The 70,982-nt window shown below is 42.4% G+C and overlaps 1 protein-coding gene across 1 annotated transcript; it reads right to left on the bottom strand.

The window, feature by feature from the left end:
* Positions 1–11,013: 11,013 nt before the first annotated feature.
* Positions 11,014–46,796, bottom strand: Igbp1 (immunoglobulin binding protein 1). The gene is made up of 6 exons (XM_070040256.1): positions 46,582–46,796; positions 45,988–46,281; positions 39,353–39,551; positions 35,835–35,914; positions 32,538–32,650; positions 11,014–11,513 (listed from the first exon to the last, which is right to left on the bottom strand). Exons 1-6 carry the CDS (start codon positions 46,770–46,772, stop codon positions 11,365–11,367), a joined length of 1,026 nt encoding a protein of 341 aa, XP_069896357.1. The 5' UTR covers positions 46,773–46,796; the 3' UTR covers positions 11,014–11,364.
* Positions 46,797–70,982: the final 24,186 nt, after the last annotated feature.

Raw genomic sequence — 70,982 nt, 5'->3', positions numbered from 1 at the left:
GTACCACACACACAGAAAAAGCCGGAAGTGGTACTGTGGCTCAAGTGGTAGAATGCTAGCTTTGATCAAAAGAAGCTCAGGGACAGCACCCAGGCCCGGAGTTCAAGCCGAAGGACTGGCAAAAAAAGAAAAAAAGAAAAAAAAAAGAAAAAGGAAAAGAAAGATTCCTCATTTCTGGCCTGTGAGTAGAGCTACAGCTCTAGGCCAGAAGGCCCAACTCTAGGGTGCCCATATGTTATGTCTGGCCACTCAGTCTAACAAATCAGATAAAGAAATAGTGGTGAAAGATAGAGAAAGATTTATCAATAACCTCATCAGGCCCTACAGCCCACCTGTGGACTACACACATGAGCTTTAGGTATTATTTTTATTTTTATTTTTTTGCTAGTCCCATGGCTTGAACTCAGGGCCTGAGCACTGTCCCTGAGCTTCTTTTGCTCAAGTCTAGCACTCTACCACTTGAGCCACAGCACTACTTCCAGCTTCTTCTGTTTATGTGGTACTGAAGACGCAAACCCAGGGTTTCATGCATGCTAGTCAATCACTCTACCACTAGAGCTTTAGGTTTTAAGTAGAGAAAAGAACTAGGATTAAGAGTGGGAAGTATATATAATTGTTAAACTGTTCTAGTCACATATGGGGAGGTTTGGTCAGAGGTGGTCTGGATGCTCATTATTTCTGGATTAATCTGAGGAAAAGTCACTGTGGCTTGAGCCTGAAAGAGGTAGCTGCATTTCTTGTCACAGGATATTTACCCTATTCCTGCACTCTCAGGCCTCTATCTAATCACCTGCTACACCACTTCTCCTGACCAGGCTTAACTCCTTTGATTCCAACTAGGGTCCCTTTAAAGATTAAGCAGAAAAATTGAAGTCAGGTGGAGCAGATGGAGAGATGGAGGTGGGGTTGGAGAGAAATCTTGTAGAGGGTTTCAAGGTTTCAGTAGCATCTGTGTCTGCCAGGGGGCACCATTGTCAAATGTGGTCTTGGTCTCAGGCCCCAGCCCAAAACCACTGGGTACATTTGTTTGGGCGTGGGAGGAGGGAAGATGATTCAGCAGGGTTGGCAGCAAGGATTCCAAGGTGACTGCAGGAGAGAAGGGCTGGGAGCAAAGACAAATAGAAAATGGAGGCTGAGATGCTAGGCTTCTCTCCTGCTTGTAGTTCCCCTTTGGCCATCCGCAGGTCCAAGTAAGGAGTCAGTATTTTTCAGCAAAAGCAACTTCTAAGTGCCTGTTACACAAGATCCCCACATTCCTCCTCCTCTGGAGATGTTTTAATCTCTGCACAAGGAAACAAGGTCATTTTTACTTTCTTGGTTGCACAAAGAAACAAGCAGTAAAAATCTGGAGGCAATCCAAATATTAAAAATCTGGGGCTGATAAGTAAGAAAGCGATTATAGCATAACCTAACTGACTAATCTCATCACCAAAAAGTGACTGAAATCAAGTCAGGGTATTGTACACAAAGCTGTAAGAACAGAAATAAAGTAGAGTTGCCCACTGAATGTGCTTGGTGAAGAAGGGGTCTCTTTAGTGAGAGGCTGAAATGAGAGGGGAAGGGAATCTTGGCTGTTCTTTGCCAGGAAGTAGTTTGAATATGAAAAGCAAGTTAGTTGCTGGGTAATTGTGAATCTGCCAGATGAAGAAGGGTGATTCACACTGGGACTCTTTCTGTCAGAAATTCATTCAGCAAACGTTTGAATGCTTACTTTGTTAAGAAATAGAGCCAGAAACAATGGCAGTCTTCTCAGAAATAGCACTAAGTAGGTGATGGAGACCCCAGAAATCCCTGTTGGAGAGAAGAAAGGGCCCTGGAATCAAAGGAGTTTAGGCTGGTCAGGAGAAGTGGTACAGCAGGTGATTAGATAGAGGCCTGAGAGTGCAGGTAAAGGTCAGGGCTAGTGAGAGAAGATCAGGGACACAGCTGGAATGCCCCCAGGGAGAAGATATAAATAAAGAATATGAAAGAGAGATTATGTAAACCTGGACATGGCTCAATGAATTGAAGCCACAACCCAGGCAGCTGGGTAGTACAGGCTGATTTGCGTCCCTACCTCCCAGTTCTTGGCCTCAAGCCCCAAGCATGTATACATATGGCCTGGCTCTTGTTCTAGCTGTCTGTGGAGGTCTGAAAGACAAATTGGAGCTCTGACTGCCTTAGGAAATGCACAGGAGCAAAGTGAGAAGGCTCCGAAGCTTAGAAGACTTCCTTGAGGAAGTGGGCTTAGCAGTGATGGCAGGAATGCTTCCCTATAGGTTGAGGGATGGAGCTTGAAAAGCTCACAAAGGATTTTGTGTGTGTGTGTGTGTGCAGGTACTGGGGCTTGAACTCCGAGCCTGGGCACTGTTCCTGAGCTCTTTTGCAAAAGGCTAGTGCTCTACCACTTGAGCCACAGCTCCATTGTCAGCTTTTTGTGATTAATTATAAATGAGTCACATAGACTTTTCCTTCCTGGGCTGGCTTTGAGCCTTGTACCTCAGATCTCAACCTCCCAAGTAGCTAGGATTATAGGCATGAGCCACCAGTGCCCAGCTAAAGGGATAGTTTTGAAAATTATCTTTAAATAGTTGTGCAAGGGAGTTTCAATTTAACTTACCCTTTATGTATACAATGCATAAATTTTCATTAGCTTATTATTATTTTTAGTTTTACAAAGGGGTTTCAATTCATCTTATCAGTTTATGAGTACAGTGTATCTTATTTTCTCTTTCTTTTGTCCAACACTGGGACTCAAACCCAGTACTTGATCCTTTTGCTCATTGGCTAGTGCCCTATCAACAGAGCCATGCCTCCAAACCCAGTACAGTGTATCTTGCTTGATCAGTGTTGCCCCTTCCATCGTTCTCTCCATCTCTCCCAACCCAAATCCTCCTTAATTTACATTTCCATTTTCACATATGTATATTGAATATTATGACTGCATTTGTTCACCCTTCCTCTAGCCTCTTCCCTCTCCCCTATAACACTTGTTTCAGCCCCTTGGTATTTATTTTGTTATCAGTTATTTCTTCAAAGCAGTAACAGCATGGAACCCCACTGCTTGTGTATACCATACTTTAGTCACTTGGATTGTATCTATATGTGAAGGATTGACCCCCTCCCTGTTTTCCCAGGTGCATATAGATGTCAGGCAAGCCACCAAAGATATGTACAGACTGCCTGACACAGGCAGAGCAATCTACCTAAGCCTGACTGCAAACATTCTATTGTGGGCTCAACTGAAAAGCCCCCGACCTCCCTAGACCTAATGGCTTCTTCATTAACCTCTGCCTCCTTGCTCAGACCTCATAAAAACCCAACTCCTGGCCCACCTCTTGACACAGTCTCTAAGCCTACACATGGGAAGGCTGTGTCCGTCGCTGCTATATCTCGATAAACAGTCCTCGCCTGTGGAAGATCAAGTCTGGCCTGTTTCCTTCTTTTCTCCTCCATTTTCCTAACAATATGCATATGGCCCTAGATGTGTTTTCCTATGTGGTTATATTTTAGGACTAACTTTGTTTCTCTGAACCTGTCTTACTTCACTCAATATTTCTTCCAGATGGGAGGGTAGGGTTTTGAGGGTTTTGGCTCTTAATGATAGGTCTCAGATGTGTCCCTAAAGTGCCTTTAGACAAAGCTGATGGATTTATTGCTCAGATCATGGGCAGAGACAGGGGACAGATTACTTATAAAGCAGTGGGCCACCAATGTGTACTTCCTGACTTTCATATTGCTCATGTGCTTGGTGCTTCATGAGGTGTTGTGTGGCCAGCTGAAGGGGATGTTAGAGTCAGGCTGACCTGGAACAGGCTCATGTTCACCTGAGTTGTCTTTAGGTGGTTCTGTAAGAGGCAATTTAAAAGATGTGTTTGTAGAGTCCTATGACTTAACTAAAAACGTCTCTCAACTTTTCTATCTAGGCTCTTTGATCTGAACTATTCTCTATAGTAGTCCCTTTGTAATCACCTATTTGCAGGAGATTCACTGGTAAGCATTTTATGTGGAAGGTTTAAGTTTCCCCTCAAACAAGAAATGTTTTCTTCTTATCATCTTAAAGCAAACAGCCAAACAATTCAGGAGACCACCTTGTTCCTGTTCTATTCCAGTAGTAAAGTAATAACATTCTCTCTAGAATTTCTCCTGAGACAAAGACTGAGCTAATGGTCAACCAGGTCATGCCTGTAACTTGGGACTGTTTTAATAACACATAGCTTTCTCACTTCCTGCCCTTAAGCCTCCTTGCATAATCGGAAGCCAATGTCCATGCCTGTGAAGATGATTGAAGATATACTGAAGCTCCATTTTCCCATGGCAGCCATGTAATAAATTTCTTTTCTCTACCTTTCACCATGTCTTTTTATTTGGCATATTGGGGCCAGTGGCATGGACTAGCCTAACTTGGGACTCCTAGACTTAAAGCCTGGGGTCTAAAAATTCCATTTCATGGGGCTGGGAAGTTGGCTCAGTGGTAGAGCGCTTGCCTTGCATGCCTGATTCCTCAGCACCACATAAACAAAAAGAAAAAAGCCAGAAGTGGTGCTGTGGCTCAAGTGATAGAGCGCTAGCCTTGAGCTGAAGAGCTGAGGGACAGCGCCCCAGAGTTCAGGCCCACGACCGGACCCCCCACCAAAAAAAAAAAAAAGAAAGAAAAGAAAAGAAAAAGAAAGTCTGTGAGACTCTAATCTCCAGTTAACCACCAGTAAACCGGAAGTGGCACTAAGGCTCAAGTGGTAGAGCGCTAGCCTTGAGCTGAAGAGCTGAGGGACAGTGCCCAGGCCCAGAGTTCAGACCCACGACCGGACCCCCAACAACAACAACAAAAAATTCCATTTCAGTCTCTTCTCTCCATCTCAGTTTTATGCATCTATAAATTCAGGCTAATGTCTACTTGCATAGTTGTAAGGATGAGAAATGTTGTATACTAAGCTCTTAGTAAACACTAGGTGCTCAGTACACAGTAGCTACTAGGATTATTGCAGTCACCACAGTGGGATCAAGTCGGCTTAAGACATTGCTCAGTTCTCTCTTGGAGGGAATGGTTACCAGTTGGGAGAAATAACAACAATCGAGGGCTTAATAATCTTTCACATACATTTTTGTCAAAGGTGACCTACAAGACATATGTAAAACCCAGATGTCAGTTTCTACTGTGTGTAATTATCTCCTTTGCTGATCATTTCAGCACATGGAAAAAATTATTATGCAAACCTTTTGTCTGCCTATGATGTCTAGAAGTCACACTGAGAAAGTATTGGAGTGATAGAGATTATAGTCACTTTTGACTCCAGGTATCATCTCCTTTCAAATGTATAGATTTCAGAAAATACTTAAAAACTCAAAACTCCCCTTCAAAATACAATCACAACCCAGCAATCCACAGGCTGAATCAGGAACATTGCCTGAAATTAGAGTTTGAGACCAGCCTGGGCAACAACAACAACAACAACAAATCACCAATTTGGGGCTGGCTTAGTGGTGGAGTGCTTGCCTCGCATGCATGAAGCCCTTGGTTCCAGAAGTAGCTAGCTGGAAGGGCATTGTGGCTCAAGTGGTAGAGTGCTAGCCTTGAGCAAAAGAAGCCAGGGACAGTGCCCAGGCACCAGTATTTAAGCCCCAGGACTGGCAAAAAGAAAAAAGAAAAAAGAAAAAAAATCACCCAATTCATCTTTTAAAAAAAGGAGTAATTCCTTCCCATCACAAAATATCAAACTAGTGCTCATTTTCCCCTCTGTCTCCTACTAATCTATGGGTAGAAGGTTGGAGGTATGGAAGAAATAAAATTTGTAATGTTGAAGCTGCCTGAAAAGTAGATGAGGGTTTGTTATATTCTTCTCACATACTACAGTGTATATATTTGAAATTCTTTCAAATATAAAGCCTTTTAGACAATACTGGGATTTGAACTCAGGGCCTCATTCTTGCTAGGCAAGTGCTCTACTGATGAACCATGTCCCCAGTACTGTTTTTCACTTGTTATTTTTGAGATAGGGTCTCTCTTCCTGCCCAGACACTCATTTGAATTACCATCTGCCTACTTGAGCTTTGCTATCATTGATGGAATCAAGGCATGTGCCACTGTTTTCAGCTTCCCTCTATGAGATAGACTCTTGCAGACCTTTCATGAACTTCCTAATCTCAGCCTCCCACATGGTTGTGAGCTACCAGGACGTGGTACTCAAATAGATTTTTTTTTTAAAGAAAGTTGTGAAATAATTAAAAATGAAGACTCTTTTCTTTCTGTCCCCCTAACTTACCAACAATCCATGAGTTACTCATTGTCCACCCATGCTGTTTTATAGCTGGTTCTGTGTTTTCACATATTCAGTTCTGGGCTGCTCACTCTGGCTTATGAAGTAAGTAGGGTAGATATTGTCTCAACATTGGAGGGACTATGAATGAATGTTGGTTGAGTTGCACTTTGGCTTAGTAGGTTGAAAGAATCTAGGGTTGGATAACAATCTGTATTGTTCTAGGGTGTCCCAATAGGGACAAGTGGCAATGTGCCCATTGTGTTCAGGAGCCAATTTGAGGCCCATGAAAATCCCAAAAGACTTACTAGAGTTTGAATGATACTAACATCTGGATTTAGTTTCAAAAATTTTCTTCCTTTTCAATTTTTTTTTTTTTGGTGTGGTAGTTCTGGAGCTTGAATTCAAAGTCTGGGTGCTGTCCCTGAGCTCTTTTTGCTCAAGGCTAGTGCTCTACCACTTTGAGCCACAATGCCACTTCCAGTTTTCTGGTGGTTAATTGGAGATGAGAGTCTCATGAACTTTCCTTCCCCACCTGGCTTTGAACCACAATCCTCAGATCTCAGCCTCCTGAGTAGTAGGATTACAGGCGTGAGCCACAGGCACCAGCCCGGACCTCTAAATTTCTGGGTGTAAAACTGCTCATTCAGTCCTCTGCTCTGGCTTTTTTCAAAAAATGTTGAAAGGAACATAAATGGAAAGGACAAATAAGTGTGCAATGGCATTAAAAGAAATATTGCCTCATGCAAGCCTGTATAGTGGTCATGACTGGAATCTCTTAAGTTTAGATGTTGGGGCAGAAGGGTTGCCAATTTGAGGCCAGTTTGAGCTCTAACAACAAAATCCTACGATTACAGGTATGCACATCACACCTTTTCCCAGTCTAGATGGCCTCCATGTTACAGTCACGGAGGTTAAATGCTGTGGTTAAAGTGATACACTTGCATGCTCTACTTCTTAGCTCTGGGACTGCAGTTAATTCAATGACTTCATCTCTGAAATACATGCAAATGTATATGGAGACCTAATAAGCAACACTGAAAGCATCTTGCAAATGATGAGGCAGTATCTGTTGAAAACTTTTAGGAGTCCTGGCTTCTAGAATTCACCTAACCCAGCTGGTCCTAGGACCCTGGAGGGCCTGGGTCTGGTAGGAGGAGAGAAGGTGGATCTTTTTTGGTTTCTCAGCAGAAAAGCCTCTAACACTGAGAGCTGGGGAGAATGGAGGAGGCTGGGTTTGCTCATTGCCTCCCTCTGCCTTCAACTATATCCCTCAGCTGAGGGGACAGGGGGGGGGGGGGGGGAGGGGGGCGGGAAGGGGATGGGTGGGCGGGGAGACTGGCATAATCTTTTCTTCAGTGAGTCAGCTTAGAAGGAATTTGTGGAGCTCCAATGGTGTATAAGTGAAGAGCTTTAGTTCAGATTAAAAAAAATAAACTGCTCTACTCAGAAGCAGCTTTAAGACATGTAACGAAAGTACAAGTAACAGGAAAACATACGGAGAATGACAAAAGCAGAACATCCAACCAGTGTAAACTTGGAGAAACCATTCAGCTTTCCAGGACCTGCATTTTCCTTAGTAATGAGCAGTTCATGCTACTGGAGTTTTCAGGCTCATTGAGTAGTTGGGAAAGTATCCTTTGAATACTAGAAATCCAATAGTTGTCCATTTCCTTTCTAGTGGACAGACCACCATTATCAACCTGATCCCAACAGAAAGCACTTACTTCTTTATTTGCCTGTGTTTATTATAATAATCATTGCCATTATTTGTTTTATCCTCAAAACTCCAAAAGACATCTCTTTTGTGTCACCTAGGAGATGACCCTTCTAGAAGGATTTTTTTTGTATGTGTACTGGCCAGTACTGGGACTTGAACTCAGGGCTTGGATGCTGTCCCTTAGCTTTTTTGAAGGCTACCACTCAAATTGAGCCATAGCTCTACTTCTGGCTTTTTGTTGGTATCAGGGAGAGATAAGAGTCTTAGGGACTTCTCTACTTTGAGCTGGCTATGAACACTGATCCCTAGATCTCAGCCTCCTGAGTAGCTAGGATTATAGGTATGAGCCTCAGGCACTTGGCACTTCTGGGAGGTTTTATTGTCCAAGGTTATGAAGCTTCACTTTGTTTAAAACCTGCTGTCTGCTCTGTTTCTAGGGTCTCAGAATATGTAAAGGATCTTAATAAAGTTCAACCTTATGGAAGACCCATTTTTTTTTTTAAAGAGATTGGGCTTCCAGAGAAACAAAGGATGCAAAAATAGAACTAATTTATAAACGTCCAAGTAAACAATGTGTTTGTATGCAAGTGTATTAATCAAAGTGTGGTAATTTGCAAGGGAGAGTTCAAACGGTTTAATTCCTTAGAAAAACAAACCCACAGTCCAACAAAAATAATACCAGGGAATTCATAACTTGAAAGGTGTGTAGGGAAGCCCAAAGAAAGGAATTAGAGAAATGAAGAGAGGAAGAAGGGAGAATACATACTATTCAATGCATATCTTATGAAAATAAGAAAATTGAGGGGATGGGAGGGGGGAATGGTGAAAGGTACAACATTGATCAAAATGTATTGTTTAGAAACTTTAAGATTCAAAGCCAGCCTGGGCAGGAAAGTCCATGAAACTTATCTCCAACTAAATACTCTCAAAAAACCAAAAACAAAACCCCAACATAAGTGGAACTGTGGCTCAAGTCCTAGAAGTTCTACTAGCCTTGAGCAAAAAAGGCCTAGAGACAGTACGCAGGCCTGGAGTTCAAGTCCCAGGAGCAACACCAAAAAAAGATTAAAATGTAATTTTAAAAAAAGTCCATTAAAATTTAACAAAGAAAGCCGGGCACTGGTGTTTCAGGCCTGTAATCCTAGCTACTCAGGAGGCTGAGATCTGAGGATCATGGTTCAAAGCCAGCCCGGGCAGGAGAGACCATGAGACTCTTATCTCCAATAAACCACCAGAAAACCGGAAGTGGCACTGTAGCTCAAGTGGTAGAGCGCTTGCCTTGAGCTGAAGAGCTGAGGGACAGTGCCCAGGCCCAGAGTTCAAGCCCCACGGCCGACCAAAAAAAAAAAAATTTAACAAAGATAGGGAACTTAAATGAGTAGGGGAGAGAACAGATGTGATGGAGAATGATGGAAGGGGTAACTGATCAAGCACTGAACACTTGAAAGGACATGTTAAATTGTAAGCATCTTACAACTTTTGCAGTTAGAAAATGAGAGAATGTTAAATTGTAAGCCCCTTGCACAACTTTTTGAAATCCAGAAAATTGAAACTAGACAAACATGGGGGTCTTACTATGCAGCCCAGGCTGGCCTAGATTTGTAATCCTCCTCCCTGGCCTTCTAAAGTGCTGGGATAACAGGTGTAAAGGAATATGCCTAGCTATAGAAGTCCCTATTTTAAATTTACCAGGACCAAGAAATCCTAATCTGGTCTGTTTTTGACATGACTTCAGGATGGGGCTTCAAGGGCAGAAAACAGGCTATGGCTAGAGGATTCCTGGTAACATTGAAGGAGAGCTGAAAATATTGTTCACTTCCAACTCTGTGAGTTTAAGATGCTCTTCCAGCTTCAAGTGTTTCTGGGTGGGGGTGAGATGAGTCCTTTATTAAGCAGTATACAAATATATTATTGGTAGTCTTCTTGCTGTCACCACCCACAAAACAGCCTCCTCCTCATCACCTGACAGCCCTCCACTTCCCACCCTGTAAACAAGAGGGAACTGAGCCTCTTTGCAAACCCCTCAGACAGACTGCAGAAGCTGGATTAGGAGGGCTGACTCATCTTCCTCTCAAAAGGAAACCTAAGTGTACCAAAGCCACAGAACGAAGGGATGTTTTCTATGCAGATCGTTTGTTTCAACACATGGCTGCTTTTATAAGATTTCAATCCAAGAGCTGAGACAGTCTTTAGCACAGAAAGTCAATACTTTAAGTGTCCTCAGTGCTGTCCCCTCCTCCATACCCAGTTACCAGCATGGCTGCAGACAGTCACTAAGCAGCTCAACAAGCCTGGCACATTTCCTGTATCACTTGTTCACACTGTGCCAGGTACAGCACCACACAAGCAAAGCAGGCCAAGGTGGTTTGAGGTAGCCAAAGTAGAAGAGCCAGGATACAACCTGAGGTTGTTCTTATGTAGATGTTTCTGTGAGAGTGAATGATGAATTTCAAGAGCTTTCCTTTCTGCTGGCCAAGGTCAGATAAGATAGGTAAGACTGAGTTACAGATCTTCATAAATATGTATATTTATACTGTGCAGCGGGGTTATAGTTACATGAGTAAGGTAATGAGTACATTTCCTATTGAGCATTGTTACCTCCTCCTTTGTTTTTCCCCTACCATCCCTTTCCTCCCCACCTCTTCCCTCCAACCCCTGAAGTTGTAAAGTTCATTGCCAACATATTGTCTTATACATCTCATTGTTACAATGGGTCAACTTGTATCCTTATTTCAGCATTTTGTTATTTCCCTTCCCTTCCCCAAATTAGAAAAATGTATATACAAGATGCAGGGCACCTAACTCTTTAGAGTCCCTTCATCTAAAACCAGTGCTGAGTAGCAGGGAGGCCTGGCTTTTTTGACTTCTTCCTCTTGTACAGTGGTGCTCATATGTGTCCTTCCAACCAAATAGGAAGAAGAAAGTTTGAGAAGCTCAAATGCTAGACAATTATCTGCATAAAATAAAGGCAGACGACCAGGATCTTTCCTATAGTAGAATCCCCTCAGTCCTCACAAAACCAACCAACCAACCAACCAGCTGATACATTTCTGCACAGACTCACATGATAGAAGGAATTTTATTTCTCAAGAGAATGCACATAGCCGTTAATAATAGAGAGGCATTTCTCAGTGCTCTTTTCTATATGCTTAAGAATTCAGAACACACCATGAGAATAGTACTAAAACAAGACCAGTGGTCATCATCTAGGGTACACAAACACACTTTAACTGTTTGACACTTTTCTGAATGCAAAGAAACATTCCATATCTTTGCATTTGTTGCAAACAGCTGAAGCAGGAGCACAGGACAGTGGAGGTACAGCTTTCCTGGGCAGGGAAGCTGTGCTGTGTCATCTGTCAACATGTTTCCTCTGCCATCATGTAGTCATTGGGTCATATTGAGGGAAGATTAACCCATATTCTGTCGGTTGCCATAGCCCCTAGGGTGGGTGTCCTTCCAGTCATCCCATTCCCGCATTCTGTGGACTGTTTTCTCATCATCTTCTTCTTCTTTTTCTTCTTGATCTTCCTGTTGTTGGGCTGCTTTTTTGGTTTCAGCTAAAGTGGGAAAATGATAAAGGAGGTGGGGAAAGACAAGACATTGAGGGAACGTTAATAAGTAACAGCAAGGGGACCAGTTCCACTCTGAATACAAAGACAATTAAGAATAAGACTCTAACTAGTGGCCTGCCCTGGGCTCACACACGGGACACTTCTATTGTTTTATATACACAGTGAGTGTAATGATAAGAATGGACATCCCAGGTAGTTTCCCCAGAAGCCCAAAACACAAAAGGTTTTCCCCTACCCACCCAATGAATTCTACTTTAGGAAAGAATTCTTGCTAAAGTGGATAATCACTTGTACCTAAAACAAAAACACAAATACCAACAGCAAGAACAATAAGGATCTTGCAACAATCCAAAACCACTAAAGTAAAAAATGATGGAAATCTGCTTTGTTCTCATAACTCAATGTTACTCCCATAGCCAAATGAACACCCCCCCCCCCTCTCGGACTCCTCCTGGTTCTCAGGAAAATGTCACCTCTGACCTTATTTGAAAGTGCAGGACTGTCGGCATTACTAGGGTAGTCTACCATAAAACCCAAACAGGACAGTTTGCATGATAAATCACCAACAGGACAGGACAAAGAAATTGCAGAGATCTCACCTTTGAATGTATAAAAACCTAACCTTTCCCCACTTCCCACTCCTTTGTCTTTCCAAACTTGCTCAGTGTTACATGGAATCCTTCTGCAGCAATGATCAAAACCTGTTCTGGTCCGCTGAGTTCTTTGCCTGCTTTCTGGACAGAGTTCCCTAGAAGACTCCTGTTCTTTTTTTTGGTCCGGTCATGGGGCCTGAACTCGGCCTGGGCGCTGTCCCTCAGCTCTTCAGCTCAAGGCTAGCACTCTACCACTTGAGCCACAGCGCCACTTTCGGCTTTTTTTCTGTTTATGTGGTGCTGTGGAATCAAACCGAGGGCCTCATGCATGCAAGGCAAGCGCTCTACCACTGAGCCAACTTCCCAGCCCAAGACTCCTGTTCTTGTAGGGGACTTTGTCCACATTTCTTCTCTCTCTCCCTGGCCTCTCCAGACCTGGAAATCACTCACCATTTGATCACCAACCCCTACCACCAGCCATTTCTCCTGTGAGCACCTCCCTTTGTGCATTGTGAAATAAGGATTCTGGTTTGCCTCTTGAAGGGCCCTCAAAAGTGAAACTTCTAGCTGGGCACCAGTGACTCATGCCTGTAATCCTAGCTACTCAGGAAGCTGAGATCTGAGGATCACAGTTCAAAGCCATCCCAGGCAGGAACATCTGTTAGACTCTTATCCCCAATAAACTACTCAGAAAACTGAAAGTGGCGCTGTGGCTCAAGTGGTAGAGCTGAAGAGCTCAGGGACAGCGCCTAGGCCCAGAGTTCAAGCCCCATGACTGACCAAAAAAAAAAAGAAAGAAAGAAAGAAAAAGGAGTGAAACTTCTGGTACACAGGATCTGGGGACCCTCTTTGGCTGATCAGTTTTTGGGGTTGCTCAGCTGCTCAGTAGACAATCACATTGACCTTAACTTAGCATTCAGGAATGTCCTAATACAGGTTCATGGTGGTCATTCTTTTCCTCACTGCCCTCTACATGAGGTTACTGTAAGATTCACCCCTGCCAGATAAGACTTCACTCACATGCCCCGATGTAAGCGGCTGAAATATCTTCTCTCTTTAGTCTCTCTGGCTGATAACTTTTCAGGATGGATTGAGGCCTATCCCACAATGTCAGAGATTGCTGACATTGTTGCCTCTGTCCTTATTAAAGAAATGATTCCTAGATTTGGCTTACCCAGGTCACTTCAATCTAACAGCTGACCTGCTTTCATCTCCAAAGTGACCCAACAGGTGGCATCCTCTCTAAACATCCAGTGGAATCTTCACATTCCTTATAGGCCTCAGTCTTCTGGAAAGGTTGAAAGAGCTAATGCGCTCCTCAAAACACAACTTACTAAACTTTCTCTAGAATCTCCAGCAGTTCTGGCCAGAACTGTTACCCCTGGTGCTAACCTGCTTATGTACTTTTCCCCACAGTCCTACTTTTCTCAGCCCCTTTGAATTAATGTATGGAAGACCTTTTCTCCTAGGTAATTTCCCTACTGACAATACCAAGACTCCACTAATAGACTATTTTATTGCCCCTTCTGTACCAACACTGACATCCAGGTACACCTGTTCTCCCCTTGGACCTACCAAGGTAAGGCTGTCTCGCATCCCTGAAGATCCCAGTGAGTAACATTGAGCCAGCTATTCTCCAAGCACCTCTCTACATCATCCCTCTTGTTACCTCCAAGTAATTGGCATCTAATTTTTTTCATTTCAGTAAACACAAAGCAACCAAACTAGAAAGACAGCCAACTAACTAGGAAAAAATATTTACCAGCAATATATCAGACAAGGGGCTAATAATATCCATTATATACAGGGAACTCAAGAAACTAATCCCTCCCAAACCCAACAAACCAATTACTAAATGGGCAAGGGAAATAAAGAGACTACTCAGAAGAAGAGATAAAAATGGCAAAGAAACACATGAGGAAATGTTCACCATCCCTGGTTGTAAAGGAAATGCAAATAAAGACAACACTGAGATACCACCTTACCCCAGTCAGAATGGCCCACATCCTCAAGTCAGCCAATGACAAATGTTGGAGGGGATGTGGAGAAAGAGGAACCCTATTACACTGCTGGTGGGAATGTACACTTGTACCTGCGTTACCTAGGCAACTGGGACACCTAGAAGAGGTCACATCTGCATCCGCTGAGGTCACAGCTGAGGTCACATCTGCATCTGATGTGGCCACACCTTTCTCCCAGCTGGTCCCACCTCTTACCTGGTCCCACTTCCCTTTACCTGGACACACCTTTCCCCGCTCCTACCCTATATAAGGCCTAACCCAGGGCCAGATGCTCTCTTTTGCCAGCCGCGTGGAGTGCCAACCTTGCCTGGTATACTAAATAAACCTACCCCTTACCTGAATACCACGTGGGTGGTGCTGTTTTTACTCAGCTACCTCTTTTTAAAAACCTAACAGGAGGATCCTCAGAAAGGTAAACATAGACCTCCCCTATGACCCAGCCATACCACTTCTAGGCATCTATGCTGAACAACAGGAATCAGGATATAAGGACACATGCACCTCCATGTTTATCGCAGCACTGTTTACAATAGCCAGGATATGCAAACAACCCAGATGCCCTACTACAGATGAATAGATCCAAAATTGTAGTACTTATATACAATAGAATATTATGCACCCATTAGAAAGGACAAAATAATGGCATTCGCAGGGAAATTGATGGAGCTAGAAGAAATCATGCTGAGTGAGGTAAGCTAAGAGCAAAGAGACAAATGGCACATGGTCTCTCGGATAAGTGGATATTAAATCCAAAACATAAGGAGATATGGCAAAGTAAACAAGACTTGAGAAACAAAGGACCTCCACTCATCTGGTTGAATTATTACTAAATGACCCCATGCTGATGACCACATATGGTATACACACACACACACTCACACACACACACACACACACACACACACACATGCACATCGGAGGGAAACTAGGAGGACACAGAAACAGAGAAACGGGGAAAACATACAACAGCAGGAACCATCAGCTGCACTGGTCATTGATCAAAACAAACTAAGTAACTCAGTGGCAGCAATGGGAGGGAGGGAATGAGCAGGAAGAGGGAACAGCTACCACTAAGCAAAAAAGAAGAAATGAACCTATAACCCGATGTGGAAGAAGTTACAGTATTGTCAAAGCTCACAGAAGTCAAACTTTTTTTTTTTTTTTTGTCGGTTGTGGGTCTTGAACTCTGGGCCTGGGCGCTGTCCCTCAGCTCTTCAGCTCAAGGCGAGCGCTCTACCACTTGAGCTACAGTGCCACTTCCGGTTTTCTGGTGATTTATTGGAGATAGGAGTCTCACGGTCTTTCTTGCCCGGGCTGGCTTTGAACCGCGATCCTCAGATCTCAGCCTCCTGAGTAGCTAGGATTACAGGCGTGAGCCACCAGCGCCCGGCACAGAAGTCAAACTTTATAGATCATGATAAAGACAATTTGCCCCATGAAAGTTAAAATGTGTTTGTGACTTTAACTAAGTATTACTATCCCACAATACTGTGAAATTTGTGTAATCACTTAATTATAATAAATTGCTTTAAAAAAAAAAAAAAGCTCGGTGTAAGCTCTGTTCAGGCTGCCTGTCTTTGAGATTGGAGCCCACCATACAGTCACTGGCTTTTAATAGACTCCCGATTTGACCTCTCAAAATGTGGCTTCTCTGTTTTCTTGCCGTACAACCACCATTGCCCCTGTGCCTGCCAGACCTGTGTGTATAGTTGACACAGGGCAGGGATGGGTATAAGCCACCAAAGGTAATACAACTTTGTCAACAGCCCTGCTTGAATTCCAAAGCTAGAGCAGGGCCTCCAAACTTCCCAACAAAAGTTACTTAATGTGGCCTTCAATATTTTTATCAGGATGAAGAGGTGAAAAAGGAAAAATGGGAGACTTCCTCAAGTCAGATACCAACTCTTGGTGACTACCATGCAGCCCCCAAATGGGCTACTCTATTCTAGACCACAGCCAAAGCAAGCCTCTGGCTTGTCCAATAACCTATCATTGACTGTGGCTGGCCAGCAAACAGACAGGGCTAGTCTTTCTCTTATTTGAATAGCCTGGTACTCTTCTCACACCCCAAAAATCCCATAATGGGTACAGCAGACCCAAAACAAACCTGTCCTCTTTGGTCTTTGAGACTCAGACAATAATTCTTTTTTTTTTTCTTTCTTGTTTTTTTTTTTTTGTCAGTTGTGGGGCTTGAATTCTGGGCTTGGGTGCTGTTCCTCAGCTCTTCAGTGCAAGGCAAGTGCTCTACCTACCTCTTGAGCCACAGCGTCACTTCCGGTTTTCTAGTGGTTAATTGGAGATAAGTGTCACGGACTTTTCTGCCTGGGCTGCTGGGCTGGCTTTGAACCGTGATCCTCAGATGTCAGCCTCCTCAGTAGCTAGGATTATAGGTGTGAGCCACTGGTGCCCGGCCTTTTTTTTTTTTTTGGTCAGTCGTGGGGCTCTGGGCTTGGGTGCTGTCCCTCAGCTCTTCAGCTCAAGGTGAGCATTCTACTGCTTGAGCCACAGTGCTACTTCTGGTTTTCTAGTGGTTTATTGGAGATAAGAGTCTTCCAAAGGAGGAGACTGCAATGCTTGATAAGAAATGTATGCATTATCCTGCCCATGTAATTGTAACCCCTCTGTACAGTATGTTCACAAATAAAATTAAATTAAATTTAAAAAAAAAAAAGAGTCTCACGGACTTCCCTGCCCGGGCTGGCTTTGAACTGCGGTCCTCAGATCTCAGCCTCCTGAGTAGCTAGGATTATAGGCCTGAGACACCAGCGCCCAGCTTTTTCTTTTTCTTCAGTCTACTCACTTCTGGATCTGATTCTTAATTTCTCCCTTAAAGTGAAAGTCCTCAAGGAGGCTGCAAAAGGCCCCTGGAGGAACCTCTTCCTCTCATGCTACCCAATCACTCAAACATTGCCTCTCTAAGCCTTCATTTTGAAGGAAAAAAAAGTGTTGAGGTCTAAATGTGGGTGGAAAACAAAAGTCTAGTCTCCCCCTCTAAAATGCATGATTAACAAAAGGAATTTTGTAGAGACTATAAGCAAATTCAGGACCATTTGTAAGTCAAAATGCCCCTCTGCGGATAAATTAGAAGAGATGCCCCCTCCCCTTGGAAAATGTTTGGCCACGTTTCCTCCCCCAATTCTCTCTTTGTGCTCTGGAACAGACCCCTACCTAGGAAGCATTCAAAGGTTAATTTGTATGCTAATATACCTCATTAACAAAATTGTTTTTGGTAATCTATGTCTGTTTAAGTGTGGAGATTGTTAAATGCTGTCTGCTGTTGGCAAAAGTGATTTGTGTTTTGTCTTGTGTTGTTTGGTGTTGTTTCTTTTTCTAGCACTGACCCCATGGTTGTATCATGCACTGGTCATTTGCCACTGGAATTGCAAAAAAATATTACAGCCAATTTTCATTTTTTAAAACCTAAGACACCTTAAAACTTTGTGTACAAGTGCATATGTGTGTAAACATGTTAAAAATAACTTCATTTTAATACATTAAAAATTGTCATCATAGTATGAGAAAAACTACTGTTATTTCCCAAAATTATCTATTTTTAACTTTAATTGTAACTATTACTGTGCTGCTTGTGACCAGCAGCCATGTGAGGAATATGAATCTTGTGTTGAAGAATTTAATTATGATGTTGCTTGTTAGAAGGAGAGATCTTTATCAATGGAAATAGTAAAAGGAATGAGACCCCTTTTTGAATAGGAGCTTTCCACTGACCTCATCAACCTCCCCCAACTCCAAACACTCTGTTCCCAGTCCCACTCCCAGCCAGCTTTTGTAAACTTTTGAATAAAAAAGGAATAGCCCCCTTTCTAACCTTGGCAATCAATTATACTTAGAATGTGAGTCTAACTCCTTGATGAATAGGGGCAGTTTGGATAAAAACCTTGCAAACTACTCTGCCCAGTGTGTCTGACTGGCTCTCTCTGAGTAGAGTATTGCACTCTTTTGTGCAAAATTGTCTTGAGGAAATCTCCTGTACTTCTCCTTGTCTATTAATTTCTGATACCCTAAAGTCCTCGTGCATTTCTAATAAGAGTAACCAACAGTTAACTGGCTCTGCAGGCCAAAAGGGAAAATAGGCAGTTTTAAAGTCAAACTGTAAAGAAGGTCATCATGTTTGGGTGTGAACAAATGTATTTAAGAGTTATTACATTACATTAAGAAAAATTATGTTGTCTGAGTACAAAGGTTTTCTAAGAGTTAATTTAAAATATTAAGTTGGCTATTATTTAAAAACTGATCTACAGTTTTTTTTTCCCTAAGGTCAAGATTAATACACTGATTTAAAACCATCATCCGATTCTCTATGTCCATCTAATTTCTTATGTACTATTAAGCTTGTCAAGTTTTTACCAAAATTCATTTAAGTGCTTGTGGTAAGGCCCTTCAAATGATCACCTTTAAATAAGTACTTAGAACTAAAATTCTATTTTGCTGTGTAATATTTCTGTTCCAGGCTGCTCCTGGCACAAAGTACTTATCTCAAAAGGTAAACATTTTTGTCAGGATGCATTCTTTCTTTCAAGCATTAGCCTTTTTACTTCTCTGTCTGCTTGCCTGCTTGCTTTACTTACTCAATAAAACTCTACTAATTTTTCTTATTGAAGTCAAGGACCCTAGGGGAAGTCCCTACTTTTAGAGAAAAGCTTCACAAAACTTTACCTGTATCTGGTGACATGACTGTAACAGTACTTGTCAATCTCCTTGTTTTCCTCACCAGCCCTCTACTAAGTAATCTCTGGGAGTCAATGGAATAGCATCTAGAGTCAGATGTCCTGGCTTTTGCCATAGATGATAACTCAATCTCTAGTGATCATTCTTTTCTTAGCCTTTTTACCTTCTTTAAAAAAAATGGTTTCTAGAAGTTCCTGAGTGATAGCCAAACAGCCATCTCTCAGGCTACAACCCAGGAACATGTAAAAGATCATTTTTCAAGCAACTAGACTCACAAGACCCCTCCTCTCCCTTTCCCACATTGACCACATGTCAGCAGGAATTAGCTAGAAAAGACCATGATGCCTCTCAATTTTTTATATCCCTTTAGGGTCTCAAATAATGGGAATCTGCTACCCTTCTGTGTACCCCCTGATCTCCCCCCCACCCCCCCGCCAGAGATCCCCTCCTGGTTCTCAGGAAAACTTCATCCCTCACCTTTTCTGAAAGTACCTGGTGGGCCATATCTGAAAGTGCAGAACTGTCGGCATCAGAAGGTACCCTATCATAAAACCCAAACAGGAGAGTTTGCAAGATAAATCCCTAAGAGGAGAGGACAAAGATAGTCCAAAGAAGATTTACCCTTGAATGTATAAAAACCTATCCCCCCATCCTTGTTTCTCCAGCCCTGTTATGTGTTACATGGAGTACCTCTGTAGCCATGGTTAATGCCTGTTCTGGTCTGTGAAGGTCTCTTTCGTCTGCTTGATCTTTCCCTAATGAAGAATATTCATGATTTAGGCATTCACACACAGTGAGACCAAATGAAGATACTCTTAGGAGAGGAACACAAAGGCATAATGACTCTGTGCCTCTGATCATATAAAATAATATTTATCCAAATGAATTCCAGGAAATGGAAACGAGTTTTTTTTTTCTCTATGTCTTGTTTGTTCTTTTATCTGTCTTTAAGGGCTGAAAGAGGGCAAATAAATTAAGGGAGAAAGGGTGGACAAATGCAGCAGCAGCAATGGTACTCACTAGATGCTATATTGAAAATGAACTATACAACTTGTGGGTGGGATCAGGAGGGGAAAACTGGGAGAGATTGAAGGAAGGGATGACAGTGTCCAAAAAGAAATGTGCTATTACCTTACCTATGAAATCCCTCGGTACATTATCTTTATAATAACAATAAAAATAAAAATAAATGATTTGTGAATTGCCAAGAAGGGAAAATTGATTATAGGTTACTTCTTTTACCCATTTCTTTTATTACACCATTTTTGTTGTATGTATACAACTGCAAATCATGGCATAGTTGGAACCACTAGAAAAGAAAGCCTGGGGTGTACATGCCTGAAGCAGATTCTGTGGACTGAATGGCAATTATTATGTGGTACAGAGCAAAAAGAAACTCAGTGAACTATCAATGTCTCTTTTGAATTAGTTTTTTTCTTGTAAGGGAAAGTAGCATTTTCCTGGCTACCCTGAGTTTTCCCTTGAGAAATATTCCCATGACTATGATAAACAATGAAATATGTGGGGATCGAATCTCTTGTAAGACTAGGGATCTAGTCTGTTCCTTTAACCTCTTTGTTATAAAATACAGTAAGTGTAGTCACAAAATATAGAAAATATATAAATATATAAAAGAAATTATAAAATTTTGTAAGGTGGTCTCATAACCTCCCCTTGGGTTAAGAAACAGATCTTTTGTAGTTTCCCCTAAACTATACTGTGCATCCCACAAACTCCTTCCCTGTGCACAGCACTACTTCCCATAGTAGTAACTTCCTGTTTTATTGCCTATGTGTATATCCCTCCACATCACAGCTGTCCATTTTTATTATATTCAGATTTTACTCAATTTTCAGTATACAGTTTTACCACCACTACAATGAAATTCAAAAAATTCCTGTCATTCCCTAAAGAAGCTTGGTACCAATTTACAGTCTCTCCTCTCTGCATTTGCAGTGACTAATCTCCTTTCTGGTACCAAAGATTCAACTATCATGGCCATTTCATATAGTCAGAACATGGTTTGGATCTGATTTCTTTGGATAGCTGGCGCTCCATGTTTTGAAGTTAGTCCTGACAATTTCAAAGTATTTTGTTATCTTTTTTAGTCTCCAGGGTCCCCTGACATTGTTTTCTTTTTTTTACAAGTTATCTATAAAAGAAGCTGACACCTTTGATGTGTTCAGTTTCCTCAGGCCTGCATTTGGCAGGTTGCACAATCACGAAGCCATCTATGTTTCACATATCCTGTAGATGTGTGTGGATGCATAGATTGAAATTAGGATTTTTTATTTTAATTTTTGAGACAGGATTTCACTATACAGCCCAGGCTAGACTCAAATTCACAAATGTCTTAATTTAGTTTCCTGTTTTTCTTTTTTGTGCCTGTGTGTGTGCTGGTACTAGGCTTGTACTAAAAATCTAAGTACTGTCCCTTACCTTGTTTGCTCAAGTCTGGCACCCTACCACTTGAGCCACAGCTCTACTTCTGGCTTCTTAGTGGTTAATTGGAATTAACTTGAACTTTTCTGCCTGGGTCAGTTTTGAATTGGGATCCACAGATATCAGTCTCCTGAGTAGCTATGATTACAGATCTGAGCCACGGGAGCCTAGCTCTTGTCTTTTAATTATAAAATTTATCTATTAACTATGCAAATGTATATATTGTGCTTTAATCAGTTGCTTCTCAAATATGGGCTCAGGTTGGATGGCTTTGATATGAATATGGCTGATATTGTGTTCCTTCACTGGAAGGCACATAAGAAGACTTGTGCCTCATTTGTTTAACTATGAAGGTTTGAATCTCAAATGTCTCCCAAAGGCTTTTAGTAGTCAGCCTACTTACTGGAAGGTGACAGAACCTTACAGCATGTGGAACTTAGGTCCTTTACCCCTTCTCTGTTTCCTGTATGCCATGAAGTATGCAACTGTGCTCTGCCACACACTTCTTGCCAAGGTGTTCTGCCTTTCCACAGGTCCAAGGTGATGGGGCAAAGGAACTGTGTACTGGAGCCTCTGAAACTATGAGTCAAAATAAGTCTTTCTTCTTTTTATGACAGTCCTGGGGCTTGAACTCAGGGTCTGGGCAGTGTCCCTTAGTTTCTTCTGCTCAGAGCCACAGCTCTACTTCTGGCTTTTTTGGTAGTTTACTGGAGATGAAAAGTCTCATGGACTTTCCTGCCTGGCCTGGCTTAGAACCATGATCCTCTGATCTCAGCCTCCTGAATAGTTACAAGTACAGGTGTGAGCCACTGGCACCCAGCATAGTCTTTCTTCTTTTAATTTGATCATTTCAGGTATTTTGTTCCAGCAATAGAAAGCTAACAATGATATTAGCATCTGCTTATGTTCAATAACTGGATTTATTAATTTGTTGGGGAATTTCAAAAGGAAATAACTTCTAATTTTAACATTTCTTTTTCACTAAAAGGAATAGTTTTATTTATTTTTTTTGGGGGTCCGGTCATGGGGCCTGAACTCTGGGCCTGGGCGCTGTCCCTCAGCTCTTCAGCTCAAGGCCAGTGCTCTACCACTTGAGCCACAGCGCCACTTCCGGCTTTTTTCTTTTTGCTTATGTGGTGCTGAGGAATTGAATCCAGGGCCTCAGGCATGCAAGGCAAGCACTCTACCACTGAGCCACCTTCCCAGCCCCAAGGAATAGTTTTATAAAGAGAGACTTTCCCTTGAAAACCCAGAAATGAACCCACATACCTATAGCCACCTAATCTTTAATAAGGGAGCTAAAAAAATAGAATGGAAGAAAGACAGCCTCTTCAGTAAATGGTGCTGGCAAAATTGGTTAATCACCTATAGAGAACTAAAGCTAGATCCTTATATATCACCCTGCACCAAAATCAACTCCAAATGGATCAAAGTCCTCAGAGGCAAAGCAGACACTCTGAAAACATTTCACGAAGGAATAGGAGAAACTCTAGGACTCGTTGGCACAGGCCGAAATTTTCTTAATAGAGACCCAGAAACACAACAAATCAAAGAAAGGTTGGACAAATGGGATTGCATAAAGCTGCAGAGCTTCTGCATGACAAAGGATATAGCTAGCAAGATCAATAGAAAGATCATAGATTTGGAGAAGATATTCACTAGCCATATAACAGATAAGGTTCTCATATCTAAAATATACTTAAAACTCAACAAATCCTCAAAGAAACAATTGCCCCATTACTAAATGGGCTAAAGTCTTAAAGAGAGGCTTCTCTGAAGAGGAAAGAAGGATGGTCAATAGGCACATGAAGAAATGCTCAACTTCTCTAGCCATAAAAGAAATGAAAATCGAAACAACATTGAGATACAACCTCATCCCAGTTAGAATGGCATTAATCAAGAAATCTAATAACAACAGATGCTGGAGGGGATGTAGACAGAAGGGAACCTTACTGCATTGTTGGTGGGAGTGTAAACTTGTTCAAAAACTTTGGAAAGTATTATAGAAGTTCCTCAAAAGACTCCACATAGAGCTCCCCTATGACCCAGCAATCCCACTTTTGGACATTTACCCAATTGATCACAAACAAGATCATACTAAAGCTACCAGCACAACTATGTTTATTGCAGCATTATTTACTATAGCTAAGATAGGAACCAACCCAGATGCCCCTCGGGAGGGAGGGAGGGAGGGAGGGAGAGAGGGAGAGAGAGAGAGAGAGAGAGAGAGAGAGAGAGAGAGAGAGAGAGAGAGAGTGTGTGTGTGTGTGTGTGTGTGTGTGTGTGTGTGTTTAGGAAATTGAAAGACTTAGTATTAAGTGAAGTAAGCCAGGCCCAAAGAAACATAGGTCCCATGGTTTCCCTTGTTTGCAACATGTCTGGGACAAGTAGAAAAGGTCAAAAGCTATATACATATGACCATATAAGATGATGTTAAACAAAATAAACCCCAAGATAGGGACACAACTGTTTTATTCTTTCTTGCTATTGTTTCTAATGTATTTATAAGGTACCATGTGATTTTTTTTTTGTTGCTTTGTATGTCCTTCCCCCATGGTATAACCCGTTTTCACTGTATTCGATGTCGGTATAATTTGGGGAGGGGAAGGGAATAAACAAAATGTTTAAATAGGGATACAGGTTGACTCATTGCAACAATGAGATGTAGAAGACACTATGCTGAAAAATGAACTTTACAATTTACGCCGGGGGTGGGGGGGGGGGAGAGGAGTGTACTTGTGGAGGTAGGAGGTAAGGGATGGTAGGGGAAAAACAAAGGAGAAGGCAACAATGCTTGATAAGAAATATACTCATTACCTTGCTCATGAAATTATAACCCCTCTGTACAGTATTTTCACAATAAAAAACTTATTTAAATAAAAAAAGAGAGGCTTTCCCTTACCTATTACTATTTAGGTACACAATAAGACAGTACTTAATTGTTTCACTTACCACATTTTAAGAAAGTAAGTTCCGTATCATTCTCTGAAATCAATTTTCTTTCTGGTTTTGTGGTGGCTACTTGGAGTAAGAGTCTCTCAAACTTTCCTGTCCAAGCAAGCTTCAAACCTCAATCCTCATCTCACTCTCCTGAATATTTAGGATTACAGGTGTGAACCAACGGTACCCAGCTGTTATTTTTTTTACTGCTACTAATGAAGCTTGAACTCAGGGCCTCAAGCTCTCACTTTGTGTTCTACCATTGAAACCATGCCTCAAGCTTTAGGGTTTTTTTTTTTTTGGTCAGTCGTGGGGCTTGAACTCTGGGCGTAGGCACTGTCCCTGTGCTCTTCAGCTCAAGGCAAGCGCTCTACCACTTGATCCACACCACCACTTCCAGTTTTCTAGTGGTTTATTGGAGATAAGAGTCTCACGGACTTTCCTGCCCAGGCTGGCTTTGAACCACGATCCTCAGATCTCAGCCTCCTTGAGTAGCTAGGATTACAGGCACGAGCCACCGGCACCAGGCTTAAGCTTTAGGTTTTTGCTGGCTAATTGGAGACAAGAACCTTGTGATTTTGTCTCTCGGGACTGGCTTTGAACCATGATTCTCAGAGCTCAGTTTCCAGAGTAGCTAGGATTATAGATATGAATAACTGGTGCCTTGCTTTGCTTTAGTTTTACAACAATTTTGAGCTAGGTAGAGTGGTGCTCAACTGTAATTCATGCACTTGAGTGGTTGAAAAAGGATCGAGTTCAGTGGGCAGCAAGGGAAAGGGTGACATTGTCCAGAAAGAAATGTACTCTTTACCTGACTTATGTAACTGAAACCCCTCTGTACATCTCCTTCATAAGAACAATAAAAGAGAATGAAAAAAAAATCTCAAAAAGTTAAATTGCTAGTCTGAGTTACAGAATAAAACCTTATCATCCATCCATTATTTATTTATAGTAATCATACAAAGGGACTGCAATTCCATAATAAATCTATCTTAAATTAAATAAGTAAAATTATGAAATCATGAATATAAATATATTTGAGGGTTTTAACCAAATGCAACAATTCCTTAAAATATTAATTTTATTTATTTTTGCTAGTTTGGGGGATTGATTTCAGGATATCACGCTATTCCTTGGCTTGCCTAGTTTAGGCTGATGCTTTACCACTTGATTTGTACCTCTAAGCTTGGCTTTAGGCTGGTTAATTGGATAAAGAATCTAGAAGACTTTTCAGTCTGAGCTGGCTTCAAACCTTGAACCTCCAGCTCTCAACCTTTTGAGTAGCTAGGTTTACAAGAGTAAGACATCAGGAGTTGGCTCAACTTTTTTTTTTTTGGTTGGTTGTGGGGCTTGAACTCTGGGCCTGGGCTCTGTCCCTCAGCTCTTCAGCTCAAGGCAAGCGCTCTACCACTTGAGCTACAGCGCCACTTCTGGCTTTTTCTGCTTATGTGGTGCTGAGGATTCGAACCCAGGGCCTCATGCATGCAAGGCAAACACTCTACCACTGAGCTACCTTCCCAGCCCCTTGGCTCAACTTTTTAATGATGAAATTTTTAGACTTACAAAAAAAATTAAAGAGATTGATGTGTTCCCATCAGCTTGCAGCCAGTTTTCCTTACTGTTAACATCTAACATTACTATGATTTATGTGCATTATTAACAATTAAAATCCATAGAATTCAGATTCATTTAGGCTTCATCTCATGTCCCCTCTGAATTTCAGGATCCTATCACACGTACTAAATTACACTTAGTCATTTGTCTCCTTAGTCTCTTCTGGGCTATGAGTGTTCCTCAGACTCCTTGTTTCTGATGAGTTGGACACAGTTGGAATACTGGTAAGGTATTTTATAGGATGTCCTCCATCTGATGTTGCCTCTTTTTCTCCTAAGTAGACCAGGCTTAGGTGTACTGGAGAATATGACAGGAGTAAAAGTGCTTTTGTCATCACATACCACTGGTACATGTTATTCCATCAACCTGACCTATCACTGATGACAGCCTCGAACATGTGACTAAGGTAATAGCTGCAGCATTTCCACCTCTGAATTACTTCTCTCTCCTCCTTTCAGTATAGGCTTGAAAGCAAATCACTAACCAGAGTAGGGAAGAATTAGGCTCCTCCCTCTTTGGAGCAAGAGTGTTTATATAAACTACATAGAATTTTTATAGAAGACATTTGTCGCTTCCTCATTTATTTATGCAACAATGTTTCTATCACTATTGACTCATGGGTATTTATTTTATTCCATCATAATCATTTTTTCTGCTTAAAATATTCTGGTTTTTGCTAGTTAGAGGGCTTTCAGTTGGCTCTTGTGTTCTTTAACACCTACACTATTCTTTTTTTTTTTCAGTTTATTTTCAGTAAAACAAGATGCTCCATGCTTATCTGGTATACTGTCTGCCCAGAAACATCCACTTCTCCAAGGATCCCTGTTTCCCTTATCAAATAGTATTAGAAAATTAAAGTTTGAAGCTCAGAGCTGGTGGCTCAGCCTGTAATCCTAGTCACTCAGGAGGCTAAGAACTAGGGATCTCAATTTGAAGCCAGCCTGGGCAGGAAAGTCTCTAAAACTCAATCAAAAAGGCAGAAGTAGAGCTGTGGTTCAAGTACTAGAGTATCAGATTTGAGACGATAGATAAGGGACCTAAAGATAAGGGACCGACAGAGACAATGCTTGGGCCCTGAGCCCTGAGTTCAAGAACCAGCTATTGATCACTCACTACACACACACACACACACACACACACACACACACACACACACACACACACACACACACACACACACACACACACACACACACACAGTTCAAGAACCAGCTATTGAACCAGCTATTGATCACACGCTTCACGCACTATACACACACACACACACACACACACACACACACACACACACACACACACACACACACACACACACACACACACACACACACACACACACACACACCATTTTGGGGCTGGGGGGTGGGGTGGGGAGTAGCTCAAATGATAGAATGACTGCCTAATATGCACAGGCACAAAGCCCTGCCTAGGATCACAGACACACAGACACACACAGGCACGTATGCACCCACACGCACACTTGAGCCAGGTGTGGTGAAGTATTCTTGTAATCCTAGCACTCAAGAGGTTGTGGCAGGAAGATCATGAGTTCAAGAATAGCATGCCTTATATAGTGAGACCTAATCTAAAAAAAAAAAAAAAGATTAAATATTTTAAGTGAATTCAACACAAAGAGATGATGTTTGTGGAGAAAGGTGCTTCCCCTGAAATATTTATAATCTTGTGTCAACTAAAAAAAATAAGAAAAATTCAAACTTTTAGAAATCAAGATTTGGGTGTTAGAATTAACTCACTGCTACTGTCAATCATATTGTGTGTATGTGGTGCTAGGAACTTAATCCAGGGCTTCATGCATGCTAAGCCAAGTATCTCTACCTCTGACTTATACATACAACTCCTATTTTCTGTTTGTTTCCTTTGGTACTCAGGGACAAACCCAGAGCTTCATACAGGCTAAGCAAGCATCTAACACTGAACTAACTCCCAATTATTCTTTGCTTTGTTTGATGGTATGGGGGTTTGAACTCAGGGTTTCACATTTGCTAGGCAGGTGCTCTACAACTTGAACATATCCTTAGCCCCTTTTGCTTTGTTTATATTTGAGATAGGGTCTTGTATTTTTGCCCAGGGTTGTCCGAGACTACGGTATTTCTACTTATACTTCTCTTGAAGCTGGTACAAACCATCACGCTCAGCTTTTTTTGTTGTTGAGATGGGGCCTTGTTATCTTTTTTCGGCAAGGGTTGGCATCAAATTGGAATCCTTCCCATCTCTGACTCCTGAGTAGCTTAGGTTATAGGTATAAACTACTGCACTCAGCCCAATTATCTGTTTTCAAGCCAAATTGGCCAGTGGAAACATCAAATTCTCTACTGACTCCTTTTGATCTGAGCTTAGTCAAAGCTTCTTACCTATCTTTTATGACAAGATACTCTAAGTAGGCTGGGGATATGATTTAGTGGTAGAATGCTTGCCGAGTATGCATGAAGCCCTGGGTTTGATTCCTCAGTAATATATAAACAGGAAAAGCTGGTAGTGGTACTGTGACTCAAGTGGTAGAGTGCTAGCCTTGAGCAGAAGAAGCTCAGGGACAGTGCCCAGGTCCTGAGTTCAAGCCCCAGGACTGGCAAAAAAAAAAAAAAAAGATACTCTATGTTCAGCGCATACATTTCCTATCCCAGACTTTGAATGAACTAAGATATTCTGATTTCTTTTAAGGGGGAATACCAGAATCTAGGTTACAAGATAGACTCATTGTTACTAGGCTAGTGATTTTTCGTAAGTCTTTCCAATGACTATGGTAAAGGTGTGTACATTTACTTTTTTTTGCAGGTCCTTGGGTTTGACTCAGGGCCTGGGTACTGTCCCTGAGCTTTTTTCTCCCTCAAAGCTAGCACTCTACCACTTGAACTACAGCTCTAACTCTAGCTTTTTGGTAGTTAACTGGAGATATGAGTCTCACAGACTTTCCTGTCTGGGCTAGCTTCTAACCACAATTTTCAGATCTCAGCCTCCTGAGAAGCTAGGATTAAAGGTACGAGCCACCAGTGCATAGTTTTGTTTTTTTATTTTTTTATTTTTTGGGTCCGGTCATGGGGCCTGAACTCTGGGCCTGGGCCGCTGTCCCTCAGCTCTTCAGCTCAAGGCTAGCGCTCTACCACTTGAGCCACAGCGCCACTTCCAGCTTTTTTCTTTTTGCTTATGTGGTGCTGAGGAATCGAACCCAGGGCCTCGAGCATGCAAGGCAAACCCTCTACCACTGAGCCACCTTCCCAGCCCCAGTTTTATTTTTTTAAAACAGGGTCTTTCTACATAGCCCAGACTGGACTCAAACTCAGATCTTCCTGTCTCAGGGATCAAAGGCATGAATACTACACTATACTTCTTCATTATCCACATACCAGGTCTTTTACCCTTTGTAATATATGTCACTGTAATCAAATCTTGCTTAGCTTTTTTTATTTAGTTTATCAACTGCTTTTTTCCTCTTAAGAAGACATTTTCTGTGTCTACCCATTCTTATCTCCTTCTATCTTACTTACAGTAAAAAAAGCTAAACAAGAACAAGAGGTCCTGGGACTAGATTAAAAAAAGATAACACACAAAGAGTTAACATTGCACTCATAAATAGACATGTTAAAATAAAATTCCCTGGTACAACTAATTGACCCTATTCAAAAATAAAAATAAGAGCTGGGAATGTTGTTTAGTGCTTGCCTAGCATCTATGAAGCCCTGGGTTTGATTCCCCAGTATCACATAAACAGAAAAAGCCGAAAGTGATACTGTGGCTAAAGTGGTAGAGTTCTAGCCTTGAGCAAAAGCAGCTTAGGGATAGTGCTTAGGCCTTGAGTCCAAACCCCAAGACTGGCAAAAATTAACAAATAAATAAAAACCAAAGAAACAAAGATGCTAATGACTAATACAACACAAACTTTCCTAGAATTAAAAAGTACAAAAGACTCATTATGTAAAAGTATACTATAGGAGGATACTCTTAGGGGAGGAATTGTATTATCAGAACGTGCTTCTGATAATATAAAATATTTATCAAAATGAACGCTAGGAAATGGAAACCAAAAAAAATGTACTATATACCTGAGAATGTCCATCCAGAATGACTAAGGGCATGGACATCCTAGCAAACATAGGTGATTTCTTATAAACAAACTTAGATTGCCTTCAAACTTTTCAATACCCAGACTTCATGCCAAGATAAAAGAGAGTATTTAAGATATTCAAAGAAGAAAACATGAACCAAGGACATTTATCGGATGGAAATGGACTTTTAAGTATAATATATGCATATATTTATGCACTTGAAGGAACTCAGGGAAGATTGTTCCCACAATCCCTTCCTGAGCATAGTGGTGAGAGACAGAGATGGAGAATGCTATGATGATTACCTGAAATACTTATTTGTAAAATTGGACAAAATGAGAGCTCAAATGCCTATAGCCTCAGAAAATGTAGATATAGTACAACTTTGTGAAAATAAAAGAAATGGGGAAAGCATATGCAAAACAGTTGACTATTCTCGGTCATTATATTGGTGGCAGTGTTAGTGTAATTACTCCAAAACTCTGAAATAAGATCATGTAAATGTGTATATGTCAGATAGTCTAATTCTACTCTCTATCTTTGAAAGTTAGAGCTTTTTTTGCCAGTCCTGGAGCTTGAACTCAGGTCCTGAGCATTGTCTTGAGCTACTTTTGCTCAAGGCTAGAATTCTACCACTTGAGCCACAGCACTACTTCTGGCTTTTTGTTTATGTGGTACTGAGGATTCAAACCCAGGGCTTCATGCATGCTAGGCAAGCACTCTACACTAAGCCATATTCCCAGTCCAAAAATTAGAGCTTTTAGCATGGAAGAGGACAGATGTAATTTAAAAGACTTTCAGTTAAAAAAAATATGGGGTTGGGGATTTAGCTCAGTGCAAGAACACTTGCCTGGCAAATACAAGGCCCTGAATTTGGTCCTCAGTTCTGGGGGGAAAAAACTATAAATAATACTACATTTCAGATATTTTGGAGGGGTATCTTAAACATTTTTTGTTCTCTTTTACCCTTAAAATAATCTTGATGATTTTCTTACAATTTTGAGATAATTTTGAGATTTATTTCACATATATAAAATTAATCCCCTTAAATTGTATAGCTCAGTGATTGTTATCTTCAATTAACCACCAAAGTGGTAGAGCACTAGCCTTGAGCTGAAGAGCTCAGGGATAGCACCCAGGCCCAGAGTTCAAGCCCCATGACCAATCCTCTGCCCACCCACCCCCCGCTGCAAAAAAAGAATTCTAAGTACCATTTTTTCCTTTGAATTATGACTTGCCATCCATTTTATGCCTGTTTTGGTTTCCTAGTACTTTGGGCAGTATTTTTTAGAAATACTTTAAGTCTGTAGCTGTTACACTATGCAGCTGAGCACCAATGGCTCATGCCTAATCAAGCAGTTGAGATCTGAAGACTGTACTCAACCAGCCTTGGCAGGAAGTTCTATGAGACTGTTAGCTCCAATTAATCACCAAAAAGCCAGAAATGGAGCTGTAGCTTAAGTAGTATAGTGCCAGTCTTGAGCAAAAAAGCCCAGGTAGATGCTTAGGCCCTCAGTTCAAGACCCAGAACAGGTATGTACATGTATATACACAGTCACGTATACACAAAATAAAAAAATGAATAAACAAATACATAAAATGTAGGTACATCCCCTGGGATCATTTGCCATTAAAAATACTAGATTTTTTTTTTGTCATTCATGGGGCTTGAATTCTGGACCTGGGCGCTCTCCCTCAGCTCTTCAGCTCAAGGCGAGCACTTTAACACTTGAGCCACAGCACCACTTCCGGTTTTCTAGTGGTTTATTGGAAATAAGAGTCTCATGGACTTTTCTGCCCAGGCTGGCTTTGAACTGTGATCCTCAGATCTCAGCCTCCTGAGTAGCTAGGATTATAGGCATGAGCCACCAGCACCCAGCTCTGCCTAGAATTTTTTTTGTTTTTTGGGTCTGGTCGTGGGCCTGAACTCTGGGTCTGGGCACTATCCCTCAGCTCTTCAGCTCAGGGCTAGCGTGCTACCACTTGAGCCACAGTGCCACTTTCGGCTTTTTTTTTTTTCTGCTTATGTGGTGCTGAGGAATCAAACACAGGGCCTCATGCATGCAAGGCAAACGCTCTACCACTGAGCTACCTTCCCAGTCCCTCTGCCTAGAATTTTTAAATCTAGAATCTTTCTATGATTCTGAATCTTTGCTCAGATCAAAGGAAAACAACAGCTAATTAGTTCAGGCCAGCTCGCCCCTCCACCAACTGGGGCCACTACCCATGGGAAAGTCTTGCTGTAACTCAGGCAGCCCTCTTGAAAGCCATCTTCCCATGGCTACCACTCAGAAAAGAGTCTTGCCTGTTTCAAACAAACCTATCACAATCTGAACTGTCTAAAGGAAGAGTAAAAGGGGGTAGGAACAATACAAAACAGCCAGTCATTGACAATAAGCAGACAACCAGTCTCTGGGTCCTGCTGCTCATTCTTCTGAGTGGGCTTTATATCCTCTTTCTTAAATAAACTCTTTGCTACTTCACTATAACTGTGCTTGCTGTTCCTAGGTTTATTTCTATACTACCAGAGAGAAAGAACCTACCATGCTTGTGTGTAAAGATGACTTCTGCTCCTTAAGAGCAACAATATCTGGTAAGAATCTGTGAGAGAATAAGGAACCATTAGTATATTTTTCTCCCACCCCTTCATACCTGATGTTGGCTTGGCAATTCCTTGATCTGGTAATGCTTTGAATTTCTGATGTTGCTCATACCAGTCACTCACAGTCATAGTTGCCAGGCTTGGATAACCAGATCCAAATACTCTGAAAAAAAAAAAATCACACTGCATTTAGAAAATGAAAATAGCACCATTAGAAAAGCGTCTTCAAGTGGGTACCAGTGGCACACCAATGGCTCATGTTTGTAAACCTAGTTATACTGCAGGCGGGGGAGGGGGAGTTAGATCTGAGGATTGTAGTTTGAAGGCAGCCTGGGTAGCAAAATCCACCAGACCCTTATCTCCAATTAACCACCAGAAAACTAGAAGTGGTGTTGTGGGCCAAAGTGGTAGAGTGCAAGCCTTGAGTGAAAAAGAGACAGAGCCCAGGCCCTGAGTTCAAACCTCATGATCCAAACAAAACAAACAAAAAAGCCTCTTCAAGCTGGGTGCTGGTAGCTCAGGCCTGTAATCCTAGCTATGCAGGAGGCTGAGATCTGAAGATCTTGGTTCAAAATCAGCCTGGATAGGAAAATCCATGACTCTTATCTCTATTAAACAACTCAGAAAAAAGCAGAAGTGGCATGTGGCTCAAGTGCTAGGCTTGAGCAAAAGAAGCTCAGAGACAGTGCCCAAGCCCTGAGTTCGGGCCCCAGGACCGGCAAAAAAAAGCCTCTTCACCTTACCATTACTTAAAGATGACCTTTTTATTTTTTGTTGGTCATGGGGCTTGAACTCTGGGCCTGGGCACTGTCCCTGCACTCTTAAGCTCAAGGTGAGCACTCTACCACTTGAGGCATAGCATCAATTCCAGTTTTCTAGTGGTTAATTGGAGATAAGAGTCTCACAGACTTTCCTGCCTGGGCTAGCTTTGAACCATGATCCTTAGATCTCAGCCTCCTGAGTAGCTAGGATTACAGGTGTGAGCCACCGGTGCCCAGCTAAAGATAACTTTTTTTTTTTTTAACTTCACTTTGAAGCCTGGTGCTAGTTGCTCATGCCTGTAATCCTAGCTACTCAGAAGGCTGAGATCTGAGGACTGTGGTTTGAAGCCAGAGTAGGCAAAAAAGTCCATGAGGCTTTGATCTCCTATTAATTACCAAAAAGCCAGAAAGAAGCTGTACCTCAAGTGGCAGAGTGCTAGCAATGAGCAAGAAAGCTCAGTGACACCATCCAGATCCTGAGTTCACCCCAGGACCAGCCCCAAAATAAATCTCTACACTTTAATACTGAGGTATGTCTGCATTAGTCTCATCCTCTACCCAGCTATCTTCTATGGGATTATACAAACTCTGGAAAAGATGCATAAAAGAGCATATACAGGCGGGGTGCTGGTGGCTCATGCCTGTAATCCTAGCTATTCAGGAGGCTGAGATCTGAGGATTACGGTCAAAGCCAACCCAGGCAGGAAAGTCTGTAAGACTCTTATTTCCAATAAACCACCAGAAAACTGGAAGTGGCCCCGTGGCTCAAGTGGTAGAGTGCTTGCCTTGAGCTGAAGAGTGCAGGGACAGCGCCCAGGCCAGAGTTCAAGCCCCATAACAGAACACACACACACACACACACACACACACACACACACACACACACCAAACACCACACACACACACACACACACACACACACACACACACACACACACACACACACACACACACACACACACACACACACACACACACACACACACACACACACACACACACACACACACACACACACACACACACACACACACACCCCAAACATATACAAGGATATATAGGGAGAAGTATTATAGTCAAGAGCTTTCTTTTTTTGTTTTTGTTTTTGTTTTTTTTTTGGGTCCAGTCATGGGGCCTCACTCTGGGCCTGGGGACTGTCCCTCAGCTCTTCAGCTCAAGACTAGCGCTCTACCACCTGAGCCACAGGGCCACTTCTGGCTTTTTTCTTTTTGCTTATGTGGTGCTGAGGAATTGAACCCAGGGCCTCAGGCATGCAAGGCAAGCGCTCTACCACTGAGCCACCTTCCCAGCCCTAGTCAAGAGCTTTCAATAGAAGATAAATTGCCTAGGGTCATCATCTAATAAGCAGTTCCTAACACCAGTGCCCCAGGGAGCAATGAAGCCATGTGAAATGGGAATTTATAGTTAGTGCTTCTTAAAAGTACAGAGAAAGCTGGGTGTTGGTGCTCATGCCTGTAATACTAGCTACTCAGGAGGTTGAGATCTAAGGATCATGGTTCAAAGCCAGCCTGGGCAGAAAAGTTTGTGGGACTCCAATCTCCAATTAAACACCAGAAAACTGGAAGTGGCACTGTGGCTCAAGTGGTAGAGTGCTCACTGTGAGCTGAAGCATTCAGGGACAGTGCCTGGGCCCAAAGTTCAAGCTCCATGACCACCAACAACAACAAAAAACCCCAAAACAAAACTACAGAGGGGACATCTGTAACGCAATGAAATAGCTGTAAGAACTCAAAATTAAATTATAAACAAAGGTGGGAAGAGTGGGAAAAATCGAAAAAATTGTAAAGCCTACAATTTTACATCAGATTCTGTTTTGTTTTGTTTTTGTGAGTGTGAGTGTGTATGTGTGTATGTGTGTGGGTGTGCGCGTGCTTGCTCCCATGTGCCTGTCCTGAGGTTTGAACTCAGGGCCTAGGCACTGTCCCTTAGCATTTTTGCTTAAGGCTAGCCCTCTATCACTTAAGACACAGCCCCACCTCCGACTTTTTGGTGGTTAATTGGAGATAAGAGCCTATGGATTTTTCTGCCCAGGCTGGCTTTGAACCATGATCCTCAGATTTTAGCCTCCTGTAAAGCTATGATTACAGGTGTGAGCTAACAGCACCTGGCTTGTTTCCTTATATTTTTCAAACTATGTAAAAGGAATATCTGGGGCTGGGAATGTGGTTTAGTGGCAGAGTGCAAACCTGGCATGCACGAAGCCCTGGGTTCCATTCCTCAGTACCACATAAACAAAAAAAAACTGGAAGTTTCACTGTGGCTCAAGTGGTAGAGTGCTAGCCTTGAGCAAAAAGAAGCTCAGGGTCAGTGCCCAGGTCCTCAGTTCAAGCCCCAGGATTGGCAAACAATAAAAATTTAAAACAAAGTATAAGGAATATCTGGGGCAAACATGGATAAAGTAGCAGGAAAGCTGTTATTTCTTTTATGAAAGAACAGCCTTCATAGGTGAAGCGCTGGCTTTTAAAAATGCCCATTCGGTGTGTTCATCATACAGTGTAACAGAACCATACAAACAGAGGCTGCACAAGCAATTACCTTCCAGTTAGTAATTCCTAGTATACCTACGTGGCTTGGGCCTTGTTCCGAGTGAGGATGAAGGGTTTCATTGGAGGTTTTGCCTGAAGAGATGAGTGAGAAGTTGACACCTAAGAAGAAAATTAAATTCAGAGGTGAACTTGCCATTTTACCCTCCCTAAATGCAAGATCTGACATCTTCTGGTGCCAGAAAATTTGGGGGATTCAAACTTTATTCCTTTTCTATGTACCAGTCTTTAATATACAATTCTCTTGAACTGTCTTGAGTACCTTGCTAAAAAGAAAGTTCCCCCAGGAATCTTCTTACCTCAAGGAAAAATATTTTTTAATATTTCTTTTTTTGGACAATATCACCCCTTCCTTTGCTTTCCCCCAGCTTCTCCTTCCCACAAGAAAATCATTACTTGCTTTATAATAGCCCCTTTGTTATGGTGGTCAGCTTTCCTTGTGGTTTATTTGGACTCAGAAGCCTTCTTGATATGACCATATAAAATGTTTATCGAAATGAATTCTAAGAAATGGAAACGAGGATTTTTTTAGTGTACTGCTTTCAGTTGTTTTTTTTTTTTTTTTTGGTTCTTTGGTTTATTCCCTGTTGATACTTTTTTGATTTGTTTCATTGTCTTATATGTAAGTGTATCTGATTTGGGGAAGGGTAAGGGAATCACAGAAATGGTGGGACAAAGGATGAACCAATGCAACAGTGATACTCACTAGACACCATGTTGACACTGAACTTTACAACTTACGGGAGATGGGAGTGGAGGTGGCGGGAAGTGGAGAAAATGAGGGAGAGGAGTAACACTGTTCAAAAAGAAATCTACTCACTACCTTACTTATGCAAGTGTAACTTCTCTGTACATTACTTTATAATAAAATTTAAAAACTAAAATAAAACAGCCCCTTTGAAGAAGATTCTAAAGCCTACTTCCATAACCCATCAATTTTCTGAACTGAATCTGAAACTCTTTTCTTCAGCCTGGCCTTCAGTAAAGTGAAATTATTAAGATTCCTCTAGGACCTTTTCCAATGTAATTATGCTATTGTCAAGAAGTCCTGGAGGAAAGATGTTAGAAATGGTTGTTTTTCAACTGCAACAATGGTACTCACTAGACACTATGTTGAAAATGAACAATACAACTTGTGGGTAGGGATGAGAGGAAAACCTGGGAAAGATTGAAGAAAGGGGTGACATTGCCCAAAAAGAAACATACTCTTTACCTGACTTATGTGAATGTACATCACTTTTTTTTTTTTTGGGGGGGGGGTGTCCGGTCATGGGGCCTGAACTCTGGGCCTGGGCGCTGTCCCTCAGCTCTTCAGCTCAAGGCTAGCGCTCTACCACTTGAGCCACAGCGCCACTTCCGGCTTTTTTCTTTTTGCTTATGTGGTGCTGAGGAATCGAACCCAGGGCCTCGAGCATGCAAGGCAAGCGCTCTACCACTGAGCCGCTTTCCCAGCCCTGTACATCACCTTTATAATAATAAAAAATATTCTTGGGCTGGGAAGGCGGCTCAGTGGTAGAGCGCTTGCCTTGCATGCATGAAGCCCTGGGTTCCATTCCTCAGCACCACATAAGCAAAAAGAAAAAAGCCTGAAGTGGCGCTGTGGCTCAAGTGGTAGAGCGCTAGCCTTGAGCTGAAGAGCTGAGGGACAGCGCCCAGGCCCAGAGTTCAGGCCCCATGACTGACCTAAAAAAATTTTTTTTAAGGAAAAAAGAAATGGTTGTTCCTACATAAAAGGGGAAGAACAAGATAATTTTTGTTTTTGTTTTGTTTGCTTGAGTCAGTCAAGGACCTCATATTTAGGGCCTGGGCACTGTCCCTGAGCTTCTCATGCTCAAAGCTAGCAATCTACTACTGTGAGCCACAGTGCCACTTCCAGTTTTCTGGTGGCTAACTGGAGAAGTCTCATAGACCTTCCTGCCTGGGCTGGCTTTGAACCATGATCTTCAGATCTTAGCCTACTGAGTAGCTAGGATTACAGGTGCAAGCCACCAGTGCCTGGCTAAGATAATTGTTTTGTATAGAGTCATGAAAATATTTCAAGGAACCATACCATTTTAGGGGCATGCTGAAACAAAGTGCTTAAAGAAAAAGATTTTCCTTGGTTTTTAGCTCTATCATTTCCAGAGTGTATCTTACTACTATAGTGAGATCATTTTTTAAAGTTTTAAAAAAATTATTATAAAGGTGATGTACAGAAGTGTTGCAGTTATATAAGTCACGTAATGGGTACATTTCTTTTTTGGACAATGTCATCCCTTCCTTGGCTCTCTCTCAGTTTTTCCATCCCATCCCGGCTATAAGTGTCTACTGAGTACCAGGGCTGTATTTGTTGAGAGATCATTTTTTAAAAACTTCCTACCAAACAAATGGGGGACAGGGCAGAATCCAGAAGGGTCCAGCCTCACAATGATAGAAACCTACTTATCTAAATATGTTTAAGGGGCTCTCTTTATGGTCTTCCAATACCAAACTATTTATTCATTGATTCTATAATGCGAAGAACGATGCTGATGTTATCCTTAGACAAGAGCTCCTGGGATAATTTGCACGAATCAAATTGAAAAGAAGTTCCTCTGGGTATTTAAAATAATGTTTGTGACCAGCTGATAAGTTTCAATGAATTTATGTTGGAGTCAATACCAAAGAGCAAGTAGCAGCAGAGCCTACTGTTCTGCAGTAGCTCAGAAATGATGCTGTGATCTTCAACAGCAGCCAAGGCTGTTCCATCAAACTTTCTTTTCCAACATTCTAGGCATTCTGTGCATAAAGATGAAACCCTGTTGTGGTGTCTCTTCCTTGAGTGATGTACAGAAGTAAAGACTGCATCATTGTGGAAGGCAAAGTTCTAATTCCTCTCCCAACCTAAAAACATTCCCTAGCCTTTTGTTTCACTTTCCTATTTTTACTCTTTTCTCTCTTCTCTAGTTCTATTTTTCTTACCTAGTCCCATCCTACTCTTCTTCCCCTGTATTATAGTAGATTTTAAAGGTCTCCTGTCTCCCGTCAGAAGGTGTGACTTCCTAGAGCAAAAATCAATGTTAATTTCAGGGAAGTCACTGTGTTCCAGAACATGTCACAAAGTTATAAGTAATTAGAAATGTGTTATAGGTTAGAAAGCTCTGTGCTGGTGGCTCATACCTCTAATTCCAGCTTCTTAAAGAGGCTGAGATATGAAGATCATGGTCCAAAGCCAACCCAGGGTAGGAAAGTCTGTGAGATTCTTATTTCCAATTAACCATCAAAAAGCCAAAAGTAGAAGTGTGCTTCAAATGGTAGGGTGCTAGCTTTAAGCAAAAAAGATGAAGGACAGTACCCAGGCGCTGAGTTTAACCTTCAGTACTGGTACAGTACAGCTTTTTTTTAAAGCAAGCCCTGGGGAACACTTGTTATAAACTAAACAGAAAGTTATCCTAGTGAGCCATCAGCCTTTCTCCATTCATTGTAAGAACAACATTGACTTTATGGAGACATACAGATTTTTAAAAGATATTCAAATCTGACAGCAGTTTCCCAAACTATGTGGGAAGTGGCCAGGCTTACCTCTCTTGGAGAAGAGTCTTTTTCTTTGAGGATCCTTATTTCCTGGTCAATGCTCTCCATCTCTTCTAGGCTGATACCAATCCACCTCCTAAGGTGAAGGAGGTAATACTCTCGAACACGCTCATCATCTGCTTGTCCACTTTCCACAGCAGATTTCAGTGCAGACAACCTCTGCTCCATCTCCTTCTTTTGCTTGTATCTGTTCCACAGAAAAGCATTACCCATGAGCTTAAAAAATAATGAGCAAAAAGCCGTGTGTGTGTGTGTGTGTGTGTGTGTGTGTGTGTGTGTGTGTGTGTGTGTGTGTGTGTGTGTGTGTGTGTGTGTGTGTGTGTGTGTGTGTGTGTGTGTGTGTGTGTGTGTGTGTGTGTGTGTGTGTGTGTGTGTGTGTGTGTGTGTGTGTGTGTGTGTGTGTGTGTGTGTGTGTGTGTGTGTGTGTGTGTGTTGGTCTTGGGCCTGGGCTGTCCCTGAGCTTCTTTTGCACAAGGCTAGCACTTTACTACTTAAGCCAGTGCTCCACTTCCAGCCCTTTGGGGGTAGTTTATTGGAAATAAAAGTCTCATGGACTTTTCTGACTGGGCTGGCTTTAAAAACCACAATCAAGATCTCAGCCTCCTGAGTAGCTACAAAGTAGCTGACTCAAAGTAAGATTTCTATCTTTGTAAATATCCAGGTAGTGAGTATAATGATTTCTACCTTGGCAGGAAACATTGTATAACCCAGATCTTGCCACCAGGCAGTTTCCTGGGACAAGGAAAGGAAGGGCCTAGCAGGGGCTAAAAATCACTATGAAGCTAGAGAAAGGGAGATGTACCTGATCTCAGCAAATCCTGCCCTATGTTTCAAGATTAGAGTATCCTATCAAGACTTGATTAAAACAACCCTCAGTAGAATGGGGACTCAGTATCACATAGTAATTCCCATAAGGCTTTCATATGAAATGTCTTCAAAGAATCTTAGGATTCATTTGCCTGACACTGATGGGGACTTCCTAAATAATGATCATCTTTTCTTCTGGGATAAACATTCCTAGCACCCTAACACATCTTTGTCTCATTTTAAGGATCCTAACCACCTGAACTGCCTTTTTTCCCCAAATGCATTCTAAATAGGCCATCTATCATTATTCCAACAAGTACCTCTGAAGTACCAATTATGTGAGGGCTCTTTTACTGCTGGAGACAATTTATAAAAACAAGTCCTTGCTTTCATGTAGCTTTCACCCTAGTGGTAGAGGGCCAGCCATGAGTGGAAAAAGATTGTGTGTGTGTGTGTGTGTGTGTGTGTGTGTGTGTGTGTGTGTGTGTGTGTGTGTGTGTGTGTGTGTGTGTGTGTGTGTGTGTGTGTGTGTGTGTGTGTGTGTGTGTGTGTGATTGCCAAGTGTTCTAAAGCAAGGTCAAGTGTACAGAATGATGGTGGGGAAGTAGGAATACTTGTATATACAAGCTCAGCAGGAAACAGCTCTCTGAAGAGGTGCCATCAGAGCAAAGCTTCAAGAAAATAATGAAGCAAGCCATAGTGACATTTAGAAGGGTTGTCTCAGAGGGAAAACACATAAAAAAGCCCCAGGGAGGAAGTGTCTAGCCTAACATTTTGGAGAAATAACCAGAAGGCCATTGTGGCTTGAAATGGAGTGAAGAAGACTGATAGGTAATGAGGTGGAGAGTGAGTCAGGGCCTTATGGGCGGATCATGTAGGTTATGACGCAAAACACTAAACACCGTGGAATCTGAGAGATGGGAAAGCCACTGGAGTCTTTTGAACAAAATATGTGACATAAAAAGAGCTAAAAATATGGGCCACTCTGAATATTGCATGGAATAGAGCTTCAAGAGAAGAATGGAAAGTAGGGAAAACAAGCAAGGGGAATATGCCATAATCCAGGTGAGACACAGTAACTTGAAGTAGGAAGATAGAAGTAGTAATAGAGGGGTAAGATGTAGATGTATTTAAAATATACAACAGGATGGTTTTGCAAATGTATTGAATGTGAGGGCTTGAGCCAGAGAGGAGTCAAGGAAAAATGAAAAGATTTCCAAAGCAAGCATGTTAAAATATGTCTGGAACCCCTTATCAAGACCCAAGTATCAGAAACTCCTCTACAGGTGCTCACCTCAATAAGGTCTTAAGTCTCAAGTCCATGGAGTTCAGGACAAGGGGGGTGATTCCTGTACTCCTGGAAATTTTATACAGAATTCTGTACGATTTTTTTCCTTTACTCTTTGTGCTTTTTTTTCTCTCCCTTCCCCGTCCCCCACTCTCCTTTCCCTCCCTGCTTCCTTAATTTCACTCGGGAGAGATTTTTTTTTTTTTTTTTTATCAAATTATCAAACAGGTCTGTGACCTATGTATCTGAATCCAGAAGTACTGCTCTGGAGACACTACCATTGAAGAAAAACTTTTAGACTCTTCTTTTACTCATCAAATAGGTACTTTCTGTTATGTTATGCCATCATCAGAAGTAGTTTTCTGAGTAACATGATATAAAGGTTAATTCCAAGTTCATGAATACTACTAAGTATATTACTTGAGCATGTTTAACCAGTCCACTTTTACTACTACCTTCTTTCCTGGAGTACCAAAACAAAAGGAAATCACAAGGGCTATGGGATGTACACAATCCAGTATAAATTCTACATCAGTTTAGTGATCTTCTGAACAAGTTTCTGTGGCTTCTTTCTCCATTTTGTGTGTGTGTGTGTGTGTGTGTGTGTGTGTGTGTGTGTGTGTGTTTGTTGGCTTCTTTCTCCATTGTGTGTGTGTGTGTGTGTGTATTGGTACTGGGGTTTGAACTCAGGGCCTCACACTCTTGCTTTGCTTTTTCACTTGATGCTTTAACCATACTTCCACTTCCCTCCATGTTCCTGTGCACTTTTCCACATACTGTTTCCTCCATTCCTTCTCTTCTACTCCCTTCTACGACTTTGCTCTTTTTCATCTTTTAGACTTCTTGGTTCCTCAATACCTGTTCATTCAGGCCAGTGTTTTTTATACCCTGTTGTCTTGGAAAAGAACCTTGTATTCAAATGAGAACTTATAAGGAACCCCTATAAGCAACAAACATAAAATATGCCTTGGTGAAATCAGGTGTGAGCTCCCATAACTACCTAGACACAGTGGCAGAATCTTATGGCCCCAAGATCCTAAGTGATGTCACTGTTCTAAATTCCCCATGGCAGAACTTAACATGGAAACAGCTCCTAATATTCTAGAATCTTATATCCGGTAACCTTTTTGAGCATTTCCCTTTTTTCTTTCTTTCTTTTTTTTGGTCATGGGGCTTGAACTCAGCCTGGGCATTGGAGAAAAGAGTCTCATGGACTTTCCTGCCTGGGCTGGCTTTGAACCGTGATCCTTAGATCTCAGCCTCCTGAGTAGCTAGGATTACAGGCCTGAGCCACCAGTGCCTGGCTTCCCTCTTTGATTTCTAAGCAGCTACAGAGAATTGGAAATTACAACTTTGTTTCAAATGGGTCAACTATCAATATCTATGTAATTTGACTCTTTATGGTCATTTGTGTGGAGACTCCATGTCAACATAAGGATTGTCAGTTGGCCAGTTGGTAGGTGACATTTGATTTCCCTCTTCATTCATCTTAAAATCTCTGTACTTTCACCTTCGTCCTTTATTTCAACTTAAAAAAAAATTGTTTTTGGGGGGTCCGGTTGTGGGGCCTGAACTCTGGGCCTGGGCGCTGTCCCTCAGCTCTTCAGCTCAAGGCTAGCGCTCTACCACTTGAGCCACAGCGCCACTTCCGGCTTTTTTTTCTTTTTGCTTATGTGGTGCTGAGGAATCGAACCCAGGGCCTCATGCATGCAAGGCAAGCACTCTACCACTGAGCCATTTTCCCAGCCCCCCTTTATCTCATCTTTAAGGAGCTGTCTCATCATTTTATTTTCCCAACAATCACACTGTTATTTAGCAGCTTAAGTTTTCACTTGACTGTTATCTTTCCCTATCTTACAAATATACTCTCTCAACCCATTTTATACCCTTTCAAATGACCATTCTTTTCTTTTCTATGGTATACAGAGAAGAACATTAGAACTGAGTAACTATACACCTGGGTTTAAAGTCCTAGCCTGACTGCTTATTTATTACCTATTTATAAGATCCAATTTCATTATCTTTATAATGGGGGGCTATTTCCTGAGTTGTTAGAGGATCAAATGGAAAAAAATACAAATTAAAATGCTTTGTAAGGGCTGGGAAGATGGCTCAGTGGTAGAGTGCTTGCCTCACATGCATGAGGCCCTGGGTTAAATTCCTCAGCATCACATAAGCAGAAAAAGCCAGAAGTGGCGCTGTGGCTCAAGTGGTAGAGTGCTAGCCTTGAGCTAAAGAGCTGAGGGACAGCGCCCAGGCTCAGAGTTTATGCCCCATGACTGACAAAAAAAAAATGCTTCATAAACAGCAATGTAAATATTGTTAGCTGATGAGAAAACTGAAGCTAAGAGAGGCTAGATGATGCTCCATCTATTAAGCAGTAAAAATTGCTATGCTACTTACCAGTATCTCATGCTTGAAATCCTAGCTACTTAGGAGGCTGAGATATGAGGATCAAAGCTAGCTTGTATAGCAAAGTCCAAAAGACTCATCTTCAACTAACCATCAAAAAGTGAAAAGTGGAGATGTGTCTCAAGTGGTAGAGTGCCAGCCTTGAGTAAAAAAGCTACGGGAGGGCTGGGAAGGTGGCTCAGTGGTAGAGCACTTACCTTGTATGCTCGAGGCCCTGGGTTCGATTCCTCAGCACCACATAAGAAAAAAGCTGGAAGTGGTGCTGTGGCTCAAGTGGTAGAGTACTAGCCTTGAGCTGAAGAGCTGAGGGTCAGCGCCCAGGCCCAGAGTTCAGGCACAACGACCGGACCCCCCCCCCCCCCAAAAAAAAAAGCTACAGGAAAGTACCCAGGCCTTGAGTTCAAACTCCAGTGCTCACCAAAATAAATAAACACATAAATAAATACAATAAAAATTGGACAACCTGAGTCTCATGATTCCAAAAAAATTGTACTATACTACATTGCTTCCATATTTCTGATTACCACTCTATGTGAATCTCCAAATACCAAGTTTTTTTTGTTCTTTTTTATAGTTGGTACTGTGCTAAGACTTTATGATTCTTTATCTTTTAATCCTGAAAATATGTGGAAGGACCTATTATTATTATTATTATTATTATTATTATTATTGCCAGTCCTGGGGATTGAAGCCAGGGCCTGGGCACTATCATTGAGCCTCTCTGTGCTGAAAGCAAGTGCTCTACCACTTCAGCCACAGCACCACTTCTGGCCTTTTCTGTGGTACTGAGGAATCAAACCTAGGGCTTCATGCATGCTAGGCAGGCACTCTACCACTAAGCTACAATCCCAGTCCTGGAAGGACCTATTATTATCTCAGTTTTACAGGTGGGAAAATTAAGTAAGTTGCCACAGAGTAATTAAATGATGAAACTGGGATTCAACCACCTTCCCAAATTAATAGCAACAAGGCTGCTCCTTTACCTTTCTCACATCCTTCAGCATCACTTAATCATTTATGGGTTGGTTCCCTTTCCACACATTCCTATCAGAGCAATCTTTTTTTAATGCCTGTATGGCTTTACTAACACTATCAGTAAATCTCCTCCCTGGTTCTTCTGGATATTATTTCTACTCATCATTAAACAACTCAGCACAGGAACAGCCTTTTCCAGGGAGCTTTCTATTTCTCCCCTTGGTGAGGTTCTCTTCCTGTCTTCTCATTTACCTTGTGCATTCTCTGTGATATCACTTTACAGAGATAGTTTCTATGCTCATTTTCTTTCATGGTAAGTACCTACCCATGCTTATCCAAGCACCCAGTCAGATTATATCTTTAGTACGTAGCAGCTCCTGAACACTGAGTGGACTTTAAAAAAAGACAACAACAAAAAACCCTAAGCCAGGCACCAGTGGCTCATGCCTATAATCCTAGCTACTCAGGAGCCTGAGATCTGAGGTTTGAGGCCAGCCTGGGCAGGAAATTTTATGAGATTCTTGCCCAATGAACTACCCAAAAATTTTGGAAGTGGAACTATGGCTCAAGTGTTAGGAGTGTTAGCTTTGAGCAACAAAAACTCAGGGACAGTGCCTAGGCCCTGAGTTCCAGCCCTAGGACTGGCACCAAAAACAAAACAAAACAACAACAACAACAATACACACACATGCACATGCACGTAAACAGGAAGCCCCAAGAGTAAGCAGTTTTTTCAAGGTCCTATGGTGAAGGTGTGCCAGGACTATGATCAGTTTGGGATGTTTAAGTACTCTGAATAGAGCAGCTTAATAAACAGAAGATTAATGGACAAACAGCTGAGAGCTTGTGCCCTCAGAGATATTTACTACATATGAATGCTGTTATACTGTGACAAGGAAAAATATCAAGAGATACTTTGTTAAATTTGCTGCTGTTGGCCATGTGAAGGTAGTAAGCCTGAAGGTTAGGTATATATGTCTCAACAATGGCAAGAGGTTTTTAAAAAACTCGGGCAAGGTTTCTTTCACAAGGATCTACCTTAGTAAGAACTAAGAGTGATGCACACCATTATGTCCCCACACACATATTAAGACATGCACCCACCCCCATAGCACTGCAGCCCTTAAAGCCACAGACCCACCTCTCTATTTTAGCCTGTCTTTGAGATGCCATAGCAACGAGGTTAGGATAGGCCATGGAGGAACTAGCACTGTGATTCTCAGCTGAGTTGCTCTTGGTTTGGGGCAGCTGAAACTCTGCCACATGATAGCAATGGCACTGAGTTAAGTAGTTTATAAAGTGTTCTCGAGCCTGCTGCAAATGATCTAGGCGCTTGCTGGGGTTGACCTGTTTCATGGTGAGGGCTCCTTGAAACGCTGGCACCAGCAAATACTTCAGGTCGGCAGAGGCAATCTCTTCCAAATCTTCATTTCGGCTGAAAAGAGCAGAAAGGAGCCTATGAAACCTAGGTGAGTACTCAAACTATTGTGCTTGCTTCAGAAGTAAAGGGCTGGGAAAAGGTGAAAATGCAAGAGCAACCATTTTCAATGGAAGTGGCTGGGCGTTCCCACCCAAAATGCATACCAGGGAGCCAAGGGAGATGGACACAAGATCACAGTGAAAAGTAGGAACCAAAGGATCTTAAAAATGCTTTCCACTCGGGTGCAATGGCTCCACTCTTAGTAATAATCTATCACCTTCGTTCTTAGTGGTTTTTACCTTCTCCTCTCCGTACCTGAACAAATCGAGCTGCGATAACATTTCGGCAGCCTTGTGAAGTAGGTCCAGTCCCTTAAACACCTTATCCTGGATTGCCCGGGAGCCGCTGGGTTCAGTAGCTACTTCTACTTCGTCCAGAAGTCGCTGGCTAGTTTCGAACAGCTCTGGGAGCCGCGGCAGCAGTAACTCATCGCTAGACGCCGCCATACTGAAAAGGAGGAACCAGGCAGATTCATTTCCGGAGTTAAAGGCAATCTTATTAAAGGTGATTCTCGCGAGCCTGAACGACAACCGGAAGTCGTGCTTCATTGGTTAGCGGGCGCGCGTTACTGAAGCTGTCAGACTTCTGGGAACTGCAGTAGGCTGGCTCTGGCAACCGTTTCCATAGACTCATTTTCCCTGAAGGCGGGCGAAAGGGCGTAGACGTCTGTCAAAAACAAACACAGCACAAACCTAGAGAGCTAGCTGCCTTATCCTCTGAGTTCCAGATGTGGCGACCTTGAATCCAGGGCCCGAGGGAGGGCGCTTTGGCTTTATGGGCCGGTCAGATGTGCGCCTTACCTACCTCGCTAGTCATCCCCCCCAAATAGAGGACTCAGAGTAGCCAAGGGCTCCAGCTGCGCCGCTCTCTGGGTCCGCCAGTCCACTAAGCACACTAACGAAATGGAAATGGTGCCCACCTCCACCTTTAGTCGCTCACCTCCTGGAATCCCACGTTCTTTCCCACCAATCCTTGCCCTTACCATAGTTCCCTTTCACCTCACTCTCTCTCACTCCACACAAGACTATGCCATTTGGACTGGCACCCTGAAGATCCCTGTGACTCCCCCTCCACCCTCTACCCCTCAGCCAGCCAAGTCAAGGCTTCTGTGCATCCCCATCATAGCACCTAGTACAATCTATCCCCACTATCAGATCCAATTGGGTTCATCTTTGCACCCCTCTGACTAATTTTTAAGCACTCAGTATTATACGACTAGAAAAAAAAATGTTTGGAAAGTAACCCAATTATGCAGAACTTCACTACTTAATAAGCACTTGAATATGTCTATTTATATTGAGATATGTTACAAATATAAACGACACACCAGATGTTGATGATACTACAAAAATGTCAAAATACCTCAATACTTAAGTTGATTTCCTGTAGTATAATTTTTATTTTATTTTATATTTTTAATTGTGAAAGTCATTTTATTTCAGGGCAGAAGATATGAATAGCCTGAATCAAAGGGCTAGAAGATTGCTTTGTTGATAATACTTGTTCAACAGCTGCCTGCTCGCTTAATGCATAAGTGGAGAGAGAGAAAGAGCAGAAAGACCCTGGGAGGTGCTGGGTATTGTAATTCCGCCTGCTGGTTTCCTTTCCTTTTAAGCAAAAGGCAAGGGATCTGGATACTGATTGTAAACAAACAGCCTTTTCAAAGCTAGCTCCTGCTTTTCCTCCCCAACTTGGGAGAACAAAAGAAGTCAGTCATAAAGGGCCTTGAACTAACTTCACCAAGGCCCCTTGTAAGCTCCTGTACTATAATTTTTATATATTGAGTAACATACATTCTTCAAACTAATTTCACTTGTTTCTTCACTTTGAAAAATATATATGCTCTACAAAATTTAAAGCTCATATTTATTGCCCCACAAATTGCTACTGGACAGTATTTGGTGTAAAATATAATTGAAGTTTGAAAGAAATGACATCATTGCTTTGAGCAAATAGATATAAATACATACTTGAGCTTGGCACTGGTGGCTCACACCTGTAATACTAGCTACTCAGGAAGCTGAGAGTGGAGGATCGAGGTTCAAAGCCAGACTGAGCAGGAAAGGCTGAGACTCTTTATCTTCAACAAACTACTCAAAACAAACCTAAAAGTGGTATTGTGGCTCAAGTGTTAAAGCTCTAGCCTTGAACACACTCTCAGGGACAGTCCCAAGGCCCTGAGTTCAAGCCCCAGAACTGGCAAACAAAAACAAACATACAGATTACCTTCCAACACTCTCTGAGTTGTTCTAGAAGAATTAAATTAAGTAGAAGATACACTACCTACCTCCTGAAAATAAGCTATTCAATTAATATGGTTAGGAAGAAGGGGTAAATAATATTAAAACAACTAGAGAGCTGGGCGCTGGTGGCTCATGCCTGTAATCCTAGCTACTCAAGAGGCTGAGATCTGAGGATCACAGTTCAGAGCCAGCCTTAGCAGGAAAGTCTGTGAGACCCTTATCTCCAATAAACCACTAGAAAACTGGAAGTGGCACTGTGGCTCAAGTGGTAGAGTGCTCGCTTGAGCTGAAGAGCACAGGGACAGCGCCCAAGCCCAGAGTTCAAGCTCCAGGACCTACGACGACGACGACAACAACAACAACAACAACAAAAACAACTAGAGTGCAATATACGACAGTATTGTGTTCTATTGGCTGTCAGAAAACCAAGAAAAGACAAGTCATTGCTTGCAATGAATAGTTCAGCAAGCTTCTTAGACCTGACATGCATTCACAGAATTGCAAACTTGGAATGGAAACTCAAAAATCAGGGGGGAAATCTAGCCTGGAAATAAGTGACTTGTCCAACCAGTTTGTGGCCAAGCTATTAGCTTGCTGCTACTGGTTACTGCTACTCAGTCCATCAACCTTCAATTAAGAGGGAATTAGAAAAATGGAGAAAGGCTTCCATTCAGCACAGATGAGGTCCTGACCAGAGCAGTGCTTAGGAAGAGTGAGATGAGACAGGCCCAAATGTAGGCTAAAAAGACTCCACAAATGATGCTAATAAACTTCCCCTACAAACCCCTGCTTTACTACCTGAAGTATAAGTGAAGTTCTGTCAAATTACCTACTCTGTTTTCTGATACATCTAGTCACTCTAATAAAACTGAACTTGGCTAGGATTACAAAGAAAATTATATTTGTAGAGAAGACTTAGAAACTTGTTAATTGGGAAGCTAAATATAATTCATGCTGGGTGCAGGAAAATATGTCAAACTCTTATCTCCAATTAAGAGGTGGAAGTAGAGCTTTGGCCCAAGTGGTAGAGCACTGGCCTTGAGCAAAAGAAGAGCAGGGACAGCACCCAGGCTCAGAGTTCAAGCCCCAGGATTGGCTACTGCTGCTACTACCACAACTACTACTACTACTATTACTAATAATCATTCATTTCTTTGGATTAAAACATGTCTTTATTGCTGCCTAGGAGGAAAAAATATGCAGTATTTGAATTTGATACTGAAGTTTTAAACCCTTTTTTATTTGTGCTGGTCCTAGATCTTGAATTCAGAGAATGGTCATTGTCCCATTGCTCAATGATAGTGCCCTATCACTTGAGCCAAAGCTCTACCTCCAGCTTTTAATGAATTAATTTTTAATTTTTTGTGTTTTGTTGGTTGTGGGGCTTGAGCTTGGGGCCTGAGTGCTCCTTTTTTGCTGAAGGCTAGCACTCTACAACTTTGAGCCACAGGACACCACTTCCATACTTCCAGCTTTTTGGTAGTTAATTGGAATAAGAATCTCATATACTTTCCTGCCCAGAGTTGGCTTTGAACCATGATTCTCAGATTTCAGCCTCCAGAGTAGCTAGGATTACAGTTGTGAGGCACTGGTGCCCGGCTATAGAAGCATCCTTATTAACCTTATAGTCATAACATTTATTGAAAATGGCTTGAATAATTTTACGGTGACAAATAATATGACTTAGATAAAATTAACAAACCCAGGCCTTCATGCATGCTAGGCAAGCACTCTACTGCTAAGCCACATTCTCAGCCCTGAGAGGCCCTCTGTAGGGGAGATTCATTCCTCTACTCTTCCAGCATTTTATTCATCTGCCTCTGCTTGTGCTTATATTTATAGCTGTTTCTGACTAGATCTAGAGCTCCTTGATGCCAGGGAAACTGTCCACTTCATCACTGCTTATTCCAGATCAGCACCTGACACCAGCTAGTAGAGACCTAATATTAAATGACTATGTTGTCATTGTCGTCATCATCATCGTCACCACAACAACAATAATAGTTGTCTGTGACCTTTTACTTTCTACTGGCAGGTATGCTAATACTTCACATGCTGGTGCTTGAACTCAGAGCTTTGCACTCTCACTTGGAAATTTTCACTCAAAGCTGGCACTGTTCCATTTGAGCCATACTTCCATTTTTGGTGCCAATACTGGGGCTTGAACTCAAGACCTTGGTGCTGTTCCTTAGCTTTTTCCCTCAACATTAGTGCTTTACTTCTAGAGCTACAACTCTACATTTGGCTTTTTGGTGGTTCATTGAAGAGCATCTCACAGATTTTTTCCACCCAGACTAGCTTTGAATCACAGTGATCAGATTTTACCTCCTGAGTAGCTATGATTACAGGTATAGGCCACTGGTGCCCAATGCACTTTTTTTTCCCGTGATACTGAGGACTTAATTCTGGGCCTCTCACTTGCTAGGCAGATGTTCTACCACTTGAGTCATGCCTCCAATCCCCTTTTTGTTTATTTTTGAGGCAAAATCTCTATGCCGGGGAAGGCTTGAGCTGCCATCCTCTCATTTATGCTTCCTTGAGTAGTCCCTGGTGATGACAGGAGTAATTGCCATTGTACCCAGCCATTGTGCTTCCTTTATAGGAAATGCATGCCACTACACCCAGCCATTGGTTTAGATGGAGTAGCACAAACTTCTTTTTTGTCTGTATTGCCCTTGAACTCTGATTTCCTCCAATCTCTACCTTTCAAGTAGTTAGGATTACAGGCATGAGCCAGAGTTCCTGATCTCTGTTTGATGGATGAGGAAACTGTGGCCCCCAAAAGTTAAAGCAACTGGCCCAATAGAGTCCCTCAGCTAGGAACCCAATCCTGATAGACCCAGATCTGGTTCTAGGGTCAATGTTCTTAACCACCACACTATCCTACAGAAGAGGAGGTGGAGGGCATTAGGGCCCCAGTAAAACTGAACAGGTCATATATGTATGTAGAAAGAGATAACTAGAAATCAGAGGGAAATGTGGCTCAACTGGCAGTCTGGCTTACATTGTAGAAGGTGGAGCCCATCAGCCAGGAGGGCATAGGCTTGATGTGCTATAAGCATTCAAGAGGCATTCTGTTCAATTAAACATTTATTGAGGGCATTTTCTGTCCCAGGTATTGTGCTAGCTGCTGGAATAGAAATATGTATGGTCTTAGCTTCCAAGGGTTTAACAACTAGATGAGGGGGAGAGAGACAAGTGACTTCAATGCTAAATGGGAAATGCTATTACAATGACTCCCAGAGTTTATGATGGAAATACCCACAAGGAGAGCCTGAGCCAGGGTGCTTATGCAAGGCCTCTCACAGGAAATGATGTCCAAACTTTCTCAAATGGCCATAGTATATTCTGGGAAGTTGGAGAATTTCGGTACATTAGAGGCAGCAAGAATTAACTAATTCATTTGCCATAGATGTATCCAGCCCTGGAAGCAACAGGACAGACAAAATTCCTGCCTTCATGGATTATGACAGGCAAGCAGGGCCTACTAAACACTTTCTATATTTAGAGCAATTTACAAAGAGCTGAGATTAAATAATGCCTCAATTGTTCTCCCAAGAGTTCTAACAATCTATAGCTGATACACTGGTCCAGTCTTTCCCATGTGTGGGGAACACTGAACAGTTAATATGGTCTTAGAGAACTCCTAGCCACCCTCTAGCATCAGACATAGAATGCTTTCCTGCCAAATGCTTGGTGAGTGAGTCCACATTTTCCCCATTTGTTGCCATGGAGATTAGGGACTTCATTCTCTAATTACCCCATCCCCACCTTTAAGTGAATCTCAGAGACCCCCTCCTCCTCTCCATGCAAATAACTCCATGCTCCCAAACCTTCTTTCTCAAACTGTCACCATAGAAACGGAATGCTCCTGTCCCTAAGTTGTCTCCATGGTGACCCTGTCAGCCTTTTCCCCAGGCTATCTCTAGGTTCAGTCTTTACTAGTGGTCTAGAACTTGAGGGTGAAAGATGAGGGCGACTGAATTAGCTGCAGTCTTCTCTGTTCTTCCCAGTTGGGAAAGCATACAAGTCCCTCTATCCACAAATGGAGAAGAAACCTGTGGATTAAAGAATTTTGATTAGGTAACATACCTTACATGTTGGCCATGTTTTCAATTTAAGGAAAAGTAAACAGTGCTGAAGGTACTTGGCCTTGATTCCCTCTCTCTTTTAACTCCCTCGCAGAAACTGGGTGCATTTAATTTCCACCATTCTCCTTTGCTCTGTGACCTTGGACGACTAGTCACTTGAATCAGAGCCTTGTTTTCCTCATTTGTTAAATAAGACTGTTGGACCAAGTGTCATCTTTTTGAGGGTGCAGTAATGAGATTTGAACTTGAAGTTAACTGGGCTTGCTTACTCAGTTGGTTCTCTGCTACATGAACCATTCTCCAAGCCCTGTTTTTCCATAGCTAATTGGAGATTGAATCTAGCAAAGCCTGGGTTGGCTTTGAACCTTGATCCTCTGGATCTCAGCCTCCTGGGTCATCCAGCTGCTTAAGATTATGGACATGATAATCCCATTCACAATAACCTCCCCCCAAATAAAATATTTAGGAATTAACCTAACCAAAGATATAAAAGAACTATTTAATGAAAGCTATAAAAAGTTGAAGAAAGAAATTACAGAAGACAGTAGGAAATGGAAAGACCTATCATGCTCTTGGATAGGCAGACTTATAGTGAAAATGGCAATTCTGCCAAAATTAATATACAAATTCAATGCAATTCCTATTAAAATCCTAATGACATACATCTCTGAAATACAGAAAACAGTCCAAAAATTCATATGGAACAACAAAAGACCTAGAATAGCCAAAACAATTCTAGGGAATAAAGACAACATGGGAGGGATATCCATGCAGAATTTCAAACTTCAAACTCTACTATAGAGCCATAATAACAAAGACAGCATGGTACTGGCACAAAAACAGACCCAAAGACCAATGGAATAGAATAGAAGATCCAGAAATAAATCCACATGCCTACAGTCAGCTGATATTTGACAAAGGAGCCAAAGACATACAATGGAAGAAACACAGCTTCAATCACTGATGCTGGGAAAACTGGGAGGTCACATGCAGAAGACTAAAAGTGGACCCCAGCCTATCACCATGCACCAACGTCAACTCAAAATGAATTAAAGACCTTAACATTAAACCTGAATCTCTGAAACTACTGTAGGACAGAGTAGGAGAGACACTTGAACTTATAGGCACAGGAAGGAACTTCTTGAACAGAGTCCCAGGGTCACAACAAATTGGAGACTTGACAAATGGGACTACCTTAAAATAAAAAAGCTTCTGCACAGCTAAAGCTATTGCAACCAAGCTAGAAAAACAACCAACTAATTGGGAAAAATATTTACCAGCAATATATCAGAAAAGGGGTTAATATCCAGTATACACAGGGAACTCAAGAAACTAATCCCTCCCAAACCTAACAAACCAATTACTAAATGGGTAAGGAAACTAAAGAGAGACTTCTCAGAAGAAGAGATAAAAATGGCAAAGAAACACATGAGGAAATGTTCACCATTCCTGGTTGTGAAGGAAATGCAAATAAAGACAACCCCGAGATACCACCTTACCCCCATCAGAATGGCCCACATCCTAAAGTCAGCCAACGACAAATGCTGGAGGGGATGCGGAGAAAGAGGAATCCTATTACACTGCTGGTGGGAATGTACACTTATACAGCCACTTTGGAAAGCAGTCTGGAGGGTCCTCAGAAAGCTAAATATTGACCTCCCTTATGACCCAGTCATACCACTTCTAGGCATCTATCCTGAACAACAGGAACCAGTATACAAGGACACATGCACCTCCATGTTTATTGCAGCACTGTTCACAATAGCCAGGATATGGAAACAACCCAGATGTCCCAACACAGATGAATGGATCCAAAAATTGTGGTATCTATACACAATGGAATATTATGTAGCCATTAGAAATGACAAAATAATGGCATTTGCAGGGAAATAGATGGAGCTAGAAGAAATCATGTTGAGCCAAGAGCAAAGAGACAAACGGTACATGGTCTCCCTGATAAGTGGATGTTAAATCCAAAATGTTAGGTGATATGACAAAATTAACAGGACTTAAGAAACAAAGGACTTCTACTCATCTGGCTGAATCACTACTAAATAACCCCATGCTGCTGATCACATGTATGGTATATATGTGCACACCGGAGGGGAACCAGGAAGATGACACAGAACTAGAGGGAATCAGGGAAAAACATACAACAGCAGGACCCATCAGCTGCACTGGACATTGACCAAAATGAACTAAGCAACTTAATGGCAGCGATGGGAGGGAGGGAACAAGTGGGAAAGAGGGAACAGCTGATGCTATGCAAAACAAAAGAAATGTACATATCACCCAATGTGGAAGAAATAAAACAAAAGAAATGTACATACCACCCAATGTGGAAGAAATAACTATATCACAAAGCTCACAGAACTCATAAATATTATAGACCGTGATAGACAATTTGCTCCAGGAAAGTTTGAATGTGTTTGTAACTTTAACTGAGCATCACTATACCACAATACTGTGAAATTTGGGAAATTAAGTAACCAACTTAGTCACAATAAAAAATTTGAAAGAAAAAGATGGGTAAACTTCACTAAACAGGTGTAGATGGTAGGAAAGCTAATTTAGGAAACTGTATTACAAGAGGGATACTCTAAATTCACAAACTATAAATCAGAGTGGTCTGAAATAGTGTCTAGATGAAATTAAAAAGCAAAGGGATGGAATGTACAGGAAGGTTGTGTCTTTCCTTTGCACTGGCATATGAGACATGTGCTCACGAAGTATTCATAGGTCAGATGCTTGGTAATAAGGAATTCACTAACATTTATTTCAAGGGAATAAAATATTATGAAAACAAAACAAAAGATTATGGGCATGAGTTACTAGCCTCCAGCTCCACCTGTCATCTTGAATATACCCTTATGAAAGTCAGATCATAAGTAGCTGTGATTCTAAAAATTGATTTTTTTTAGGTATGAATGCTAGGAAATCTAATAAGGTTTTTTGTTTTGTTAACTGAGATAAAAGTCTGTAAATTTTTTTGATAAAAAATGCAAGTTTATTGTTTAGGATATTTCATGGTATTTTGTTTCAATTTAAATTTCTAATTTGGATTTTTTTTTTTGTCGGTCCTGAGGCTTGAACTCTGGGCTTGGGCGCTATCCCTCAGCTCTTCAGCTCAAGGTGAGCACTCTACCACTTGAGCCACAGCACCACTTCTGGTTTTCTAGTGGTTTATTGGAGATAAGAATCTCATGGAGTTTCCTGACTGGGCTGGCTTTGAACCGTGATCCTCAGGTCTCAGCCTCCTGAGTAGCTAGGATTATAGGCATGAGCCACCGGCGCCCGGCACTAATTTGGATTATTTTGCAGAATCACAGAAATGTCTTGAGACCCTCTACCTTCTTGACCAAACTGACATTTTGTTTAACTCTAGTACAATCTCAAAACTAGTTAACTTCTACCTTTCAAAAAAATGAAAATATGATTTTCAGGGTAATGGATGGAACTGGAGATCGTGTTAAGCAAAATAAGCCAAACTGAGAAAGACACATATTGCATGAATTCCAATTTGTCATATTTTCCTTTTACAGATTTTGCTTTGGGTGTCAAATCTAAAAATATACACTTTGCCTAACCTTAGCTCCCAAAGATTTTCTTCTATTTTTCTGAAGTTTTTACTTTCAAGTTCATGATATGTGCTGCATTCATTTTTTATATAGTGCGATTTATTTTTTCCTATGGTTTTCCAATTGCTCTGGTACTATATTTTTGTTGTTGTTGTTGGTCGTGGGGCTTGAACTCTGCTCCTGGGTGTTATCCCCCAGCTCTTCAGCATAAGGCGAGCGCTCTACCACTTGAGCCACAGCGCCACTTCTGGCCTTTTCTGTTTATGTGGTGCTGAGGAATTGAACCCAGGGCTTCATATGTGTGAGGCAAGCACGATACCACTGAGCCACCTTCCCAGCCCTCTGGTACTATTTATTGGAAAGATTTTTCTTTCCTGTACGGAATTGCTTTTGTAAAACACAAAGATCAGCTGAGCAAATCTGTTAGGTCTGTTTCTGTGTTCCTTGTTCTGTTCTACTATTTTTTGTGTCTATTCCAATCAGTTCCACAGAACATAGGCTTTTTCTAAACTCTCCCTTTCCCCTTCCCAAAACAATGTCAACAGTTTTTGTTGTTCTATTTTCGTAGTTTCAAAATATCTATTTAAACCATCTTCATTCCCCTTATTATCCTAAACCCTAGAACACAGACTGTTGAGTCAGAATACCTAGTACCACTTGCCGGATTGCAACCATGGAGGGAAATAGCTCACTCACTCACTCACTCACTCACTCATATGATTTAGCCCCTGCCTACCTTTCTGTTCTTCCTTTGCTATTGCTCTTTTCCTGGACTGTCTTCTTACTTATGGATCTGTTTCCTCTGAGCATCTTTGTGACTACCCCCTTACCTCCCACCAATCTTTTCTGCAATTCCTTTTCCTCAGTGACTCTTTACATAAAAGAAAAAGCTTCTATTCCTTTCCTTTCTTGCTTTTACTACATAGCAAACATGACCATCTAATACACACTGTCACATCTATGTGTGTGTGTATGTGTGTGTGCACGCGCACGTGCACGTGTGTGCTGCAGGTTGAAATCAAGGCTTTGCACATGCTACATACTCTCCTACCACAACAGGATAAGAAGAGGAAGTCCAGGGTTTTTTGTTTTGTTTTGTTTTGTTTTTGGGTCTGGTCATGGGGCCTGAACTCTGGGTCTGGGCGCTGTCCCTCAGCTCTTCAGCTCAAGGCTAGCGCTCTACCACTTGAGCCACAGCGCCACTTCTGGCTTTTTTCTTTTTGCTTATGTGGTGCTGAGGAATCGAACCCAGGGCCTCATGCATGCAAGGCAAGCACTCTACCACTGAGCCACCATCCCAGCCCAAGTCCAGGGGTTTTGATCACTGCTGTATTCTCAGTATCCAGACTGTGTCTCTTACAATACACATTTGTGGAATGAACAAATGGATGGGGGCTGGGAAGGTGGCTCAGTGGTAGAGCGCTTGCCTTGCATGCATGAGGCCCTGGGTTCAATTCCTCAGCACCACATAAGCAAAAAGAAAAAAGCCGGAAGTGGCGCTGTAGCTCAAGTGGTAGAGCACTATCCTTGAGCTGAAGAGCTGAGGGACAGGCCCCACGACCAGACCCCCCCCCACCAAGAAAAGAAAGAAATGGATGGACAGATGGATGGCTGAATGTGTAAATGAAGAAAATGTGAGTTCACTTGGACGTTTAATCTGTGACTCTAGATCCAGCCACGTGTCTAAGAATGGCCACCAGGTGGCAGTTGGAACCCGAACTTTTGTCTCTTTTTGTGTCTCCTTGCTTTTTTCCATCTCACTTGTCAGTCTTGTCCAGGACTTTTTTTTTTTTTAAACCTCCTCTGCCTAAGCATCCTCAGGGGATTTCGTGTGAGCTCTTGAAACTAGCAGCATCAATACCTGAAGCTTTACATCTGTGTGAGAGAGAGAGAGAGAGAGAGAGAGAGTGTGTGTGTGTGTGTGTGTGTGTGTGTGTGTGTGTGTGTGTGCATGAGTGCGCCCATGCTGGTGCTAGGACTTGAACTCAGTGCCTGGGTCTTGTCCCTGAATTCTTTTTCCCTTTATTACTTGAGCCACAGCTCCACTTACAGCTTTATTTTTTGGTAGTTTATTGTAGATAAGAGTCTCACACAGTCTTATAAGAGTCTGGGATCCTCATATCTCAGCCTCCTGAGTTCAAGTGTGAGCCATTGGTGCTAGGCATCTTTACATCTTTTTGTCCTTAGAAAGACTCTAACTTCCTTCCTGCCCCAACTTTCACTCTGTCTCTTTGCAGAAAAGCCACAGTTACTGGCCTTTGGGATGCCTCAAGGTAATTGTAGACCCTAAGAGACTTTACCAATACTTTTGCTTATCATTAGCAAACCTCTATCTCACTGCTACTGTTTCCCTTAACTGGATATACACTAAGTACATTAGCCTCATGGTTAGGTATTTTGCATGAATCTAGGTTTGAATCCCTATCTTGTATTCTGGATGATGCTCGGCAACTGACCTACATCTTCAAGCCTTGTTTTCTTCAGCTGCAAAATGGAGATAATCATAGCATGGAACTCACAGGATGGGTGTAAAGATTCAATTCTATAACTGTGTGCATTAGCAAAGTGCCTGGTGTAGCATAAGCTTCCATTAACAAAGAAAGCAGAGGAAGTATCAGAGATAAGACCAGACATAGTAGGAACTGGCCAGTGAGAATGGGGATGGTGCCAACTAGATGGTTAGAAGGCTGAAGCCAAGAAACAGTGGAGGATCAGGGACGCTTTCACAATACAGATAACCCTTCAGTTACAGATTGCAGGACTAGTCAAATTATGGCAGCCTGTCAAGATGGATAGAAAGAGCATTCCAAGAAAAAAGAACAGTATGTGAAAACAAAGACAGACATAGGACAGTAACTACTTGTAGCCATTCCAGTAAGTCTAGGTTACTTAACTGAAATGCAAGTTTCAACAAAAATGTCAAGACAGACATATGCAGGGGCCAGATCCCAACGTGTCTCATGTGCGAGGTGTAGGAAGATAGATTTTCCTTGGGGGCTACAAGGAGCCAACAAAGAGGGTTTTGTTTTTTTTTTTTGATGTACCTGTCTTGAGGCTTGAACTCAGGGCCTGGATGTGGTCTCTGATCTTTTTGACTCAATGCTGGTACCTACCACTAGTGCCACAGCTTCACTTCTGGCCTTTTTCTGGTTAATTCAAGATAGGACTCTCACAGACTTTCCTACCAGGACTGGCTTTGAACCATGATCCTCAGATTTCAGCCTCCTAAGTAGCTAGGAGGTATGAGCTGTGCACCCAGTTCATCCAAAAATTTTAAGCAGGAAATTGTATGGTTACAATTGATAGCTTTAGAGGTCCAGCTGTCTTGGAAGAAGCCCTAGGCAGGAGATAGGTGAGAGATGAGCTGAGTTTCCATTAGGGACGTTGTAGGAGGAATGATCGTGGGTATTTTTCAGAGGATACAACCAATCAACTTTTTGAAGAGCTTACCTGAAAAAGGAAGAAGAGCCAGAGCCAGAGCCAGAAACAGGGTCATGGGGGAACTTTGAGGATATTTTTTTTTTGCCAGTCCTAGGGATTGAACTCAGGGCCTAGGCACTATCCCTAAACTTCTTTTTCTCAAGGCTAGCACTCTACCACTTGAGCCACAGCACCACTTCTGGCTTTTTCTGTTTATGTGGTACTTAAGAATAGAAACCAGGGCATCATGCATGCTAGGAAAGCACTCTACTACTAAGCAACATTCTCAGCCCTGTGGGGATCTTTTTTAATATGGGTGAGACTTGAGGAATCTCCTATTGCACACATGACCTTGAATTAATTAATTAAATGAATGGAAGGAGGGACATGTAGTCCAATAGTTGCTAATGTCTGTCTCAGTTTCAGCCTGCTGTCTAACCCCTGACTTCCTTGTCATCTCTGAGCCACAGCCCCATGATATAAGGCCTAGGAGGCTAGACCTTTTCCTCAGCACTTGGATTTCCCATTCACTAGAGGGATTTACCTGGAATAGGCTCTAAGGACTGAAGAAAAATTTACAAGCACCCTGGTCTATTCATTTCCTGATATTCCAAGATGTGAGTCTTGTTAGACAAAGTTCAATAACTTGCTTCTGCTTGTTGCCTTTTTCCCCCTGTTGCTTTTATTTAAAACTTGCTTCTACCTGTTGCCTTTTCCCCCTGTTGCTTTTTTAAAAACTATCAAAGGCCTTCCTTTCTGACTTTTCTTTCTTATCTTTTCCCCAGAGAGAATGTTGGCCCTCATTTTTGCCTATTTCAAAACACCCAAGGCATAATGACCCATGTTCTTGGTTAGGGTGAAAGTGAAGGAGTTTAGCCATGTGACTCAATGAGAACTGAGCTAGTTTGTTGTCTGTGCTGGTCACAGGCAGCTTCTCTGCCCCAAGGCTGTCTCTAGTCTAAAAATCCTCTGCTAGGGACTTTTGCCTTCCTAGCCTAGTCTGATGCAAAAATATGGCAGTGTTTGTGATAGATAAGAAAATGACAGCCAGGTACTGGTGGCTCATGCCTGTAATCCTAGATACTTTCATGGTTCAAGGCCAGTCCAGGCAGAAAAGATCACAAGGCTCTTTCTATGTGCCTGTCATCCCAAGCTACATGGGATGGTTGGGAGGGCTGCAGTTCCAGGCCAGCTTAGCCCAAACAGAAAAGTCTGGGTCTCCCTTTCTTCAGAAGGGAAGTTGGACACAATGGGGCAAACCTGTCACCCTAGTGATGGGAAGCCTAAGAAAGAGGATCAAGGCTCAAGACAAGTGGGAAGATAGATCATATTCTAAAAATAACCAGTGAAAAACAGAACTGAAGGTGTGGTTAATTGCAATTTAGCCACCTAGTAAGCATGAGGCTCTGAGTTCCAACCCTCCGCACAGCCCAAAACAAAAACAGCCAGGGCTGGGAATGTGGCTTAGTGGTAGAGTGCTTACCTAGCATTCATGAAGCCCTGCGTTCCATTTTTCAGTACCACAGAAAAAGCCAGAAGTGGTGCTGTGGCTCAAGTGGTAGAGTGCTAGCCTTGAGCAAAAGAAGCCCAGGGACAGTGCCTAGGCCTTGAGTTCAAGCCCCAGGAGTGACAAAACAAAACAAAACAGATGGCTCACACCTGTAATCCTAGCTACTCAAGAGGCTGAGATATAAGGATCACAGTTTGAAGCTAACCTGGGCAGGAAAATCCATGAGACTCCCATCTCCATTTAACTACTAAACAACAACAACAAAACTGGAAGTAGAACTGGGACTTGTGTGTTAGAGTGGTAGCTTTGAGCAAAAGAAGCTCAAAGACCGTGCCCAGATTCTGAGTTCAAACCGCAGGACCTTCACAGAAAACGAACCAACCAAACAACAAACTGTCAGGAGCCAAAAGTTGAGTCTCTCAACATAATAGGCTTGACTATCTCACTGGAACATCTTGAGGCTGAGTGTACAGAATCCGACCCTCATCCTGCCCTAAGTAAACATCCTGCAACTGCTAACGACCACCCTTTCCCCCTGCCCTAAGCAAACATCCTGAACTGCTACAGCCAATGGAAAAGCTTCCTTAATGACCAATGAAAAAGCTTCCTTATTCCAAGCATATAAATACCCCTGTGTGAAAAATAAAAATTTGCAGCTTGATCAGAACCCTTGTCTTGCTGTCATTCTTTGTGTCTCTTGTCCCTTCATTCCTTCTCGCTTAGGTTCATTGCCCTCGTTGAAGTCCTGCGGGTCGGGACAACAAACAACAACACAAAAAGCAAAAACAGCTGGGTGCCAGTGGCTCAAATCTGTTATCCTAGCTACTCAGGAGGCTGAGATCTGAGGAATGCAGTTCAAAGCCAACCCTGGCAGGAAAACCCTTAAGAACCCAGTTTTCCTTTTCTTGTCAACCCCTAACCCCAGTCCTGAATCTCCAGTTTCTAGCTAGATAGCAGAGTACTGTCTGCCTGGTCCTGACCACAGATGAAGAATATCCCTACCCCTAATGATCTTTGAGCTTCTGTAAATCAGCTTGCTTGCTTGCTAAACCGTCACCTGTGTGTAGTTCTGGTCTTTATAAATCCTGCCCCAGTGGAGGTCGATGCCGCTCTTCTGAGGTGGTCCAGGACATGGTAGTCACTGGCCAGCTAATAAAACTCCTTTGTCATCTTTTTACTTTTGGTTGCTCATGGGACTGGAACTCTGGGCCTGAGTGCTGTCCCTGAGCTCTTCAGCTCAAGGAGAGTGCTCTACCACTTGAGCTACAGCACCACTTCCGTTTTTCTGGTGGTTTATTGGAGATAAGCATTTGATGGCCTTTCCTGCCTGGGCTGGCTTTGAACTGCAATCCTCAGATCTCAGCCTCCTGAGTAGCTAGGATCATAGGCATGAGCCACAGGTGCCTGGCTCCTTTGTCATCTTTGACCCTTCCTCCACGATTTATCAACTCTGAGGTTATTACATCTGAAGATCCCACCTAGATAAACTATCTGGATGGTTTTGGGCCTTGGCCCCCAGGGAAATCCCCTTGTAGGTGAATGCCTCAGCTCTCAGGGGATGGCCCTGAAGACATTCCTCAGCCTCAAGGTTCCCTGAGGCTCCCTCAAGCCCCTGTTTCCTGAGGACCAACGTGGATAGGAGTCACTTGGAAATCCTCCAGATGTGAGTCTGGGCAGGCCTGCATCTGGGGAGACTCAGTGGAAGGCTGATGAGATGTAGCCCAGGCCTCCTGGGACTTCCTTGAGAAGTTATCTGGGTTAAGTGTCTGTCCTATTTGTTTTTTGTGGTATGGGCTTACCAACGTGGGTCAGAGAGTCCAGCTTGCTGAGTGCGAGTGGCTGGCTCAGTCAGCAGAATCTGGGATCAGCTTGTTGAGTGGGAATGGCAGGCCCAGTGAGTAGACTCAGAGTCCTGGTAGGGATGAGCTGAGGGCCCACTAGACCCCTTTTTTGTCTTGTCTTGTTCTGTTTTTTTGTTTTTGTTTTTGTTTTAAATTGGTACCATTTTTAAATGTGGATCTTTGTTTTCTATGTTGTTCATTTGGGTATCCCTGGGGGACTAAAAGTTCCAGCCTCTGGTTGGGCCAGGTCACAAGCCTGCTATGTCCCCCTCCTTGTGTGGTGGCAGTCAAGGCAGGGCGCAGGCTGTTGCAGGGCTCCTTTGATCCTCTAGAAATCTGGCTAAAGACACAAAACTCGGGGCATAGATGGCTATGGGCCTGGTTCAGACATCTGGCTGGCCCTGGCAGTGTAAAAAGTTGTAAAGTGTGCTCTTGTCTAAAATTGGATAAAAGACAGAGACATGCCCATTTAGTTTCAGGTGACCCCCACCCAGCCTTCCTTAACTGATGGTATTCAAAAGGACAACTGGTATGTTAAAATGCCTTTTTAAACAGCACACCCTGGAGAAATGAGGCCCAGCTAAAGTTCATTGTTAACAAGTTTTTTCTTAAATTATGGTCATCTCTAAGAGTAAGATAATGTATGGCTGATACTAATTTTGGGCACTTTAATACCTTTGTGAACGACTGTGTGTGTGTATGAGTGTGTGTGTGTGAACATGTTCAAGCTAAAAACTGTTAGCATGCTGTTTTTAGAAATAAGGGGTGGGTTCATACTTAAACACAAAAAGGTAAATAGGTGAGTTTAAGCTCCAAAAAGATCATCATTAGGTTTGAGTGTTTAAAGGGTCTTTTAATTTGCGAATCACAAAAGTCTGGTATTTTTATGCATGAGGCAGTTTACACTGTAATCAAGCTATCTGGCTTAGCAAAAAGGCATTGGGGATTTCGTATGTATTACTGCTCTCCATTGCTAAAACTTGAGATAAGTATTAGAAATTTAAATGTAAAGGTCTGTTTATCACTGCCAAAGACTTTGCCCATTTCTGTCTGTCTAAAACTGCTTCGGCATCTTAGTCAAGAACCAGGGAAAATTTAGACAGGGAAAAATTTAGGATGAGCTAATAGAAGGCCTATCTTCAGGGACGAGGAGTGAGCTGACAAAGGTGCAGCTCAGCTGGTCCATGCATGTAGGACAGGCCCTAGGGGGAATCTATGCTTAGTGGAAGATGGTAAGCTGGCACAAAAGCAGTTCATCTAACCCTAAGGAGTGGGATGGGTATATGCCCATTCTGTAGGGTTTGCAGATGGCACTGGAAAGGGATAGTGTGATTGGAATTTCTAAAACCTATGCCTTGGGATGTATTAAAAACTTAATAAAGCTTTAAGAGGAAGGTTAAAAATAAAAAGGTTTATCTGTGTGATGTAGTTTGGTTTCAATGCTATTTTGCAATTAGATGTATTTTAATTTTTTTTTTTTTTTTGGTCTGTCATGGGGCTTGAACTCTGGGCTTGGGCGCTCGCTGTCCCTGTGCCCTTCTGCTCAAGGTGAGCACTCTACTGCTTGAGCCATAGCACCACTTCCAGTTTTCTAGTGGTTTATTGGAGATAAGAGTCTCAGGGACTTTCTTGCCCGGGCTGGCTTTGAACCCTGATCCTCAGATCTCAGCCTCCTGAGTAGCTAGGACTACAGGCGTGAGCCACCAGTTCCTGGCTAGATGTATTTTAGAAAAAGCAAAAAGATGCTCTGAGATTCCTTGTTAAGTTTGGATTCTTGGATGCAGTGGAGGTGCTTCTAATTCTTGAATTAAGGAAAGCTGCCATTTGAGTTCAAAGATTTTCAAAAAATAACTGCAAAAAATGTGGCTATTTAAAATAAGCTGGAGAAAGGTAGTGGGTGTTGCTCAGTGTTTTAAAGGATCATTTAAATGCAAATTAAAGTGGCTTTGGGAAAAGGGATTAAAAATGGGGTTCCATGAGTAAATATTTGTTTCAAAAGGGAAGAAAGGAAAAAAAATAGGACTACCAAAATGATTGTTTAATTGCTATTCCAGTTTGCCTTGCAGATTCTCTGTAGCAATTGCAGGCAGGCCCACAGAGGACAGATGATATTTACAAGTTTTTCAGGTGTAACTTTGGCCTTTAATCAAAGGCCTTTAATTTTGTTGCATGTAATTCGAGTAAAGTGGCCTTTTGTAAAGAATAATTGATCTGAGAACTGCGGTTCAAAGCCAGCTCAAGCAGAGAAAGCTTCCTGTGAAACTGCTAGAGCAGAGTGCTGGAAGGAAGAGGTGGTGGAGCTCAAAGTGGCAGAGCACTAGCCTTGAGGTGGAGATCTGAGGGACAGTGCTCAAGCCCTGAGTTCAAGTTCAGTGACTTACCAAGGGAAATGCCAATGGGGCATTTATCCCAGTGTGGAGAAGATTCCCCCCCCCCTCCCCGGGACCCTGGCAATGATGGAGCATACAGAAGCAGTTAAAAGCTACTGCTCCGATGTCAGAGATGGTGTCAGATCCTGGAGTCTGTTTGGCCCTTCCAAAAAGTAATCAGATCTGGCAAGTCATAGGAAAATAGTTGTAAGCATGCTTTTTTGATGCCCATGTCTGTAACTGGGCAGGAACTTGCCAGTCATCTGTGATACTGGGTAATAAAAAGCTAAGGTGGTCAAATGTGTGGGATAATTTAAAAATCCCAATCTGTATCTTCTCAGTCTTAACTGGCAGTAGATTTGGGGCTGACACCAGCCACACAAATTTATTTGTTCAGGAAAGGAAATTTGTGGACTTGAGATTGTGCCTCTATTGAGATCTGTCTAAAGGTCTGAACAGGTGACTTAGGTATTATTAGGGTCACAAGAAATCAGGTTAAATATAGGCTAAAGTTATAGGTTCCTTGCTAGGTAGGTTCAGCCCCCCTGAGTCAGCTTGAAGTTACAGAAGACAGATCTTTGCCCATCAAGCCCCCTTTAAGATTAAGAGTAACAGAGTCATTTTTGGATAAATAAATCAGGATAAGATCAAAGGAGAACAATGGAGAACTGTGGTAACAAGTATGCAGGTGTGGAGATTGCACTTGTGAGAAATGATTACAGGCTCATGCCTTCTATGTCTGTCTAAAATCTGGTTAATTGTCACCCTGGTAAATTGCCCTGGGCCACTGCCTAAAACTGTCTTAAAAACCAGTGGGGCTTCAGTCTGCCAAGCCTATGTAATGTATCCTTAACCAGTCTGTGTAGAAATTTGCAGGCAACCCAGCAGGAGGTGTGACAATCCATCTAAGCTGCTGGGAGACTCTACTGCAGCCCAACCCATCTCTTCCAACCTGGAGATTCCATTTGGGACAAGGCAGCTTCCTACAATGGCTGTAAATTATTTGCTCTAAATTTTGTTTGGCATTGCCTGTTTTTACCATGTGGCTCTACTTGCTTTTTGACTGCAAGTTGTTAAAAATCTTTATCAATGGAAGCAGTAATGAGACCTATTCCTGGAGGATATAAGCCTAAAATCTAGCATACTGCTCTGCCCGGTAACCTGCTGGGTGGAGTCAGTTAATCACGTTGAGGCAGTTCTGAAGCTAACCTAGCCTCACAGGCCAAAGGGGAAAAAAAAAGCGGACAGTTGTAAACTCAAACTGCAAAGAAGCTCATCAGATTTGGGTGCAAACAAATATATCTGAGTTAATCCAAGACATAAATTAAGGAAAAACCAGAATAAAATGTAAAAGAAAGAGGAAGTTAGTAAAGAAAGCCTTGAGAAAGGAATTGAAAAAAATGGGAGTTCCATTGCTCAAGATTATTAGACTGGTTAGGGTTGAACTCAAGAATTGAACATTTTTACCAAGTGGGTATAGGAAGGAGAACTTGCCTAGTTAATGTTTCCCCCCAAGGGAAGGGCTAAAAGTAGGTTCCTTTTGCCTAGTGTACCCCAACTCTATGGAGGAGTGACTATGAGGAAGTAGCTTCTGCCCTGAAGGAATCTTGAAATGGATTTGTTGTGACCTCTGCCTCCTTTCTTTCTCTCATCTTGTGAGCTGGGACAGAAGGTTAGCTCTGCTCTGCTGTGTTGTCACCCTACACAAGCCTCTTCCCATCTCAGATCCTTTTGTCATTCTAGCTATGAAATGAGTGGGCTGTCAGAGAGAAATGGTCTCTAAGGACTCTTCCAGCTCTAACATTTGAGGGCTGTCTTCATTTGTATTGTACCACAGGATCACCAGATTTATTCATGGATAGAGAGAAATTCACAGTTGCCATAGGGAACAAAAGCTTTTTCAACTAGAGAAAGATACACTCAAGGAGACACGATAAATAGTAGAAAGGGCATTGGGTTTAAATCAGCCAGGATTGGGTTAAAGTCCTTTATATGGGCAGGTCACCGTATTTCTTTGAACATCTTTCATCATCTGTGAGGCAGGAGAGAGCTCTCCCCCACTTCATGGAGTGAAGGAATGTATTTGACAATACCATGGGAGGTGCCCAAGGTCTTTATTTTTAGAGCGAACAGGGTCCAGCAATTCCTCCTCAACTCTACCCAATTGTTTCTCTAGGCCAAGGATACTCTTTTCTCTTTCTGTCACCACCAGGGCACATATTTCCTGTTGAGACCTCAGCTTCCAATGTTGCTAGCAAAAATAAATATGGAGTGTGCAACAATTCAACTTCTCAAACTTTTTTTGGTGCTGATTCTGGGGCTTGAATTCAGGGCCTGGGTACTGTCAATAGCTCAAGGCTAGTGCTCTACCACTTAAGCCAGAGCTCTACTTCTGGCTTTTTGGTGGTTAACTGGAGATACCATTCTCATGGACGTTCCTGCCCAGGCTGGCTTTGAGCTTTGATACTCATATCTCAGCCTCCTGAGTAGTTAAGATTATAGATGTGAGCCACTAATGCCTGGTGACTTCTCAAACTTTTAAAATTCCAGGAGGGGGTCTGGGAAGGTGGCTCAGTGGTAGAGTGCTTGCCTTGCATGCATGAGGCCCTGGGTTCGATTCCTCAACACCACACAAACAGAAAAGGCCAGAAGTGTTGCAGTGGTTCAAGTGGTAGAGTGCTAGCCTTGAGCTGAAGAGCTGAGGGACAGCGCCCAGGCCCAGAGTTCAGGCCCCACTACTTATTTTAAAAAAAATTCCAGGAAGGTGTCCCAACTGAGGCCAGATTCAGGCTTCCACTCTTGGATCTTTGGGGCAGCTAGTGACAGGGTATACCCCACCCCAAATGCCACTCATTAGCTTACATGGTTCTGCCCCTCAACCCAGCCCAACCTCTTATATTATCATTTCCTGGCTAGCATCTACTTCTTATGCTATCTTCAGGTTCTGAACCTTTGAGCTAACATCCCCGACAGTGACATGACTACTTAAGCTCATTGGAGAAGTTCAGTCACATGTCTTGCCTGGCCTAGGCCTCTTTGGTGCTAGACATTAACCCAAATAACAACTACATTCTGGGTCTTGAGGAAAAAAAGGTCCTTGGCCAATTTGTCCTTGTTGTAGGAGTTTGTCTTGTCCAAAAATTCTCCTCACTGCAGCTCTTTCTTTAGCTTTCCTAACCTGTGGCAGTTGTACTTGAGCCCTGATGTCCTATAGCCACTTGTAGCTGAGGAGTAGGGTGACACATACCAATTTTGAGTGTTAGGCATTGCTTCACAAGTGGCTTTTGAACCCCCATTCTTCTCCACCAAAAACATGCTGTTGAAGCTTAACATCTGACAACTACCTGCCCTCTCTAAAACCAAATCCCCTATTTGCAGCGTGGGAGCTTGCCAGCTGGCACCCAGTCATGACTTGGTACAACTGGAATAAGAATAGCCATGATACAACATCTAACCTGAGTGGCATTATCTTGACCCATCTCACTTGACCTAAGTAGGATGCAGATGACAGCAGTGTTGGGACTTCCTTGGTAGACTTCTTGCTCTTCAGCACCTCAGCATGACCTGGAACCCTTTCCGAATTGGATAGCCCACTGCCCAATATCTCACTTATTCCAAGGCCAGTCTCTGTTGGTCTTTTAGACATTTCTAGATCTAGGGGAGTTTTATGCAGTCTTTTTATTCTGATTCTTTGATATTGTGTCTAGAAGTTGTGTAGTGACAGAAGAATATGTTGCACCCAGTTGGGAATCTTAGAATTAGAGGCAGTATCTACAGAAGTACTCCTGTCTCTCCCCCAGCATTTAGAATAGCCTTTCTGGTGAAGCATTGGAGCCTTCAGGGTGTTTTGATTCTGACACTCTATGCTTCTTGGATCTCTCTAGCGATATGGTTGTCTTTAATGTCAGGGACTTTTTCTTTTTTTCTTTTTGGTGTTGGTACTGGGGCTTGAACTCTGGGGTCAGGCACTGTCCCTGAGCTCTTCAGCTCAAGGTGAGCACTCTACCACTTGAGCCACAGTGCCACTTCTGGTTTTCTGGTGGTTAATTGGAGATAAGAGTCTCATGGCAGGGTGCCAGTGGCTCATGCCTATAATTCTAGCTACTCAGGAGTCTGAGATCTGAGGATCGCAGTTCAAAGCCAGCCCTGGCAGGAAAGTCTGTGAGACTCTTATCTCCAATAAACCACTCAGAAAACCAGAAGTGGTGCTGTGGCTCAAGTGGTAGAGCACTTGCCTTGAGCTGAAGAGCTGAGGGACAGTGCCCGGGCTCGCAGTTCAAGCCCCACAACTGACAAAAAAAAAAATGTCTCATAGACTTTCCTGCCCAGGCTGACTTTGAACTGTAATCCTCAGGTCTCAGCCTCCTGAGTAGCTAGGATTACAGGGAAGAGCCACCAGCACCTGACTTTGTTTTATTTTATTTTTTGTCAGTCATGGGGGCTTGAACCCTGGGCCTGGGTACTGTCCCTGATATCTTCAGCTCAAGGCGAGTACTCTACCACTTGAGCTACAGCATCACTTCTGGTTTTCAGGTGGTTAATTGGACATAAGAGTCTCACAGACTTTCCTGCCTGGGCTGGCTTTGAACTGTGATCCTTAGATCTCAGCCTCCTGAGTAGCTAGGATTACAGGTGTGAGCCACCGGCACCTGGCTGGCTTTTTTCATAGTTGGAGATAGAGTCTCACAGGCTTTCCTGCCAATGCTGGCTTCAAACCGTGTTCCTCAGGTCTCAGCTTCTTGAATAGCTAGGATTACAGGCAGGAGTAACTAATACCCAACTAACCTCACAGACATTTTGAGACCTACAGTTCTCCTTGCAGAAGTTCTATGTAGAGCTATGGTACAAAGAACTCTCAGATATCTCCTTCTTGCCTCTGTAAAAACTCTATGCTGGCTAAGAATGTGGCTTAGTGGTAAAGTACTTTCCTAGCATGCATGAAACCCTGGGCTTGAGTCCTCAGTACCAAATAAACAGAAAAGGCCAGAAGTGGTGCTGTGGCTCAAGTTGTAGAGTGCTAGCCTTGAGCAAGAGAAAGCTCGGGAACAGTGCCCAGGCCCTGAGTTCAAACCACAGGACTGCCCCTCCCCCCCGAAAAAAAAAACTCAATGCACTGCCTACACTGCTCTGACAATGTGCAAAGTCTTACCAAAGGCTTTGGCTGTGTCTTCCTTGCATGTCTGGGCCTTTGATACAATAACCTGTGGGTTCTGAAAGCCATGCCTAAGTCCTTCACAAGCATGGTTATTTCTACCAATCTTCACCACTGGATGCTCTACTAAGTAACACTCTAAACTTGGAGGAAGGACAATTGAAAAGTTGCTTTTAACAGTTGAGAATTGCTTCATGCAGATCCGGAGCCTTACTAGGGAGTTGCAGTCAGAAAAAAAATGGAGATTCGCAGCCCTTTAGAACTACAAGAGACCTTAAGGAACATCTTTCTCTTCCCTTCCTGAGTGGTCATGCAACCTCTGCTCAGCCTCTTTCCTCTCCAGTCAACTTGTTCTAACCACAGACAACTCTGAGTCCTAAGATTGTCTTCTTTGTCTAGATCTGTTTCTAATCTTAGTTTCTAGCCCTATCCTCTAGTAATATGACTAGAAG

Source organism: Dipodomys merriami, unplaced genomic scaffold, assembly GCF_024711535.1.
Source record: "Dipodomys merriami isolate MVZ:Mamm:240054 unplaced genomic scaffold, mDipMer1.0.p SCAF_3, whole genome shotgun sequence".
In the NCBI taxonomy this organism is placed as follows: domain Eukaryota; kingdom Metazoa; phylum Chordata; class Mammalia; order Rodentia; family Heteromyidae; genus Dipodomys; species Dipodomys merriami.
Note: the sequence above shows the minus strand (reverse complement) of the source record. Positions and strands in the feature narration are given on the sequence as shown.

What these genes read in the sequence shown, in the direction of transcription:
- Igbp1 (XM_070040256.1), bottom strand. Translation starts at nt 46,772, where the DNA reads ATGGCGGCGTCTAGCGATGAGTTACTGCTGCCGCGGCTCCCAGAGCTG. An exon ending in TCGCAGCTCGATTTGTTCAG is followed by an intron (nt 46,282 to 46,581) that starts GTACGGAGAGGA and finishes TGCTCTTTTCAG; the next exon opens with CCGAAATGAAGATTTGGAAG. An exon ending in AGACAGGCTAAAATAGAGAG is followed by an intron (nt 39,552 to 45,987) that starts GTGGGTCTGTGG and finishes TCTGTGGAACAG; the next exon opens with ATACAAGCAAAAGAAGGAGA.